General features: G+C 41.2%; 1 protein-coding gene across 2 annotated transcripts; it reads right to left on the bottom strand.

Annotated features, from left to right (window-relative positions):
• Window positions 1–24769: 24769 nt before the first annotated feature.
• LOC109874821 (kinesin-like protein KIF18A) lies at window positions 24770–49375 on the bottom strand. Of its 2 annotated transcripts, none has more exons than XM_031813100.1 (18): window positions 49173–49375; window positions 48089–48421; window positions 47617–47774; window positions 47320–47424; window positions 47068–47178; window positions 46748–46945; window positions 44154–44330; window positions 43871–43945; window positions 43652–43761; window positions 42645–42807; window positions 42325–42489; window positions 40157–40278; window positions 39073–39341; window positions 34718–34777; window positions 27090–27486; window positions 26384–26473; window positions 26169–26263; window positions 24770–25583 (listed from the first exon to the last, which is right to left on the bottom strand). In XM_031813100.1, the coding sequence occupies exons 2-18, from the start codon at window positions 48396–48398 to the stop codon at window positions 25447–25449; spliced, it is 2742 nt and encodes a 913-aa protein (XP_031668960.1). In that variant the 5' UTR covers window positions 48399–48421; window positions 49173–49375; the 3' UTR covers window positions 24770–25446. The 2 variants fall into 2 exon arrangements, with proteins under 2 accessions (XP_031668960.1, XP_031668951.1); XM_031813091.1 differs by having other exon boundaries at window positions 44154–44333; window positions 49173–49374.
• Between the last annotated feature and the right edge of the window lie 8945 nt (window positions 49376–58320).

The following is a 58320-nucleotide window of genomic DNA, read 5'->3' as shown; positions in this document are numbered from 1 at the left end:
AAATAAAAACCTGACCAAATTAAGAAATCTAACAAATAACAATATACATGTTGCTTTGTATGCAGACAATTTGTCATATTGTCGCTGGTCTATTCATTCATAAACCCACTGCAACGAAAACGTTTAGGCGATCGATTCGTTAAGCATAGCTCTAGTAAGTATCATCTTATTATAAGGCCTATTATATAAAACATTTTATTCATAATATTAACATGATTCCTCTTGTTCTTATTATTACAGCTGTGATATATGTTACAACACACAGCGTCATCCTAACTAACGGGTCTCCTGCTTTCCTATAGGCAATAGCCTAATAAGTATACTCATTTCGTTCAATTATTAAGTTAAGTATTTAATTAAATAATGAGTCACGCATGGACTATGTTTTAAAGAGCCGTATTTGGTTTTCTAAAGCAAGCTAGAATTGAACTTAAACATGTCATTTAAAAACACAATGAAGCTGTAATAATTCAGACGTAGCCTATAAATGAGGATAGGCTCAATAATGCATTGACATGTAACCCCACTGGAAGCTTCTTGATTAAAACAGGGCTGCGAGCGCTTGTGGGCGTTGATATCTTAGGGTTTTTCTTGCAGCTGTGTGCCATTCAATAGCATCGTCCTGAAATCAGAATCTTTGAACTGAAGCCGTACAAAGAGATAGATTGAATACCAACAATATCCACAGTTTCTTCGCTGGCACGCAAGACGAATTTCTAAAGTCCGTTGGCTGTTAAGTCAGCAAAAACATGGTCGCGGACTAATCAATTTGAGGATCAACGCAATCTTGCATGCCTGGTTTTCTACTGTCTTAAAAACCCACTGCTTTTGGGCAATTTCTTATCAAGCCATCTTATCTCGCACCACCTTAAGCCAGCCATAGCCTAACATCTGTCAATAGGCAGTTTGACCACGCCTATCTTTCTTGTAATTTCATATCTTTGATTGCATCTTTGAAATTCCTCTGATTTCTCTGAGGTGATTTCTCGGTAATGTTTTTGTTCTTCATATTTCATTAAATCATTGTGTAATTTGTGGTTTTGCTATTTATTGTAAACGTGGAAGTTGTCTCCGACAGGTCGAATGCGAGCTACACAGACTTACGCGCGGACAAAGAGGGGTAGCAGGTGATGCTAGTGCTAGAGTGAAAGCGCAGTATGAATGAAACCGAGAAGCGGCTGTAGTAAAAACACAAGTGATTTGATCGCGATGACGGAGGATGGTAAGATGTTAAACAGATAAGAGTAGGCTATTTTTTGCCGCTTAGGGCTGAGAGAGGAATACAATAGTTTGATATGCGAGACAAAAAAAATACATATAGAGATAGATAGATAGATAGATAGATAGATAGATAGATAGATAGATAGATAGATAGATAGATAGATAGATAGATAGATAGATAGATAGATAGATAGATAGATAGATAGATAGATAGATAGATAGATATGCCCTAATATGAAGCGAATCAGTGAGAAGGAGGTAGCCTGGGTTGAGGCTAATATTTTATTTAGGACATGCATCATTATTCTGCTTAGTGCCCGGTAAGAATGATTCATGAATTGCGCATTCCAAAGTTCAATTTCGATTGGGGAGACGGGATCCCGTAGCCTAGATTGTGTTGCAGTAAATGTGAAGAAAAAAATATTTGAGTGATTCTAAAGGTTTTGCTTACGAGTTGTATTAAGCTTCCCTTCATGCATAGTCTAGGTAAGTCGCTCTGAACAAGAGCGTTTGCTAAATGTCTACAGCATAAACCTAAACGAGTGCTTTGCGTGTTTAATTTAAGGCTCCGTCATGCACTCATAGTACTGAGAAATATTGTAATCTGTATAAAAATATACATCCTTCAAACGAAACTTTAATGAGGTGAAATAGCACCTTGCATAAATCCATAAACACTGACTGTTGTCAATCAAATCAAATCAAAATAGTAAATTGGAAAATAATTAGCTGGATATAATTTCACGCAAATCAATGCACAATACCATGACGGTGCATTTGATAGGATCCAAGTTCAATTTGAAACCACAAAACAATATAGGCGATAATGACAAGGATGGCGGATGAATAACAATGAATCACAATGGAGGGAACTCTTACCTTTTTAAGGGCTGGCAACCACTATCAGTGGTTAGATCTCCAAGACCAAGACTTGCATTTCCCAAAGTTAAAGCTGTATACCAAGACTGGAGCTTGAAAAGAACGCACGCCCTATACAGCGGCTCTAAGATTTCAACTTTCACATGCTCTATGTGGCGAGACCAATCTCAAAGCGCAAGCCCTTCATTGACACGCGCTTTTTTCCTGTTTTCCGTTTTAGATCACAAGGCTCCCTCAGCATACGCTTACCAAAAGTTGAAAAAAAATCCCCAGCTTTGGTAAGGGAACAGCAAAAGAGAGTTGATGTCCACTTGGTGTTTTAGTCCATGCAACGACTCCGGTGCCTCTGTCCAACGTGCTGAAAGCATAACACAGCGAGGGTAACTAAGGGGGCCAAAAAAATCTATAGTTTTCTTAAGTACCATTTGATACTGCTTTACTCTACTGCTTCCCAACGCCTCGTCACGTGAACGTTTTTCTCCCCAAGCCCGTCCTGTTAATATTTGATCACATGTTGACCGGACCTTAAGAAAAGCAGCACCTATACCAAAAAACCTCTAGTCACCACAAAGGCTCAATCAAACAGCATCTCCAAATAGCTGTACACCTAACAATGCTGATCCTACTGCGTTATTGCCGCACTCTTCAAGTCTTGTACAGGGCAGGACGACAGGTACACACATGTTGCTTTCATTGGCACCACACTTGAAAAAAAGATATTCAATACATACCGTAAAAACCTGGTTGGCAATATAGACAACCTTAAAGCCCTCAAAGACAATACAGCACACTCGCTCATTGCGTGCACAGATGATACAATATATCCCAATACATAATTTACCTGCATTTCTTGAGCTTAGAAATGACTTCCAATCTTTTTACAGAAGCTTTGCCAATATCATCCTTCTTAACAAACTCATGGGTTTCTGTTGAGAGTTTCTTAAGTAGCCCACAGAGTCCATCCCATCATCCAGCTATATAGCTAGCCTAAATTAATTCCCGGATTAAATCGCAAGCATTGCTATTTCTTGGATACCATTCCTGTTTCGATTGTATTTCCATGTTACTTACCATTTTCCTCTACGCTGTCCTGGAGATAGAAGTGTCTTAATATCCACTCACTCCAACAGATGCTGGTAGGTAATGTGTCTTGTTTGAAGTCATCATATGAGAACTTCTGCTGTGCTCAGTAGATCGCCCACCACTTCGGTGACTTATCAATCTAATAACCCTTTGCAATCTCCGCGTGTTTAAACTCTGTAACACCTTGGTGGCTCTACAGTCAGGACAAACAACAACCAGCCGCGATTTTCACAAAAGCCTGTATAGATAGAAAGACAGATATACGCAATACCCTCTCCCGGACAACGCCATTAGAGGTCTTACGTGATTGAAATAAGCGAAGTCAAGTTTATGAGGGACCCCAAATGACCACTCAATGAATACAATCTCAGTTCTTTAAATTAGGCTATGTTTGCACAATAATATTGAGCCCCCTAACAGTTGTACAATATAAGACATATGCACGAAGTAGCCTAGGTTATATCTTTCGCTGCCTATCTATTGTTACCACTCAGGCAATATTACGCAAAACCGGCACAACTTTTAACATTTCGATTTTTTACAATCAGAGGTGGGATGATACCCGATAAGACAAACAATTCTCAATCGTTTATCGTCCCTCTCGCTAGTGAGATGATGTTCTTTGAGAACTTGTTGCTGCTAAAAATAAAACTAGCGTTGAGGACGAAACAGAGCCAGACTCATATACTTACATTTGCAATATACTGTTATTTGCTTCGTTTTCAAATGCCTAGAAAAATCAGAAGTGAATCCACGTCTTCAAGTAGCCTAGGCAATGCCCTAAACTTCTAGATATGTTTAGGTATTTTGCTGTAGCCCACAACTCAATGGTTTAAATCCTAAATGTTTCAGTTTACAATCATTAATTCCAAGTTCAAACGCGATATCTGTTTTCAGTAAAATTCCATCAGTTGCACGGCGAACACTCAGCCATCTAATTGTTATGCAGTGACGAAGCGCTATGCTTGGGGTATTCGTCACACCTGTGACACTCGTATATGCGCTACAAATGTACTGGTAAGTAACATGAGTAATAGGAGATATTTGCCCAACTTTGAACCAGGATTCGAACTATCTAGGGAATTGCTAGTGAAACAGAATGGTATTAATAATTTGTCGCTCATGGCAAATACTGTAGGAATGGTAGCCTATGGCTACATTAAATCTCTAGCACATGAACACACACAACAAATAGGCTTCGTGGACTGTTTGACTAATTAGACAACTAGGTTTAACAATGTAACACACTACTCAATCAGATGGCTGTACCTGAAAACACGATGCCACTGACACTTGCATGCATGGTAACCCTCCCCTAAGTCTAATTCTGTACATACTGTATGTCTATTTTAACTTTCAGTCCAAGGGACCACTTCTAGGGTAAAGAGAGATAGCATTCCCCAGGTACACATCCATAAACTCCATCAACCTGTGTGTGTGTGTGTGTGTTTGTGTGTTACTGTGTGTCCGTGTGTTACTGTGTGTCCATGTGTTACTGTGTGTCCGTGTGTTACTGTGTGTGCGTTTTGGGGGTGGGTTATGCAAGACCATGAAGTCCCTGGAATCAACTCGATACCTTCAAAAACATCACTTGTGCACAATCAGACAGCCTATTCTTTTGACAGAAAATTTATTTTTTACATAGCTCATCACATATCAACTAAATGTGGATGTAGTTTCCATACCTGTTCTACAGCAAGGCTATTCCCTAAGACTGTTTTTGTTTGGCAAAAATAACAGCACCCAAAAATAAGTCTCCCTCCATGGCAATGGCTACTACATTTTCCTTTTGAATTCTCACTTACTTTAGACGCCGATCAACTCAGTGCTAAATTAAGGCAAACTGTGAATGAACCACACATTATTAGATCACTAAGTTTGATTAGTAGTAGCCCTCCCACAAGCACAAAGCATAGCTCTCTAGAAGGTGGTACATTAGAATGTACTTCACCCGTCACCTCTCCGTCTTCTACCGTCATCCTACTCTGTCCTCCTTAGTCCTCCTCATAACATGGCAACTTGACTTACATCTACTTGTTATGTTGTTAATGCTTCTTCTGCTCCCACAGCTTTCACACACTCTGCCACTGACTCATGCTCGCCCCTTTTCCACTATCCATGCCCTCCCCCGCACTCTGCACCACAATATCTTATGGCTGACTCCGAGGTCACCAATTGATCACTTGATTCCTGGACTACATGTTAGTTGGCATGGAATTCTCCCCTATGCCATGTGCCCTCCCCAACAATATCAGTCACCTCCTGTCTACAAAACATGCACATGACTTTAAGTGCTGTAGATGAACTGGTTTGTTAGGAATATTCTCTTATCTTTCCAAGCTGTGATTGGACAGATCCAAGACTGATCAACACCAAGTCCATTCCAGGAAGTGATTCCTACAATGGGGCCATGTACCAAGAACTTCATCTTTAAAGCAAAACAGGTCAGTTAACAGCAGGGACCGTACATTTAGCATTCTTGAAACAAAAGTCCCAAAGCAATTAAAACAGATCAGGCAATGTTTCATTACAGCATATTCACTATGCACACAAAAGGGAACTCAGTTTCAGTCAGCACAAAAACTCAGTATGAGCAAAAAACATTGTAACAAACATATGAGAATTTGTTACGAGTCAACACATTGAAATTATACATTTCCAGTTCCTGAATCCTCAACGAACAGAACCTAGACCTACTCCTGTGAGAACTACTCACAGCTCCCACCATTATGCATTTTTCACAGGGTCAGGGACGGACTGGGACCTGAAATCGGCCCAGGGATTTCTAACACACCGGCCCATTTTTTCCCCTCGAGGCTCATTATTAGCCAAGTAATGATAATTCTGTACAAAACCCCCAATTTAGACCTGCCCACTGCTAAAGATTGACCAGACCATATGGTATTTGCCCTAACTGCCCTATGGCCAGTCTGTTTCTGCAGGGGGTGAGCAACTCTTCACCTGCAGCATCATCAACTAACTACCTGTAGGTTCTCTATCCAGGATTCTCTCGTCTCATACAATAGTCACTAAGGTTTTAGTTTTTTGTCAATTTTATAGCAAAAGAACATAGTTTTGAGTTGCAATATCATTTTTACCCTGATTTGATAATCAAAATCAAACCAATAGATCCACTGTCTTTAGTAGAATTCAATCACTTAAAAAAAAATGTTTGTGGGGTTGTAAGATCATTTCCTCAATAGATTCCTCAAGCATTATTCCTTATGCATGTAGTGCAGTCCTTAGAAATGTGTGATTACATTGGGTTTCTTTCAGTAGGCTCCAACAGGTGAAATAGTGTCAGTATTGCAGTGCTAGCTTGGAAAATGCTAAGCCAAAATACAATCCTTAGCTTGTTTACCTGTAGCTATTTATTTAGAATGCGTGTTTCTTTATAGTTTAACATGTGTTTTAGGTCAGTTGGCTTTCTTGTTTACGTCTGCTAATTATATTTGGGCATAGCCTGGTCTCTGAAATCATTACTAAATGTAAAGTGCCCGCCTACATTTTATTTGTCCATCAGCATTTTCCTTCGTTGCCTGTAACGACAACTATTATGGGTGGATGGGTCCAAAGAGGATTACGTATCATTACTCTGTCTCAATCTTTGTTCCATAAATATTGATAATGAGTGCCTCACGTCACGAGTTACTAGTACCTGCGCTAAAAATAGCGTACACACTGATGGTGGGATATCTCTAACCCTCAGATCCCAGTCCATCTCTTCAACTTCTCTCCCCATGTCTCTGTTTACAGGATGTTAGGCTCTACAGATGAGCGCATACTGAGCACATGGATTGCACAATTACTAGCATGACAGTGAAACTGTTTCACTACCTTTTTATTTACTATTAAGAATCCAATATGCAGAAAGACTAAGTATTTTCCTGCCAAAAAAGAAGGACCCGAGAGAAAAGAGAGAATTGTTTTAAATTATGCTTTTGTAACGCAGACACCCCTCTCGTATTTCGACTGCCCTTTAGGAAGAGAACACTAGCAAAACCTATTTATCTTCTCATCACGGTGTGCTGAACTCTTTGTAGTTCTTCTCTGTCATGCTGCACTGCAACATCAGAATCAATATAGGTTTATCAGATTACATGTCCCCTCCCCAGTCTACCTGCTAGTGTCATACCCAAGTCATATTATGTTGGTCCAACTTGTAACATAAAGTGACTGGCCTTCATGGCCAAAATCCTAAGGTAACCACCATGATATGGGGTAAAATAAAATCTATCTAGATGAGGAACAGGAATGGTCAGCATAGTCATTACAGGCTGTCAGTCATTTCCTTCATAACAATGTATATTCTTACTCTGTCTTAACTCTCTTCCTTGTTGTTGTCAAATCCCACCAGGCACAGATGTCAGTTCAACTAACATTAATTCAATGTGAAATCAACAAAAAATGTCACCATGATGTTGGATTTAGGTAAAAAGTTGGGTGAAAAAAAGTACTTTTTGAAAATCCAATCAGTTTTCAACATTGATTAAAAATCATCACATTTTTGTTGTTGTTGTTGTTGAAATGACGTGTAAAGAACGTTGATTCAACCAGTTTTTGCCCAGTGGGGTGATGTGTGTTTGTTCATGGCTCTGCAAGGGCCTGTTGCATGCTGACAGCTCTGAGCTTGTCATAAATCATACTCTGTCAGGTTTGCCTGAGCTCATCACTAAATAGTAACATTTCAGAACCAACCATGTACATTTCAAAATAAATTAAATATGCATGTTGCTATTACTTTGGGGCTTTTGCAAGTCTGTAGAGCTGCTTGCCCTCTCCCTGAGCTGAGGGTAAGAATGAACACACCCATTTCACTAGGGTAAGAATTGCTCCTCTTAATAAACAACATATACAGACAGATACAGTGATGGTATTGCTCAGTCCAAAAGAAGTAGTTCATTGGCCCATGTATGTGTACAAAGAGGTAGGTGTATATTTGAATAAGTACATTTGCATACTGTTCCTTAGCCAGGCCAAAGGCATTGCAGGCTTCCGTGGAGTGCTGACCTGATCGTTTGCATTTATGACTAGCCTGACAACCCCCGCAGTCCATTACACTAATAGAAAAAAATAACTACCTGAAGTGCAATAGATTGACCCTCAATTCTTACAATATATTGATATTAGTCCAGTAGTCAGAGACACTGTCTTCCATACTCATGGAAGTTTCTGCTGGGGCCCAAGTTCAAAGCTAACTACTCCCATTACAAATAAGTGAGAGAGAAATACTGGTCATACCATCCCCTTTTCAGCACCCAACTTTCACACCCCTAAAAGCTATCTGTTACGCCATCTTAAGCCCTCACTCTATTCACTAGAGTAGGACTCATATCTATACTTTTGTCTATGCTATGGGAAACGCAGTTTAGGGGTCATGATCTGTTGGGCTCTATTTATGATATTGTTCATAGAAGGCAGCTAAGATGGGAGAAAAACATTTATTCAAGCATACAGTCAGAACAAAGCTGTCAGTCAACACAGAAAGTCAACACCCAATTACAGTGTTGGGGCCTTGTGTAAATCTCACACTTCTCTGGCTCCATGCAGATACTTAGCATTTTTATATGATCAACTTATACCTAAGAACATGACCAGATGCATGCAGCTGCTGTGTTTAAATCCATTGGATTTACAAACAAATATTTTTTACCCTGTCAACATGTTTTCTTTGTTTCAACCGGTGTGAGCAATTTGCTACTGATGTTGAATATAATTGAGGTAGAATATTTGTCTCAAAACTTGAAGTCCTTTTAAATGCAGCAGGTGCAAAGATGAATGTCACTATAGGACAGCTAATGAAGCATCAACACAGGGCTAATCTGTTTGTGATGTGATGCTTCTGTAGCATTACTCAACGATTCCTAACATGTCCCTCACTTCAACCGACTATCCACCCCCAACAATAAAGTCATACAAAATTCCTCATTACACTTGAGAAACAGACGGTAGGCACAAAGGTTCAAAGTTAAGGTCTTAAAGTGAATAAAGGCTCTCCAGTGAATGGTGAGGAATTGTTAAGGATGATACAAAGGAGTGGGATTTCTCCTGCATTTGTCCACGAGGGATATCACAGCCAAAGTTTCTCTATACATCAAAGGGCCGAGGAAAATAAAAGCACACTTGTCAGGGGCGAACAAACTGCTTCCTTTGTGCATTCTACCAGCCAAATTCAGGGACACAAAGCCTTTGGATGTAATACACTGCAAAGAAGACTTACCATTCAGATGACATGCTTTGCTCTGGCAATTTGCTGTGTGCTTTTGTCTGCCCTGACCAGGACAGATATATAATATCACTGCATCAGAATCCTTTCAGTCCCTTTTACAACCTGTTAAAGACTCCAATTACACAACTTTTTTTTTTTACAACAAAGTAAACTTGATGCAGTCAGATAAGACAGGGACTGTTAACACTTGCACCTCTAAGGCCTGAGGCCTAAAATGAGTGTCAGGTTCTTTCTGGTTTTAGCAAAGAGGTACTCTCAGATCTGATCGGATTGGACAAATACACATTGTTGTGGCAGGGAAGCTAAGTCCTCTTTTTTGTTGCCCCATTCTGAAAACCTATGTTCGATGCATGCTTACCCACAGTAAACTGACCTGCAGTGCCACACCAATTTACTAATTCACGAGGTTTTACAGATCAACTCGCTATTTTATAGCGAGTTCCATACACAACATACTTATGATAGGCCGTCCTTGTAAATGACTTGCCTAGTTAAATAAAGGTTACATTTAAAAATGTAATTATTCAATTATTTCCAGCATATACTTCTTGGTCGATTTAGTATTATTATGCTGTAGCACACCATAATTAACCGTGATATAACATACAGGTAATTTGACATTATTTACTATTTTAAAGAATGACATACTGTAGAACTGTAACATGTAATATGCTTTGTAGATCATGTGTTTTGCCATGTGGTAATGCCATTGTAGCCACCCCAGTATGAGCTATGTCACCCAAAGTATGACACAAGCTTATGAATGATTTACAAAGCTGTTATGTCATGTTTGTGAAATGACATTTATGCAGGCTTTATGATTTGCACTTCTATAAACATGACTGATATGTTTGTTGTGCACTAGAAGATGAGGGGATTTTACTTGGGAGGGCAATTTTGACAATAACCATGGCCCCATGGTCGCTCTTCACAGCAAAGCATTTACACCATCCTTCTTTCTCAGGGGCACCTGGGCTTCGAATTAAAGGATTTTTAATGTGCTTTAAAAAAGTCTTTAAGCAAATGGTATGAGTCATCGTTAAGGTCATTTGCCTATCGCTGTAAATGAGTGTGGGTGTCTCACTAACTTGCAGATATAAGCTGGATATTGTTTTTATTATTTGAGAGCTATATTTGTACAAACAAGAAGGGAAAATGAAACTTAGAAGAATATTATCACCCCCCTCCTCCCTCTCCAGTAACACCTTGTAAATGAAGTTAAATGTCAACCATTACAAATGTCTGCTTCTCCTGATGAAGACATGAGCTACCCAGATGTCTACGTAACAAAGTAACTCCAACTGACATCTTGTCCCTTCACAGTTCTATGTATTCTACAATTCTAAGTACACATTAAAAGCCTTGCCAATGTAAGGACCAAAAGTAATGTACAAAAGATTCTTCTCTTGTTGTTCTGTCAAACATAAGGACCTTTTCACACCAATAATACTAGTGCAGCCATGATTTAATAAGGCTGCCATGGCAACACAATAGGTAACTCTACCTTCATCATCCAACATCGACAAGACTTAAAGAGATAGTTCACTCAAATTTGTAATTGAATGAAGTATTTTCTTACCCTAGAAATTGTCTTTAGGAGTGATGAGACCATAAGTTTCCATAACGAAAGTCCAAGATGGCTAACATTAGCTTCATTACTAAAATCGTACAGATAGGCTACCTCAATCCAACTTCTATAATGACAAATTATCACTCCTTAGATTTGTGTCTCTACTAACGGGAATGTTAGGAACATTTGCTTTTTTCTATGTGTGAGGGGTCTCAATAAACAGGGAAGTATTAAAGGAAGTATAATACTAAGGGCATAATTGGAGCATAGAAGAACATGCTGTGTATATCATGGAATGATTGATAGGACTGGAAGCGTTGTTCTTGGATCAGCTTTCTCTACTCCAATCATGACCTTAACACAAAGAGTTAATACACAGTGTTGGTACTGCGCCATGTCTTTGAGAGAAACCTTTGGCCTGTGCTGGCCAACATCAAGGTTAACCTGTTTTGATAGACTATGTTCATGCACAACAGCAGTTTATCTTTCCAAATGTGCATGCTTTACGAATAAATGTTGATTAAATATAAATACATATTGCCCTGTTACAATACAATTGACTTATATCAGCCTATTTGGTTCCTTTTGGATATCTAGGTTCTTGGTAACACTTCACATTAAGTTACACTTATTCTTGTGTAGTAAAGCAGTAATTAATAGCAACAACATTGTATTACCACGTTGTTACATGTTCATTTAGTAAATGCTGTGCAATTGGATAGAGAAGGTCAGGTGTTTTTGTTTTTACACTATTTGAATAAGGAAAGGTTGTTGAAGGTTGGGGTTGAGAAACCGGCTCTGAACAGTAACCAGTTCTTAATCTCTGCGTCAAACACCCCTTGAGGTAGAAACCATACAATATACTGTGTTTGTGGCACATCTACCGTCGTTACAGCTTCAGATTCTGTTTTCCTTTCACAAAGAGCCTCTTTACCAGGTGAATTAGTTTATTTTCCAATAAAAATTGCCGAATATAGACATCAGCTACATAGCCTTCAATCTATTTTGTCTAGCATGTCTTCTTGAAGATCCCTTATTTAAAACCTAATCACTTATCAATCTGAAAATCATACTCAGAAGGCACGATTCAGATGGAGAACAACACAGTGGCAAAGCTGGGGTAAAGCTGTAGTGCTGAAATGCAAGGCTACCTGCACAATACAATACATTCCCCCGAGGGTGAGTCATAACAAGCTCTATACATTTTGGGTGTGTTTTGGCTGAGTTCCTGAGTAGAGGTAGCAGGGCTGAGCATACTGCTGAGCCATCACAGCTATATAGTGATTTTATGTCACTTTATTTCATAACAGCAGACATTACCTGGTAAAGAGATTATTTGTAACCCCCCTACCACCTATGCACACTCCACTATCGCCATCACACAGTGCTCGACAGTACGTTGATGAAGGAATTCCATTATTCAATCGCTGTTTATTAAAGTGAGGTAACATACCAATTCTCAAAAGTGTATGCTCTCATTATGACCAAACACTGGCTTGGTTAAACAGACACACAAAAAAAACAAGTGTCCCTTTAGTGGTTTTACACATCATCATGATGATGTGGCAGCAACTTGCTTTTTGAACAGTTCTATATCTTGAAAACTTGATTGCTGTGACATGCAACACATTTTGGGAATCTATCAACAGTGGACTAATGATTTTTTTTTGAGTGGATTATTCCTTTAACCTACGGTCCAGGACCAGGATATATGGGCAAAACATTGAATATATGCATTAGGAATATCGTTCTTATAATCATTCTAACAAACCAACCAATCAGTCAATATATTCTATTTGAATACTGGTGTAGTCAATCTCCTAGCTAGACACCCTGCTAAGATCTCTCTGCAAATTAACCACCAATATATCAAGGCAGATTCATGGTACCTGATGATACCAAATAGGAGTTTCAAATCAAAATCAAAATTAAATTAATTCAATCTAATGAAATTAATCCATTCTCATGAAATCATGCACAACAATATAAATATATAGAGTAGAAATTGACAACAACTAACAAGCTAATGTACAACTGTCAATACATTTGTGGAATATCGTACAGTGCCTTGCGAAAGTATTCGGCCCCCTTGAACTTTGCGACCTTTTGCCACATTTCAGGCTTCAAACATAAAGATATAAAACTGTATTTTTTGTGAAGAATCAACAACAAGTGGGACACAATCATGAAGTGGAACGACATATATTGGATATTTCAAACTTATTTAACATATCAAAAACTGAAAAATTGGGCGTGCAAAATTATTCAGCCCCTTTACTTTCAGTGCAGCAAACTCTCTCCAGAAGTTCAGTGAGGATCTCTGAATGATCCAATGTTGACCTAAATGACAAATGATGATAAATACAATCCACCTGTGTGTAATTAAGTCTCCGTATAAATGCACCTGCACTGTGATAGTCTCAGAGGTCCGTTAAAAGCGCAGAGAGCATCATGAAGAACAAGGAACACACCAGGCAGGTCCGAGATACTGTTGTGAAGAAGTTTAAAGCCGGATTTGGATACAAAAATATTTCCCAAGCTTTAAACATCCCAAGGAGCACTGTGCAAGCGATAATATTGAAATGGAAGGAGTATCAGACCACTGCAAATCTACCAAGACCTGGCCGTCCCTCTAAACTTTCAGCTCATACAAGGAGAAGACTGATCAGAGATGCAGCCAAGAGGCCCATGATCACTCTGGATGAACTGCAGAGATCTACAGCTGAGGTGGGAGACTCTGTCCATAGGACAACAATCAGTCGTATATTGCACAAATCTGGCCTTTATGGAAGAGTGGCAAGAAGAAAGCCATTTCTTAAAGATATCCATAAAAAGTGTCGTTTAAAGTTTGACACAAGCCACATGGGAGACACACCAAACATGTGGAAGAAGGTGCTCTGGTCAGATGAAACCAAAATTGAACTTTTTGGCAACAATGCAAAACGTTATGTTTGGCGTAAAAGCAACACAGCTCATCACCCTGAAAACACTGTCAAACATGGGTGGCAGCATCATGGTTTGGGCCTGCTTTTCTTCAGCAGGGACAGGGAAGATGGTTCAAATTGATTGGAAGATGGATGGAGCCAAATACAGGACCATTCTGGAAGAAAACCTGACGGAGTCTGCAAAAGACTTGAGACTGGGACGGAGATTTGTCTTCCAACAAGACAATGATCCAAAACATAAAGCAAAATCTACAATGGAATGGTTCAAAAATAAACATATCCAGGTGTTAGAATGGCCAAGTCAAAGTCCAGACCTGAATCCAATCGAGAATCTGTGGAAAGAACTGAAAACTGCTGTTCACAAATGCTCTCCATCCAACCTCACTGAGCTCGATCTGTTTTGCAAGGAGGAATGGGAAAAAAATTCAGTCTCTCAATGTGCAAAACTGATAGAGACATACCCCAAGCGACTTACAGCTGTAATCGCAGCAAAAGGTGGATATTCAAAGTATTAATTTAAGGGGGCTGAATAATTTTGAACGCCCAATTTTTCAGTTTTTGATTTGTTAAAAAAGTTTGAAATATCCAATAAATGTCGTTCCACTTCATGATTGTGTCCCACTTGTTGTTGATTCTTCACAAAAAAATACAGTTTTATATCTTTATGTTTGAAGCCTGAAATGTGGCAAAAGGTCACAAAGTTCAAGGGGGCCGAATACTTTCGCAAGGCACTGTATATGACCTATCAGAACAATAATGTTACTGATAGCTACAGGAAACTGCCAAAATAATGGAAACACTTCACTTGAGTAAATGAGGGCTAGTATATTGAAAGCAGGTGCTTTAACCCGGCCAAGGCTTTCGACTCTGTCAATCACCGCATTCTTATTGGTAGACTCAACAGCCTTGGTTTCTCAAATGACTGCCTCGCCTGGTTTACCAACTACTTCTCAGACAGAGGTCAGTGTGTCAAATCAGAGGGCCTGTTGTCCAGACCTCTGGCAGTCTCTATGGGGGTGCCACAGGGTTCAATTCTCGGGCAGACTCTTTTCTCTGTATACATCAATGATGTCGCTCTTGCTGCTGGTGATTCTCTGATCCACCTCTAGGCAGACGACACCATTTTGTATACTTCTGGCCCTTCTTTGGACACTGTGTTAACTAACCTCCAGATGAGCTTCAATGCCATACAACACTCCTTCCGTGGCCTCCAGCTTCTCTTAAATGCAAGTAAAACTAAATGCATGCTCTTCAACCGATTGCGGACCGCACCTGCCTGCCCTTCTAGCATCACTACTCTGGACGGTTCTGATTTAGAATATGTGGAAAACTACAAATACCTAGGTGTCTGGTTAGACTGTAAACTCTCCTTCCAGACTCACATTAAGCATCTCCAATCCAAAATTAAATCTAGAATCGGCCTCCTATTTCACAACAAAGCATCCTTCACTCATGATGCCAAACATACCCTTGTTAAACTGACTATCCTACCAATCCTTGACTTCGGCGATGTCATTTACAAAATAGCCTCCAACACTCTACTCAGCAAATTGGATGCAGTCTATCACAGTGCCATCCGTTTTGTCACCAAAGCCCCATATACTACCCACCACTGCGACCTGTATGATCTCGCTGGTCCTCGCTTCATATTCGTTGCCAAACCCACCTATAAGTCTTTGCTAGGTAAAGCCCCGCTGTACCTCAGCTCACTGGTCACCATAGCAGCACCCAACTGTAGCACGCGCACCAGTAGGCATATTTCACTGGTCACCCCCAAAGCCAATTCCTCCTTTGGCCGCCTTTCCTTACAGTTCTCTGCTGCCAATGACTGGAACAAACTGCAAAAATCACTGAAGCTGGAGACTCATATCTCCCTCACTAACTTTAAGCATCAACTGTCAGAGCAGCATACAGATCATTGCACCTGTACACACCCCATCTGTAAATAGCCCACCCAACTAATTCATCCCCATATTGTTACTTATTTATTTTTGCTCCTTTGCACCTCAGTATCTCTACTTGCACATTCATCTTCTGCACATCTATCACACCAGTGTTTAATTGCTAAATTGTAATTATTTCGCCACTATGGCCTATTTATTGCCTCCCTAATCTTACTTCATTTGCACACACTGTATATAGACTATTATATTGTGTTATTAACTGTACATTTGTTTATTCCATGTGTAACTCTGTGTTGTTGTTTGTGTCACACTGCTTTGCTTTATCTTGGCCAGGTCGCAGTGGTAAATGATAACTTGTTCTCAATTGCCTACCTGGTTAAATAAAGGTGAAATATATATATATTTTTTAAAACACAGGTGTGGTTCCTGAGTTAATTAAGCAATTAACATTAAACAATGCTTAGGGTCATGTATAAAAATGCTGGGCAGGCCATTATTTTAGCTACCATGACTATGCCCCAATAGGATGGCAATCCCTCCATCCACAGGGCACGAGTGGTCACTGAATGGTTTGATGAGCATGAAAATGATGTAAACCATATGCCATGTCCATCCCAGTCACCAGATCTATACCCAATTGAACACTTATGGGAGATTCTGGAGCGACGCCTGAGACAGTGTTTTCCAACACCATCAACGAAACACAAAATTATGGAATTTCTTGTCAAAGAATGGTATCGCATCCCTCCAATAGAGTTCTGGACACTTGTATAATCCATGCCAAGGTGCAATGAAGCTGTTCTGGCTCATGGTTGCCCAACGCCCTATAGTACACTTTATGTTGGTATTTACTTTATCTTGGCAGTTACCTGTATAGCTTACTTTAGATCACTCACCTTGTTTGATAAAGCAGATCTAAGTGCATCCACATGTACTGTACTTATGAGGACAGTTGAAAATGAGACACTAACATCTCCATTGAGGTTATCAAGTTTGACAGGAAACCATGGAAAGATTTGATTCATACAATTTGGTGAAACAAGATCCTGTGGTGCTATTCTACCTGTGCAATCCAAGCATAAAGGAATCTGTGCAGCAAAGCTTACCTTATTCTGTAGCTAAAATAGGTGTCACTTGTCAGGCAACAGCCTATGGACTGCAGTATCTCCTAGTGCAGGCCCAGATCCAGAAAATAATATATCAGAACCCCAAATCAATGTAATGCCAGGGTTCTGTCCTGTTCTGTTGGTAGGGAGTGGGTCCCAGCAACCATCTTCTACTGCTCTGCTTTACATTTCAAATCCAGGTTGCATGAAAGAAATTTCCATAAACCCTTTTTAAATATTTAAATTAAGCAACATGGGACAGAGACCAAAGCTACCCTTTACAACAAAGCCAGTTTCACTGGATTGATAATGATAATTAAAACATGGTAATAAAACATCATCATACTGTATTACTCCAACTATTTCTCCAACTTACTCCAACTTTTGACTTCGGTTTACACCCGCAGCTTCCTCATCATCCTTTCAAATGCATTTCTTTATGTCATACAGTTTGCAATGTTGTTCTGCCCCTGAACAAGGCAGTTAACCCACTGTTCCCCAGTAGGCTGTCATTGTAAATAAGAATTTGTTCTTAACCGACTTGCCTAGTTAAATGAAGATTCATTTTTTTTTTAAGTGTCTCAAATAGCTAAATTGATCAACTTGAACAATACAAATGTTTATATTTTTGAAAGTACAAACTATTTTGTGAGTTTTCTGTGTATGGAGAAGTAATATCTGATTGTCCTTTCTATCTTAAATTGTATATACAGTTTTGTTATTTTGATGTGTAGAGACGGCATCAACGTTACTCTTGAAGTATTTGGTTGTCCATATTTGCAGAATATGGAAACTTGTCTATCAAAATATGATTGTGGCCCTCCAACAGGGGTCTTCAGCTGTACCCATAGGAGAACTCATTTTGGTTCCATGTAGAACCCTTTTTAATTCCAGGTAGAGCTCTTTTGGGTTCCATGTAGAACCCTCTGTGGAAAGGGTTCTACAAGGAACCCAAAAGGGTTCTACCTGAAACCAAAAAGGGTTCTTCAAAGGCTTCTCTTATGGATCAGCTGAAGAATTCCTTTAAGCTCTAGATAACACCTTTTTTTCTAAGAGTGTATCTATCAGTGTGTCAAGCCTTTAAACCCAATTTAGCCTTTTTGCAATACTTACAAAACTACCTCTAGCTCTGACTCAGAATGTTTGTTTCTAGATTTTCATTTTTTGTACATAATCACTACATCTTAGGAAAGACAGGAAAACATATTTCATGTCATGTACTTACATGGATGGCCTACAACACATGTCTGTGTAGGGGCCAGTGTGGTGTTAGATGAGTGGACAGTTTTCACATTTTCCAGAGGCTATGGATGCTACAGTAATCATACTGACACTGAACAAATATTATTAAAAGATACATCTGGGCCTAAGGAGATGCACTATACAGTGTTTGACATGATTGCAGGATGCAATTTAGAAAACATTGTATGCTGCTACCAGCTCTCACGTCAGAATTAGATGTTCATCCATGTTTCTCAAACTTCAAATTTCAAAGTTGTTCCAAACGACAAGTTTGTTTAACCTCTCTGGGATATGTGGCCAAAAGCCAATGAAAATGCAGAGCGCCAAATTCAAATAAATTACTATAAAAATCCAACTTTCATGAAATCACACATGTAAGATACCAAATTAAAGCTACACTTGTTGTGAATCCAGCCAACATGTCAGATTTCAAAAAGGCTTTTCCGCGAAAGCAAACAATGCTATTATCTGAGGATAGCACCTCCGTAAACAAAGAGAGAAAAGCATATTTCAACCCTCAGACGCGACACAAAACGCAGAAATAAAAATATAATTCATGCCTTACCTTTGACGAGCTTCTATTGTTGGCACTCCAAATCGTCCTTGTGTTCGATTAATTCTGTCGATATATATCCAAAATGTCCATTTATTTGGTGCGTTTGATCCAGAAAAACACTGGTTCCAACTTGCGCAACGTGACAAAATATCTCAAACTACTTTTGTTATACAACTTTAGATATTTTTTTATTTAAATAATAGATCAAATTGAAGACGGAATGATCTGTGTTCAATACAGGAGGATAACAAACTGTAGCTAGCTTTCTGGTCACGCGCCTCTATCTAACAGTACACTACAAGTGACCCTCATTCTGAACAGGGCTACTTCTTCATTACACAAAGGAAAAAACCTCAACCAATTTCTAAAGACTGTTGATATCCCGTGGAAGCGGTAGAAACTGCAAGAAGGTCCCTTAGAAATCTGGATTCCCACTGAAAACCCATTGAAAAGAGAGTGATCTCAAAAAAACAAACATCTGAATGGTTTGTCCTCGGGGTTTGAATGGTTTGTCCTCGGGCTAAATAAGTTCTGTTATACTCACAGACATGATTCAAACTGTTTTAGAAACTTGAGAGTGTTTTCTATCCAAATCTACTAATAATGTACATATCTTATCTTCTGGGGATGAGTAGCAGGCAGTTGAATTTGGGCATGCATTTCATCCGGACGTGAAAATACTGCCCCCTGTCACCAAGAAGTTAAGGATTAACTCCACATTTTTAAGGTTAGGGTTGAGTTCAGGCATTAACTCAACATTCTTAAGGTTAGGCATTCATTCCAAATGGTTAAGGTAACCTTTATTTAACTAGGCAAGTAAGTTATGAACAAATTCTTATTTACAATGACGGCCTACCCCGGCCAAACCCAGACGACGCTGGGCCAATTCTGCACCGCCCTATGGGACTCCCAATCACAGCTAGATGTGATGCAGCCTGGATTCAAACCAGGGACTGCGGTGACACCTCTTGCACTGAGATGCAGTGCCTTAAACTACTGCGCCACTCGGGAGGGTTAAGGTAAGGGTTAAGGTTTGGGATAGGCTTAAAACAAAAACATAAAGACCTACTTTATATTTCTGGATTCAAACATGCAACCTTTTGAATCAGAGGCAGTTGCTTACATCCATCCACCATCCCAGTCCCCAATGCCCTAGCAAAATCAAAACCTTCTTGAAGGTAACAGCGCTCACTGTTGCCCCTAGTGGCCGGTTTCCACGTCATTACCCGACAACCTCAGACATGGATGGACGTCGAATACTGACTTGTATCACGGGTGACCTGGCTGGTATTTTTACACTGTTGGGTCTCACAGGGTTAATGAGCAACAGAGACCAAATGCCAACTCAGTAGGAAATAGAGAAGCCAGAGTTAAGTGCAGGCAATTGCATTTCAAATGTGAACAGTTCCAATCTCTCTACAGTTGAAGAGATTTACAAAAACCTTGCATCACAGTTGTGTGATGTTGTTGAGAACGTAAGGGAGGATGGTAGGCCCCCTACTTGGCAGGGATGGCTCAAAGCTGTTTGCTTGGTGCTGATGCTGGGATAGAGCTAATGCCAGCAGAGAGGATCCAGTGTAAAACGTTTATTTAGGCTCAGGAGAAAATAAGTTCACTGATAAAAAACACTGGATCAAAATAGATTTTAAGCTTGCAAGAGAAAAGCTTGATACTATTTTGCCTGTTTTCCCTACCTGATTATCAAGGACCGAATTCATTCCTACCTTCACAATCAAATAGCATTGTTCATTTCTATACTGACGATAGAATGCTATTCTGCAGAGTGGTTTACAGTAGCTTGAATGGTAACCAGAGTCTTAATGTATTTAAGTGTATGCAAGCAAAGAGTAATTTAGTATTATATAGTAACATTTATGACTAGATTATGTTTCCAAAAGGTGCATTGAAGAACTTGACTTCTATTTGTCTGTAGGTGAGTTTGTGTTCTGTTGACATGCTCTTGTTTTGTGGTTTATAATGATTGTCATTACTGCGATATTACTTGCGTAAGAAGATTTTTTAACACTTGTACTGGACACTCCTGAGGATGAAGTGGTGAATCTCAAATGGTTTTCTCCACCCTTCTTTTTTGGTAATATTTTTGGGTGATAATGTCTCTCATACACATAGAATTATGTCACCCTGTCTGATCTCTACATTTAATATATCCTTTTTGGATTTGGGTTGAGAAACAGACATACAGAAACACAGCCACCTACAAAGATAAACAGAACCAAGATACTCCACAGAGAAAAGTGTAGTTAAGTACAAGTAAAAGCTGAAAAACTGCTGGAAGAAAGAAGGGGGGTGACTGAAACAATAAAAAGCAACTCTTCACTCAAGAAGAAGTCTTAAGTCTTCAGTTTCTCTAATTAGTCAGGAGACTAAAGGATCACAGCTGTGACGCACTGTCTTGTGGGAGACGGCAGCATTGTAGGAGGGGAGTGCGTATGTTTGTGTGGGAGTCTGTGCTTATTTTCCTACTTACCAGTCATGGAAATAGCAAGCTGCAATCTGTCTTAAACTTCAACATCTACCGCCCAAACCATGTTCTCTCTCGCGCTCAGCTATATCAGTATTAGCCTCCCTTAAAAGCCCAGCCAAACTCACCTCAGCTGGAAAGTCATACAAATATACAAGATGCAACCTGACAATAAAGAACATAGGATCTAGGAAAGTATGGGAATAAATGTTTCATTTTGTAATATTGATGTTTTTTAATAGCACAACTATAACTATAGCAGTTAGCAGTATTCATTTGATAATAGTAGGCCTGCCCCATTATTCTGCAGTAGAAAATCTGGCCATTGGTAAAGTACTATAACACATTTACCTCTCAATTAAGGAAGGCATTTTCCAATGGGTTGGCAGTATACACTCAGTATACCAAATATTAGGAACACCTTCTGCTCTCAGAACAGCCTGAATTTGTTGGGGCATGGACTCTACAAGGTTCCACAGGGATGCCGGCCCATGTTGACTCCAAAGCTTTCCACAGTTATGTCAAGTTGGCTGGATGTCCTTTGGGTGGTGGACCATTCTCGATACACACGGGAAACTGTTTATCTTAAAAAACCCAGCAGCGACGCAGTTCTTGACACAAACCGGTGCGCCTGGCACCTACTACCATGCCACAGGAGGTTGGTGTCACCTTAATTGGGGAGAACAGGCTCGTGGTAATGACAGGAGCGGAATCAGTGGAATGTAATCAAATACATCAAACACATGGTTTGTAGGTGTTGGGTGCCATTCCATTTGCTCCGTTCCAGCCATTATTATGAGCCGATCTCCCCTCAGCATCCTCCACTGTACCATATCCTCTTCAAAGGCACGTAAATCTTTTGTCTTGCCCATTCACCCTTTGAATGGCACACATACACAACTAATGTCTCAATTGACTCAAGGCTTAAAAACCCTTGTTTAATCTGACTCCTCCCCTTCATCTACAGTGATTGAAGTGGATTTAACAAGTCACATCAATAAGGGATCATAGCTTTCACCTGGATTCACCTGGTCAGTTTATTTCATGAAAAGAGCAGGTGTTCATAATGTTTCGTAAACTCAGTATAGGCTTTGGGTATTTATCTTCAGACCACAATTAAAAGTGGTCTGACTTATTGGGACATTGCGTGTGGCATTATGAAAGGAAAAAATGTTTAAATTTAAGAATGAGAAAACAGACTTAATAACTTCAAATACTTTGATGCATTTAAACAGATGTCATCTTCAAAAGTCACAACACATAACATGTATTGTCTCTCTGGGAGGTAAGATAAGACAATGATACCAACATGATCCTAGATTCTACCTGCAGTTGCTAAGCAACATCCACCTACAATCTCTCAATCTGTCCCATTGGTCAGTGGGTAAAACGCAGTAGTCACCTCATTGGCTCAGAGGAAGTTAATAACTTTAGTCAAGACCTGCCTCTCTTGGAGAAAAAACACAATGAAGAGTTTCTTGTGAATGAGAGGTGTCAGTACTTGCGCAGTAGAGTGCTGATATTTGCATTGAGCAGCACGGTGCACAGACCTTTCAGGGTTTTTCAAAATTAAACGTTTTAAAATAACTTTGTAATATAATATTCATAATCTTCCAATTTATGATATATGGCTGGCTGGCTAGTGGTTTGTGTTGATATGGCTGGCTAGTGGTTTGTGTTGATATTTGAGTGGTGGTTAGCTAGAGTCTAGAATACCTGTGTTGCTGCTGCCCTGACACACATGTGTAACTTCCGACGGAAGAAGGGATGGAGTTGAGTCGGAGGGTCGTTGATTCAGGCTCTCTTCTTTGTCTTTCTGCCTCCGTGCTGCGCGTATCAGCCAACCAGACCGAAATTGATGACGTAAATCCAGTGTTATCGTGTGTTAATTAAATATTATGCTGCTGTGGTAGCTTGCTACACACACTTGACCGGTGACCGCATCTCAAGCAATGCACGTTTGGATACCGGGCGTGCGCAATCTCCATACAAGGTAGACTGGAAAACAGGCGCAACCCGGGCGAGCCGAACCCTGTACAGGGCAAACCAACAGGCTAATTTGACATAATGACTTGCGGGCAGTGGGTTCAGAACAGCTATGCAAAAAATATGTATACAGTGCCTTCAGAAAGGACTCACATCCCTTGACTTTTTCCAAAACACATGTTATAATCACAGCTGCTTTGTACAATATTTGCCCATTGTTCTTTAACAATGTATTCAAGCTGTCAAATTGGTTGTTGACAATTGCTAGACAGACATTTTCAAGCCTTGCCATACATTTTCAAGCTAATTTAAGTCAAAACTAACTAGGCCACTCAGGAATATTCAATGTTGTCTTGGTAAGCAACTCCTGTATATTTGGCCTTCTGTTTAGGGTAATTGTCCTACTGAAAGCTTAATTAAACTTAAACTTAAAAAACTCCCATCCTTGCCGAAGACAAGCATACCCATAACATGGTGCAGCCACCATCATGACTGAACATATGAAGTAGTACTCAGTGAGGTGTTAGATTTGCCCCAAACATAACACTTTGTATTCAGGACAAGATAATTACTTTGCAGTATTGTTTTTTGGGGCTTATTGCAAACAGGCTGCATGTTTTGGAATATTTGTATTCTGTTCATTCTAATTTATGTTAGTATTGTGGGGTAACTACAATGTTGTTGATCCATCCTCAGTCATCTCCGATCACATCCATTGAACTCTTAACTGTTTTAAAATCACTACTGGCCTCATGGTGAAATCCCTCAGCTGTTTCCTTCCATTCCGGCATCTTGAGTTAGGAAGGGCACCTGTATCTTCGTAGTGACTGGGTGCATTGATACACCATCCATAGCGTAATTAATAACTGCACCATGCTCAAATGGATATTCATGTCAGCTAATTTTTTTTTACCCATCTACGAATAGATGCCCTTCTTTGCAAACCATTGTAAAACCTCCCTGTTTTTTGTGGTTGAATCTGTGCTTGAAATTCACTGCTCAACTGAGGGATCGTACAGCTAATTGTATGTGTGGGGTAAAGAGATGGGGTAGTCGTTTAAAAATTCTAAAAACAATTATTGCAGAGTGAGTCCATGCAACTATGAAGCACATTTTTACTTGTGAACTTATTTAGGTTTGCCATAACAAGACATGAGCTTTTCATTAATTCAATTTGTAAACATTTCTAAAAACATAATTCCTTTTTGACATTCGGGGATATTGTGTGTAGACCAGTGACAGAAAATCTAGATTTATGTATAAAATTCAGGCTGTAATAAAACCAAATATTGGAAAAGGTCAAGGTGTGTGAATACTTCATGAAGACACTGTATACCACCACCCAACAGGGCACTCAGCGTTTGGGAGGGCACGTGCTCAGCACAGGTAGACTCCCCATCTGTGCACCTGGCATTAACTTCCTGGCTAAAAATAAAGATCACATTGGATGCTGTGCAACTGAAAGACTGAATTTAAAGTGATGAGTTGGCTTCTTTCCAGACATAATGTAGGTCAGATTTTTTGTTTCAAGTTGGTATCAAAGTGCATGTACAACACCTATTGTTAGAGCTGCTCGAAAACAAATGTATTTACTTAAGAGCGGCAACTAGATGGGGCTCAATACAGCTCTCAGTGAGTTGGAATTCTTAACACTGTTCAACATTCTGACCTAATATTTAATGAGCCCTACATTTCTGTTTATGATGTGTAGCCTGATATTGAACAGTGAAAAAAGTTCCACAGGTGAATGAGTTTCCCTATACAGATGGGTTACAAGCAGAATGAACAAACATCACAAGTCTCCATTTCAACAGCATTCACATGACTTGACAGTAAAACTGCATGTCTGATAACTCAATCTACCCCTTCTGTTCAATTTTACATTGAAAGGAAATATATGTATACTAAACAGGGAAAAGCCCAGAAAAGAACCATTTGAGAAAAAATTAGACGAGTTGAATTATTCATGTCAAAAACCAACCACATACATTACTCGTTAACTAAACATTTTATTACTAAATAACAATAGCAAATTATCTGTACAACAAATGTTAATGTAGGAAATAAAAATGTAAAAACAAGAATTCTAAAACCAAAAATAAAACTAAGAACAAGTTCAGAATCATACACAATTCAAGCAAAAACTATCCAAGAAATCCATAGGATTTAATTTCTCTCTCCACATCTAAACACGATTCCCTAATTTCTACATGACATCAGCAACATCTGGTCAAAAGCAGGCCTCACATCCTCTTTGTCACACTCTTGAATTTCTCGGAGGTTTTATAGAATATGGACTTTTTCCTCTGAACATCCATGAGGTGAAGATTCCCCTCAGAAACACTCCTCATAACTCTTCTGGGCTTGTTCTCCTCTGACCCTAAGGAGAAACACAATGCTTAGATAGAACCCCCGTCTGTATGGAGAGCTTCAAATGGAATGTTTTTCCTTTGCAGTGTGAAAAATCCCATTATTAAATAAGTTATTTTTAGATTACTGAACATACAAAAATTGAACAAAACAAATTGCTGTCTAATACACATCACACTAAAAGTATGCAATCGAATGAGAAACCAAATTCTGCAGTTTTGTCCAAAAGCCAAACAAAATCCTTAAAATGAAAATAATAAGTGCCATAATTAACAGGCAGACAAGCTGCTAATCTACAATGGTTCCATTGTAGATTAAAAACAGCTTGGTTTTCTAAAAGCAAGTGTCCTTCATAACAGGCATATATAAAAAAAAAAGCATGTTCTGGCCTGGCCCTGCCCTGAACTTTGTGTTGCAGCTGAGAGATGTAGGCATGAGCTCTGAGTGTAAGCACCACTAACTGGAATGAACATGGGGATTTTAGAGGGGGAAATAGCCACACATTTCATGTATTTTTATAAATAGCGAATGAAAGCAAGCTACACTCTTTCCCTGGGTCACTTCAGGGGAGAAATACTGGTATTGTTGTACTCACCAGCAAAAAGACGCACTCTTAGTGGTCTTGCTACTACTGTGGGGTCCTGCTTTATGTGCTTGGGTGCTGAAAGGATTTCCTGCTCTCTGCTGCTGCTACAGAGGGAGATGGAAACACAAGAGATGAAATGTGTTAATATCTGAGCAGCACAACACTTCCTTCCCTGATCCTTCACTAAGAAACATGTATTTTGAGTATGTCACAACCACACTTACCAATTCATTTTGCGTTTGCCCTGCACAGCCGAAGTCATGGCCATGTAGGTCTTGCCATGTCGGATGTCCAACAGAGACGGTATCTCCAGTCTGCGGGAAACAACAAGTCAGGCAATTTCCTTCTCAATATTTGAACAGTCTCTTACATGTGACCGAATCAAATAAACAGACTGGAATGAGTACCGCACTCTGATACGTTACAGTTCTGAGCTCTCTCACTGCCACTTGCTCGTACCTAAAACTTAAGAGACAAGGCAGCTCAACGCTTAGAAATAAGTACTTGGAGGGGCTCAAACCCTAATACAATTTCTGTCACCTGGGACAAAATGTGTAAAATAAAAATGAGAATTGTTGTAATAGTAATAGAGGCAAAAAATATATATATATACTGAGAATGTCTTAATCTATGAATGTGTTTTACATTTTATTTTTTTTACCTTTAACTAGGCAAGTCAGTTAAGAACAAATTCTTATTTTCAATGACGTCCTAGGAACAGTGGGTTAACTGCCTGTTCAGGGGCAGAACGACAGATTTGTACCTTGTCAGCTCGGGTGTTTGAACCTGCAACCTTTCGGTTACTAGTCCAACGCTCTAACCACTAGGCTACCCTGCCGCCCCTTTGTTCACATTGTTCAGCATCTAATATTAAACTGGACTGTTGAAATGACGGAGTATAAAGACCATCTTCGACAATACCACACCCACCTTTTGGGGGGTTTACTCATGTCATTGGCTCGGGGAGCCTGCTGTTGGCTTGGACTCAAGGGGCACGAAGACACCGCTTGATGATTGGGGCTACATTGGTAAAGGACGACGGTAGCGTTGGCAAGAGCTGATTCATTGTCTTCATCTTCAATGTCAAATGTCATGTTGGGGTCATTGACTGCATAGTGCTGGAGAGGCAGGAGTGAAGGCCTGTTGAGTGTACTGCTGGCCTCTGGAGTGTAGAGCAGTGGAAACATCCCCTGTCTTAAAACCTCCTGGAGGACCATGGGAACCTGCGCTGAGGCAACACTCCTAGGGTTTGGTGGAGACACTGCCAGCTTCCTCCTGGTATGTTTCTTGGGAATGGGTTCCATCACTGTCACCTGGGCTGCTGGGCCTAGAAAACAACATCAATATGATTTATTTTTTATGAAGAAGCCACAAAGAACCTAACAAATTTTGGCCTATGCATGATCAAATAAATTGCTATCAAGTTACACAACACACTTCATCAAGGTCAATTTCATTTCAATACAGTCCAATCCATGCAGTGTGAATTGACAATTAGAGGATTTTTCAATTTAGGCATAGCTCTACATATCACTTATTGAATTGAGAGAGGTCAAATGGAATTGATCTCAACCCTGACTTCTATTAAAACATTAAAAAAAGAAAGAATTCTGTAAAGTAATTTAGAAACATCCTCCACCAAGCACATGGAAGTGCATACACCTTGAATGTATTCACTGTGTTAAGACCTTTGGAATGTTGCGGATATAAAACGTAAAGAGTTCCATATTTTACTTGACAAACAGTCACATCTGTTCTACACACATTTATATAGCAGCGTTCTATAAACTTGCTTCTCCCTGAACAGGGTTCAGGGTTCATCCTGTTCTGCCAGAACACTTTTTCTTTTAGTGGTTGGTGAGGCCTTGCTACTTGGTTTACTAGTTTGATCTCAAGTGCAAGATAAGAATGCATTATCCAGTCTAAATCACAGTAGGCTGTCAGCTTCAGCATGTGGGTTTTCACTAACAACATGCCAGTTGTTTGCCATAGAAATGTCATACATGGCCCAGGGATTATTCTTTTTATTTTTTAAATCCCACGATAAACATTTTGGCTCGAGGTCCACATCGGGATTTCAAAATTCAACAGAGGGCAGCACAGATTTTTTAATGACCGATTTGCTTATCTAAATCGATTTACGGTCATGAAAAAGAGCAGTTATTTGAAAATAGATACAGTTGAAGTCGGAAGATTACATACACTTAGGTTGGAGTCATTAAAACTCGTTTTTCAAACACTCCACAAACTTCAACCACTCTACAACTCACCCCCTCTGAACGTGCCTCAGACAAGAGAGCTAGTTTTATTTACAGCTCTGTATTACAAAGCACTACAATTGTTCCATTTGCCTACCCAAACCTCTGTGACCAGTGTATCCACTATACACAGGCCCCATTACTTATGAATGCATTTATTGGGTAGATGCATTGTTAGCTGCCCCCCAAGACTGTCAAAATAAACACAAAACCACTAGGGGGATTCATGGTGGCATGAGCATACCTGCAACAATAAATAAATAAATAAATAAATAGGGGTACATACAGTTGAAGTTGGTAGTTTACATACATTTAGGTTGGAGTAATTAAAACTAATTTTTCAATCACTCCACAAATTTCTCATTCACAAACTATAGTTTCGGCAAGTCGGTTAAGACATCTACTTTGTGCATGACACAAGTAATTTTCCCAACAATTGTTTACAGACAGATTATTTCACTTATAATTCACTGTATCACAATTCCAGTGGGTCAGAAGTTACACTAAGTTGACTGTGCCTTTAAACAGCTTGGAAAATTCCAGAAAATGATGTCATCGCTTTAGAAGCTTCTGGTAGGCTAATTGACATCATTTGAGTCAATTGGAGGTGTACCTGTGGATGTATTTCAAGGCCTACCTTCAAACTCAGTGCCTCTTTGCTTGACATCATGGGAAAATCAAAAGAAATCAGCCAAGAAAACAAATTGTAGACCTCCACAAGTCTGGTTCATCCGTGGGAGCAATTTCCAAATGCCTGAAGGTACCACGTTCATCTGTACAAACAACAGTACGCAAGTATAAACACCATAGGACCACGCAGCCATCATACCACTCAGGAAGGAGTCGTGTTCTGTCTCCTAGAGATGAACGTACTTTGGTGCGAAAAGTGCAAATCAATCCCAGAACAACAGCAAAGGACCTTGTGAAGCTGCTGGAGGAAACAGGTACAAAAATATTTATATCCACAGTGAAACGAGTCCTATATCGACATAATCTGAAAGGCTGCTCAGCAAGGAAGAAGCCACTGCTCCAAAACCGCCATAAAAAAGCCAGACCACGGTTTGCAACTGTACATGGGGACAAAGATCATACTTTTTGGAGAAATGTCCTCTGATCTAATGAAACAAAATTAGAACTGTTTGGCCATAATGACCATCGCTATGTTTGGAGGAAAAAAGGGGATGCTTGCAAGCCGAAGAACACCATCCCAACCGTGAAGCACGGGGGTGGCAGCATCATATTGTTGGGGTGCTTTGCTGCACGAGGGGCTGGTGCACTTCACAAAATAGATGGCATCATGCTGGAGGAAAATTAGGTGGATATATTGAAGCAACATCTCAAGACATCTGTCAGAAAGTTAAAGCTTGGTCGCAAATGGGTCTTCCAAATGGACAATGACCAGGGCATACTTCCAAAGTTGTGGCAAAATGGCTTAAGGATAACAAAGTCAAGGTATTGAAGTGGCCATCACAAAGCCCTGACCTCAATCCTATAGAAAATGTGTGGGCAGAACTGAAAAAGCGTGTGCGAGCAAGGAGGCCTACAAACCTGACTCAGTTACACCAGCTCTGTCAGGAGGAATGGGCCAAAATTCACCCAACTTATTGTTGGAAGCTTTTGGAAGGCTACCAGAAACGTTTGACCCAAGTTAAACAATTTAAAGGAAATGCTACCAAATACTAATTGAGTGTATGTAAACTTCTGACCCACTGGAAATGTGATGAAAGAAATAAAAGCTGAAATATATAATTCTCTCTACTATTATTCTGACATTTCACATTCTTAAAATAAAGTGGTGATAAATGACCTAAAACAATGATTTTTTTACTGGGATTAAATGTCAGGAATTGTGAAAAACTGAGATTAAATTTATTTGGCGAAGTTGTATGTAAACTTCCAACTTCAACCGTATGTCCATTACAATTTCTACATACATTCTATCTAGTCTTAGACATTCATGTAGTCTGGAGTGTTATTTTATATCCAAAATAATCACCCTCCTGAGAACTTTGACCCCTGCATGGCCTTACCATCTGTGTTAGAGCACCATAATCATATTTTAAGAAAATCAATCACATCTGAATAGATCTTAGTTGGCGCCGGTATAAAAATAAGACACAGCGTATCACTACCATTGAAAGATAAAGGAATAACCTCTCTGTAAAATACTGAAAGGAGAAGTCTATGTCTGCAGTAGGCCTAATAAGGGTTCTCATCTTTTGGCAGTTGGAAAAGTGTAGAGGTAGCCAAAGAAAGTGAACCTGGTGACCTTTACACAGTGCAGACATTAATCAGAGGTGTAAGGGAGAAAGGGCCGGGACACATTCATGCCCACAAATTGAGTTTCACCAGTCCCGACAAGCCCAGCTACTGTGACATTGAATATGGCTAAGTAGGGGAAAGAAGAAAATGAATCAAATCGAGAAAGGCAAAAGAAAAATATAATTTGATGTTTCAAAGAAACCAAGACTTAAAGGCCCAGTGCAGTCAAAAACACGATTTTCAGCGTGTACTGCGTCTGGCCCGCCCCAGGAGTCGCTAGTGCGCGATGGGACAAGGACATCACTGCCGACCAAACCCTCCCCTAACCCGGACGACGCTGGGCCAATTGTGCGCCGCCCCATGAGTCTCCTAGTCGTGGCCGGCTGCGACAGAGCCTGGACCCAAACCCAGAATCTCTAGTGGCACAGCTAGCACTGCGATGTAGTGCCTTAGACCACTGCCACTTCAAATCTTTTATCTTGCCTATTGACCCCCAATGGCACACATACACAAGCCATGTCTCAATTGTCTCATAAATCCTTCTTTAACCGGTCTCCTCCCATTCATCTACAGTGATTGAAGTGGATTCAATAAGGAAGTGGATTCAATATCTTACACCTGGATTCACCTGGTCAGTGTTCATACAGTTTTGTAAACTCAGTGTATATTTCCACACTATGTGGTTGGAATAACTGTTTAATAAGAGCTGTTTGAAAATACTGAAATGTAAGCCTGTTTTTGGGGGATGGAGTTTTGGCCTGCCCTGTGACATCGCCAGGCGGCAAACTACTTAATAGACCAGTAAGAGAGTTCCAAACCATTCTGCCAATAACAGCTAATTTTCAGTTTTCCCCTCCCCAGACAGTCTTAGAACAATTCTTGCTTGAGAAATTGCTCTTCGCTAAGAAGCTATTTTTGCTTCTTTTTGACAATTTTTATGGAATACAATCACGGTAAGATTACTTAATTGTTATCCAGAAATGAATTGATATGGAGATAAAATCTGCTGCATTGGACCTTTAACCAATCATGTAAACATAACAAGGCCACATAAAATCCTTATGGAACACAAAGCAAGGAACGATGGGAAAACAACTTATGGCCGACAAAGCAGGAGTGGACATATCCTATGATTAGTCCTAAGTTATTTCATGGTATAAGTGGTTCACAATCACTAGCCATAATGGATGACTCACACGCTTAGCAACCTGTCGTATAAAGGATACAGCTACACTGAATGGATCACCATATTAGTCATCAGTGAGGATGAGTCATACACACTACATACTGTTAATTATTGGTCATTTGATCAAGACTAACTTAGATACAACTAACTTTACATACAACTGATTAAATGGGAATAATTGATATAGGCTACACAATAAATTTTTAATACACACCAAAGTCGTTTTAATATATATGGGTCTTCCATTAACCGGCCTAAATGTTATGAATAGAATTTTGGGATTGAATTATGTAATAAGAGCTTAAATGTATTAACATGAATAAATACAATGTTTTACGAGAATAGGAAGACTATGATAAAAACCTGGCTGAGATTGAGGATTATGTCACCAAAAGAAGGTTAGCAGGGTTGTTCGAGTATAAAAGCTGGTGTGTAAGAGTAAAGAGGAGAGCACGTTACATCAGAGCACGAGGAGGCAGACTCACTTGTTGCAGTGAGACACTGCGGCTGCATCATTTACATGCTGCTGACCACAGCCCTGTGACGCCGCTTCCTACCTACTACATTTTACTGAGGAGGAGGCAATTCCCAGAAATGTGAGCTGTGTGGTAGTGGATTTGACATATCAATTTGCCTACTCTAACCCCACCCCCCCCACAGACAAAATAGAACAACCAACTAAATTGTTTAATGTAGAAGCTTTTAAGTGACAATGCTCACATTTTTAACAACATATTTGCGTATCATAAAAGGGAGGGGGAGATATGGAAGATTAATGGACCTATTTATTAACGTGAAGAGCAGAATGCAATATTTAGGAAATTTGAGTCACAGCTCAGATAGCAAGGCAGAATGAGGGGACAGTGATAAATGGTACTGCTTCTCTGACGGAGATCTGGCCCGGCAATAAATGGCAGCCAAGTTCTTTTAATCACATATTTTTGGCTTGTAGGATTAATACATGCATGAGGTGCTATTTCTGGTGGAGACAGCGCCGTATTAGGGTCGCTTGGCTGCCGCTTCCCTCTTTATAGCGCTGCTGCTGTTCTTGCTGACGGGGCAGGGGCGTTTTACGCTTGCCTTGCCTACCTTCTTTTCACTGCAGTGAATTTGCATTTTCATGAATGAGGTTTGAGCAGCCTGGGTTGGGAGGGCTGGATGCTGGATTGACTGAGTGCAAGATATGGAGGAAAGGGGGAGGGGGGCAAGGAGGGAGAGAGTGATCGAGCAGGAAAAAGTAAGACTGGCACAGAACGAGGTTGCAGGAGAGAGAGAGAAGAGTGATTGAAATTGTGTGGGCCATCCTGTGCTGAAGGGAGATAAAGGGATGGGTACAAGGCATTGGACTGGCGGGGTGCAGAAACCTATTGAGAGGGTCATGTGTGGTGACCTGCCCTTGTATCCACTTAGAGATGGTGCAGTAATAAAAAGGTTGGAGAGGGAGGATTTCCATACTGAAGCTCGTTACACAAACACAGAAAAAAAACAAAGATTTCACATGAACAGGTAACATGATTTGGACAAGATCTTATTTCATATCAAAAGCATAAATCATACACAGAAGTGATAGTCCAGTGTCCCATTGTGACATAGCTACCTGGCTCTGAGACCACCATCTGCAGGGGACACAAAGCCCGAACACACACCGTCCTACAATTCCCAACCAACGCGTCTCCGGTACGCATCCTCTATTCATTTGAATTTATTGACAATTGGAGAAACTGCTTGAGCTGCACTGAGAAAAGTATGAAAGCTAACGGTCCAATATTCTAGAAAACTGAAGTGTATATGTGTGCCGGTTTTGGACTATGATAAACCCTTAAGTTAAGTCCATGTTACCGCAGAAACAGACTCAACCGCACAAATGCCTGGCCGTCCCCAGAAACACTCAGCCGCACAAATGCCCAGCTGTCCAGTCTTCAGTCAGCTGTTCCTCAAAAAACACGTTTTAAAACTGTTATGAGGATTATTTTATTTTCATGACGGTTAAACGGTAATTGTGGCAGCCCTAGTAAAAAGTGTTTTTTAAACCATTTCCTGTTGCGCCGTGGTCATCTGGTGTTGTTTTCTTTAAAAATGTAGCTGACGTTTCCCACAATGTGTTTCAATCAAATGTAGACCACCTGTTCAGCAGAAAATATCATTACAGACAATTTGGACGCCCATATTTCACATACTTCCTTATTGTACTTCCCTAAAGGTTTTCCCAGTCCTTTTCTTTCTCTAAAGGGGTCTCAAGTGTCATTTCACTTTCACAAAATATCTTTAGTTCCAGACCAGAAAGTCCGCATTGCTTAACAACTGGAAATTACATTCTATTTCATGTCGGAATAGTTTTTGTAGTTTATTTATAGAATGCCAATTTTTTTGTATTTTTCCGCGCTTAAGAATCAGTTGGAGTGCCAATTGATGTCCCATCATCTCTTGAGGTTGGCAGAAGGGAAACTAAGTTGTTACACTAAACACCAGTGATCAGTGGGAATAAAACAATAAAAAACACTTAATCCACAGATCAATATTACTCATGGTCGCACTTCAGTTTGACCACTACAGTGGGGATGTTTAATATTGCCAGTTCATTATTTTAACCATTCCAGTCTTTGTGGTCTTCTGAAACAAGCCTTCTCTGTTAACACCCCAAGTTTATACTAGTGAATCCTGAAACCAGTTTTAGCACAACTGAAATTGCTGATGAACAATTAACAGCTGAAACAGAGCTTTTACCACAGGAGTGATGACTTTGATGGACATATTTGATCCCCTCGGACTGTCACTATGAAGGATTCCATGTGGCAAGCTGTTAGGTTAATGACCAGGTTAGCAGGCCTGAGGGAGAGTAAAGACAGGTTTACCTTTCCATGATGGATTGGGTTGAAGGCGCAGCGAGACTCTCCTCTTATGTTTCTCAGCACCTGAGTGACAGACAACAGTATGTTCAACAACACCACCTCCTTCATGAATACCATGCCACCCCCCCAGTTATCAGCACAACACACAGCATGACTAGCATCACAGCTCAGCCTGCACAGTTATCAATAGAACAGACACAATCGTGCCTCAGCATTTGGCTGTGGCAAATGTGAAAAGTCATCTTGAACTGCGCTGCAAAATCTACTGTTGTACACTTGCCTGGTTAAAGAATGGGTAGCCCTTTACACTTGTATCTGCATTTGGGTTGAAAATGGCAGATTTGGACATTGATAAGCACCTAAATTGGAACGTAATGGTTGTACAGTAACATGCTATACATGATGTCAGATCTCAGGCTCTGCACTTCACAGCTCTGTATGGGTTTTGACTGACAGCCGTTCTGAACTTGAGCACCGCACACGACAAGAAGTTGCCCCCATCCCTTCCGCTAATTTGGCAACTTTAGAATATGTTCTGTCTGAGTGAGGAAAATGCTGTAAATTGCAAGGACTCTATGTATTTTGAAAGATGAGATAATAAATAATAAATACTGCTTTGATGTCATACATGAGTCCCAATGTGCACTTCACATTTCCATATCATAAAACTCATGTAATATACATTGTCAACATGTATGATTACTATGTTTGATGTACAGTTACAAAATAACATGGCGTTATACCCTGGGTTGTCCTGAACAGAATGAGCCGGTTTGTTGTATTGTGGAAACATTTGCAGCGGACCACACATTTGAATTTACTCATGAATCCATTCTGTGCACACAAAATTACAATCGGTTTCTCTGAACTGCTTTGTGAAAGACACACAAACTTACAATCTGTTTCTCTGAATTGCTTTGTGAAAGCCTAACACTAAGATCCTATTTTTATCATTTTGCTAGTCATGTTGGCAATAAAACAAGCGCTCAAATTTCACCCACCTGACCCAAATTGTGATTTATAAAAATGGACTGTTTTGGATTGTGTAAGCAACAATAATTGTGTAAAGGCGAGGATGCAGGGCTGTATTCCAGATAAAACAACTACAAGTATGCTTGCTCTAATTCCTAAACAGCACAGTTATGAGAGCTCAAAAAAGCAATGTATAGTTGAGGACTTCTGAGTCGTAAAACTGCATTGAAATTCATTTGGAACTGTGCACACTTGAGGTGTGTGGCCACTTGGAAACATCAGTTAGACCTCACACTCAAACCTTTTAATGTTTTTGTCTTTTGTTGCACCCATCTCAAATTTCCCAAGAATATTCTTATCATGTTACGGCGGGGAGAATTTTCGGATTTTGTTAAACTAATGTGGCAAAAAAACTACAGTAAATTTAAAAAATGCACATAAAATCAACAGTGAAATGTTTGGATTCAGTCTCGTGTCAGCTGAACGGTTGGCCTAACCTTTAGTCTAATAATTTGCCTATAAACTCCACAGTTCCCTTTAAATTTCTACCATGGCTATACATTTCCATATTTTTTTGTTTTTCTGTAAGAAACATTTAGCTCTATCCCTATCCAAAGCCCACAAGTATAAGGGGTTAAAAGTTCAATGCAGCCATTTTTTAAATCAAAATATGAAATCAATTCTGGGTAACAAGTTCTTTAATGTGATTTTAACCATTTTAATTGAAAACAAAGAAACAAAAATAGCTTCTGATCAAAGAGCAATTTCTCAAGCAATAAGTTTTCTAGGACTGTCTGGGGTGGCCTGAATGGGGAAGGGAAAACTATCTGTTATTGGCAGAGGTTTGGAACTCATTCTTATTAACTAATTTACCACTTGGTGATGTCACCAGGCAGCCCAAAATGCCATCCCGCCAAAACAGGCAGACATTTAGGCAGTCTTTTCTTAAACTATAAAAGGGAATTATCATAATTTCATAGTGTAGAAATATACACTGCTCAAAAAAATAAAGGGAACACTAAAATAACACATCCTAGATATGAATGAATGAAATATTCTTATTAAATACTTTTTTTCTTTACATAGTTGAATGCGCTCACAACAAAATCACACAAAAACTATCCATGGAAATCAAATTTATCAACCCATAGAGGTCTGGATTTGGAGTCACACTCAAAATTAAAGTGGAAAACCATACTACAGGCTGATCCAACTTTGATGTAATGTCCTTAAAACAAGTCAAAATGAGGCTCAGTAGTGTGTGTGGCCTCCACGTGCCTGTATGACCTCCCTACAACGCCTGGGCATGCTCCTGATGAGGTGGCGGATGGTCTCCTGAGCGATCTCCTCCCAGACCTGGACTAAAGCATCCGCCAACTCCTGGACAGTCTGTGGTGCAACGTGGCGTTAGTGGATGGAGCGAGACATGATGTCCCAGATGTGCTCAATTGGATTCAGGTCTGGGGAACAGGCGGGCCAGTCCATAGCATCAATGCCTTCCTCTTGCAGGAACTGCTGACACACTCCAGCCACATGAGGTCTAGCATTGTCTTGCATTAGGAGGAACCCAGGGCCAGCCGCACCAGCATATGGTCTCACAAGGGGTCTGAGGATCTCATCTCGGTACCTAATGGCAGCCAGGCGACCTCTGGCGAGCACATGGAGGGCTGTGCGGCCCCCCAAAGAAATGCCACCCCACACCATGACTGACCTACCGCCAAACCGGTCACGCTGGAGGATGTTGAAGGCAGCAGGACGTTCTCCACGGCGTCTCCAGACTCTGTCACGTGCTCAATGTGAACATGCTTTCATCTGTGAAGAGCACAGGGCGCCAATGGCGAATTTGCCAATCTTGGTGTTCTCTGGCAAATGCCAAACATCCTGCACGGTGTTGGGCTGTAAGCACAACCCCCACCTGTGGACGTCGGGTCCTCATACCACCCTGATGGAGTCTGTTTCTGACCGTTTGAGCAGACACATGCACATTTGTGGCCTGCTGGAGGTCATTTTGCAGGGCTCTGGCAGTGTTCCTCCTGCTCCTCCTTGCACAAAGGCGGAGGTAGCGGTCCTGCTGTTGGGTTGTTGCCCTCCTACGGCCTCCTCCACGTCTCCTGATGTACTGGCCTGTCTCCTGGTAGCGCCTCCATGCTCTGGACACTACGCTGACAGACACAGCAAACCTTCTTGCCACAGCTCGCATTGATGTGCCATCCTGGATGAGCTGCACTACCTGAGCCACTTGTGTGTGTTGTAGACTCTGTCTCATGCTACCACTAGAGTGAAAGCACCGCCAGCATTCAAAAGTGACCAAAACATCAGCCAGGAAGCATAGGAAAGTGGTCTATGGTCACCACCTGCAGAACCACTCCATTATTGGGGGTGTCTTGCTAATTGCCTATAGTTTCCACCTGTTGTCTATTCCATTTGCACAACAGCATGTGAAATATATTGTCAATCAGTGTTACTTCCTAAGTGGACAGTTTGATTTCACAGAAGTGTGATTGACTTGGAGTTACATTGTGTTGTTTAAGTGTTCCCCTTATTTCTTTGAGCAGTGTATAAATAAAGGGAACACTTAAACACAATATATATATATATATATATACTGTATATAAAATGCAGGAAATCACATTTTTGACTGCACTGGGCCTTTCAATAAATGTAGCTTTAAATAAATAATAACAGTTGTCTTCAGGACAGTCATTGCAAGGTGAAAACGGAGGGAATAGAACAAACGGACGGGACCTATTGAGATCTGGTATCATACATTTGTGCTCATGGCTTGTGAAAGGAGGGTCAAATTACAGGATATCACTCAACTATAAGCAGAAGTGGACAGGGCCAAAAACACAAAATAAAAGAAACAGGGAAACAAGCATGTGACTGGTACAGGGGGACAGGTGCGGGGTGCACCTGCTGACATTTGATGGACAGCAACATAGTAATTAAGTATTGCTGGCCAGCTTTGGTTCACGCTCCATTGTCTCCTAGGGGCTGAATGTCATGAAAGGAAGCCTGATGGCGTACTGGTGCTGGGTTATACAGGGTGTGATAGGACCTGGAGAATGGTGGCTCCCGTGTGTGTAGGCTCCCATGATCAACAGTAAATAGAGCCCAATAGCCCAGGGCCACCAGATATTGCTGTATGGCCACTGGTGGCCTGAAAATAAAGCACTACACCAGATGATTAAACAGTCGACCAGGGGGGTATACTACAAAGCAAGATAAATGGCCAGCTAACTTGCCAAAATATATTTAGATTTTCTAGAAAGAATGGGCATGATAGTATACCCCTCAGGGGGAATTTACATGTCATCGTTGTGACTGGGAGTTGAAGCCAATTCTGCGTTTTTTAAGACAACATAAGGTGTGAAGTCATGACTTACTACTGCAGGGACTGTTTTGATGGGGACAGATGAGGTGTGAAAATGACAGGATGGGTACGAGCTCTGGCCTAAGCCTGGAACCCTCAGCCTGGGTCTCCTCGTCCTTCTGCTCCCCTGCTTTCTCCTGATCGGCCCACACCACACCCCTCTCTCTGAGGACCAGGTGCTCCAGGTCCTGGTTCTCAGCCTCATCGGCAGCTGTGACCAGGCCCGACCCCCTCAGCGTCCAGTACTGTCTGCTGTAGGCAGGCAGCAGCATGTGCACCATTCTGAACAGAAGAAAGCATGAAACTCAGGCTTAAAAGATGTTCTGTTGAGTCAGTATCACAATTTATAGTGTAAAAGGTGCCAAAGTGAATTTTGTTGCATATGTATGCAACACCTAGTATAGTATAATTCAAAAGACCAATACTCTCTATTCACTAATTCATATAAGTAACCAACAACAACACTGTACATTCTCTGGAGGTAATGTATGACAGGTATGGATGGCACACAGCCATTCATACTCACATAGTACAGTGTGAGTCACTACTCATACTCAATTATTCATAAATATTATTCCCATCTTAATATGCCTGTGTCTGTCTACCTGACCATATTTTCCCAATCATGTAGGATTAGGCCTGAAGATACCTTCTAAAACATGTAGCAATATCTCTACAACAGATGTTGTGGAGTACGGGCTCAGATTCACTTAAGTCCACTTTACAGGTCTGAAAAGTCTAACAAACCCCTTTAAGACTGTAGGCCATCTTATGGTAATATCACTGCATTTCCACTCTTTGTCTTCAGTGGATACAGGTGGATGATTCAACTCTGATATGTAATTCCAGGCTTTTGTTCCAGCCCTGCTGTAGCATATCAGACTCCAGCAATCAGCTGCTCAACAGGAACAAAAGTAGCTCTCCAGCTGGAGCGTTGGCTTGGACACATATTTTACACAGGAAGTGAGGTATTTTTCCACTGTCGAATTGCTGGGGTAAAGAGTATCAAATGCTACAATGAATATCGGTATCGAAGTCCAAATGTTGGTATGGTGATAACATTACGTGTTGAACCCTGTAAAAGAAAAATGACCTACTTTTTAGTCTGTTTGTTCTCCTGGTCCTGGATGCCGATGAGGTGGGTAATTTGCTCAATGTGCTGCTTGAGGTCCTCTACCTGTAGCTGGAGCCTGTGGCAGCGAAGGTCCTTCTGGAGTACCTGAGGGGGAAAGGGTAAAGTGGAAGAGCTGGGGAAATGACCATGAGGGAACATATTGAGTAACCCTGACGACATCTAGAGAACAGGCTGGCAGGGAGTCATCAGTGACGCACAAGACAATGAGTCTTGAGGGGTTTATTTTGTGCCTTGCTTCATCTCTGAGAACCTGTCTTCTGGGTAAAAAAAAAAAAATGAAAAAAAAAGCTGTCATCCACCTCTGACGTAAAAGAGTATACGAAACGACAGCAGAGAGAACATTTGACAAGCGGATGAATCATTGTTGTGCCACTTCCTAGAAGAGGGATGAGAAAGAGGAAAAAAACATCTACATGGTTTAGGTAACTGGCTGTGTGAGGGATGCGTGAAGATCATTGATCCACTCACCTCAATCATCCACCAGTGAACAAGAGCAATAAAATAAGCACAGTCCTAATTACCAGAACAGATGGAAGAAAACAAACTGTCACAACAACATTTGAGACGTATTTGCAAAAACAAACAAACGAGAAGTAAAAAATAAAAAGGTTGCATAGAGTAAAATTCCTGTTCCCATCCCTTCTAAAATGTACTCTGGGAGATGGAAAATAACATTTAAAAGGGATAGTTCACCTGAACCATTTCAACTTATAAGCAATTAGTTTATTATATGGATCTGATACAGAGAGTCAGCAACCAAAAATATGGCTTAGTTTAGGTAGCTTACAATTAGCAGCATTGTCAATAAGTCTTCCCAATCACTGCAGGATTTTGTGAGGATATTCTGTGATATTTGCGGGGCAACAACGCACTTGACGAGGGAAAAAAAGTGTGTGTTGACGTGTGGCTTGATCCTCAACACGGGGGCCCCTCAGGAGTGCATGCTTAGTCCCCTCCTGTACTCCCTGTTCACCCACGACTCCAATACCATCATGAAGTTTCCCGACGACACAACAGTGGTAGGTAGGCCTGATTACGACAACGATGGCCAGCCTATAGGTAGAAGGTCAGAGACATGGCAGTGTGGTGTCAGGACAACAACCTCTCCTTCAACGTGAGCAAGACAAAGGAACTGATCGTTGACATACCCAAAGAAGAGGGCACAACAAATGCCTTTTCCCCCTCAGGAGACTGAAAAGATTTGGCATGGGTCCCCAGATCTTCAAAAAGTTCTATAGCTGCACCATCGAGAGCATCCTGACTGGTTGCATCACCGCCTGGTATGGCAACTGCTGGGCATCTGACCCGAAGGCGCTACAGAGGGTAGTGCGTATGGCCCAGTACATCACTGAGGTCAAGCTTTCTGCCGTCCAGGACCTATATACTAGGCAGTGTCAGAGGAAGGCCCCCAAAAATTGTCAGACTCCAGTCACCAAAGTCATAGACTGTTCTCTCTGCTACCGCACAGCAAGCAGCACCGGAGCGCCAAGTCTAAGTCCAAAAGGCCCCTTAACAACATCTACCCCCAAGCCATAAGACTGCTCAACATTTAATCAAATGGCCACCCAGACAATTGACATGGACCCCCTCCCTTTTGTTTTTACACTGCTGCTACTCGCTGTTTATTATCTATGCATCGTCACTTTACCCCTACCTATATGGTCAAATTACCTCGACTAACCTGTACCGGTACCGCCTGTACATAGCCTAGTTATTGTTATTTATTGTGTAACTTTTTGTTGTTGAAAACTTTAGTTTATTTAGTTTTCTTAACTATTTCTTGAACTGCATTGTTGGTTATGGGCTTGTAAAGTAAGAACTTCGGCGCATGTGACAAATACAATTTGATTTGAATTGCGAGCCCTCTGGGTCAGCTTTAAGCGATTAATATAGCAATATTTTTACTGTTTTATGCAGAAATAGTGCGGTGATTGGTCAAATTTGCAAACCCTCACATAATATGCAGGGAATTGTTGATTTAAACACTATCACGGAATCCTGGAGGGACCATCTTCCTCTACATCTCCCCTACCAGTACATGAACAAAATAAACCATATACCACACCACTCTAACACCACCCCTGGGTCAAGTGATTCCATATCTCCTGACCCCTCCAGCAGTTGCCTCACCACTGGTGGCTGGGAGTCCTGTCCCAGTAGCTTCACGTCATTCTCCACGCGGTGCAGCCAGCCCTCATTCTCAAGGAAGCACAGCTCAACCTCCTTCAGACTCTTGCGGATGTGCTGCTGCTGTGTGAGCAGGGAAGCCAGCTTGCGCTCGTGCTTGCAGGTGGCCTATTCAACAACAGAGCCTATCAGATTTGGATATGACAAAGGAGTGTATGCACTTTAAACATCCATCTATCACTGGTACATCATAAAAGACATGCTCCTTCTGGGACCATTTTCTGGCTAAAATGACATGGTGATAAGCAGGGCCTTTTTCAGACCTTCTCAGTCTTGTCTTTGGCACTGAAGAGTTGGGCCTGCTGGTTGCACTCCTCGCTGTGACGCTGACGTAACTCGTTCTCCTTGAGCTGCCGCTCCAGAACAAGGTGCTCCCTCCTGATCTGAGTACGGCTGGAGAAAATGCTCTGTAGGGACTCTGACACCCTGTCCAGAAAAAGGGGCAACCAGCCAGTTATTGTTAAATGGAGTCTTTGCTTAATAATGGAGGGCAAAGGTTTATAATTTTTTAAAACCTTTCTATGTTTGCCCTTCCTCAAGTAAAAATCCTATGTCATGTTATTGTACAACTCAACAGGTTGAACAGTGTTCAAATCAGGCAGCTGCCCTGGACCACCCTCAGCAGCTTTCACCCAATAAGGCAGTGGCATTGCAACAATGTCTCATTCTGGTAAAGGAAGAGGGATATGCAGGTAAATAAATAAACAGACAGTGGAGAGCAGCCGCTGAAATGTGACTGCAATCTCCAATGTAACCCCTGTGACGTAGGAGCCGCCATGGCCTTGCCAGACTGATGAATTTTTAATTGTGTGAGAAGCATGCTGCCTCTCTTCAGAGCCTCACATTGTGCGAGTTGTGAATTCTGATGCCGGTGAATGAAATGCGTGGGAATGAGACTCATTCAGCTCCACCCACCCCTTCCCTCTCTCCCTTTTTAAACAGACGCCACTGCAGCCCTTGGAGGGGAGTGAAGGAAGGACGTTTTTAACTAATACCGATATATTATATGTGTAGTTTTATTTTTTATGTGGCTCACAGCTTCCCCTATCAAAAATGCAGAGCAAACTCTCCACCCAAAGCCCAGGTCCTTGGGCTTTGTACTTTCCCTCAACATGATAAATGATCTATGGATTTCAATTAAAGTGTACAAGTTTAAAGGACACTCAAGTGTGGTTGCATATTATGCATAACAGAACTTGTATTACTGTATAAATACAAGTTTTGCCTTTTTGTTGTTGCATGTACATTGGTACAAGAAATAAGTACCTACCTGTGAATCTCTGTTTGGTTCTGACTGGAAATGGTATTAGAGACTCCAGGAACAAGAGGGTCCATCTTCCTCTCCTCATACTCTTTCAACTTCTTCTTCAACTGAATGATCTGAAATAGCATAAACTGTTGATAAAATGTGAAATGTATGTCCACACATTTTCGGAACCTAAGGGCCCCCAGTCTGCGTAGTAGAGATTGGTGTTTCATCTTATATTACCTCTTCTCGCTGCCTCTCGCATATCACTGCATACTGGCCGATGTGACTGTCCAAGCTGACAACATTCCTCTTGAGCTAAAGAACAGGTAGATGCATGTAAAAACGTATGGAAGGAGAAAGAGAGGCATTAGAGAGAGAGGCAGAAATATTGTAAGAAATGCCATGTAGTACAAGTTTCCCTATCAAAACCACCTCTGAACTCATGTTTGGCTTTTAAAAACACAGCCAAAGAGGCCTAAATAAATCCTATAACATTGTTGGGATGGGTGAGTAGTTTACTGACCGATGATTTGATCTCTTTGGCCCGGTTGGCGTATTTCAGTGTGTTGTGGGTGTCGTCATAAGATTTGGAGGAGGGGCTAATGTTGGCAATCATGACCGTCCTGCAGTTCCCGCCAAGAGAATCTTTAAGTAGTCGTGTTAGCTTGCTGTCCCTGTATGGAATGTGGGCTTTCTTACTCTGCTATAATAAATCAAGCAAAATCAACATTAGCCTGAGAAAAGAGTAAAAGTGCAAAACAGGAAAAGGTTAGGCCTACACATTCAGGTTTGGGATTGGTAAAGGTCTGACAAACCTCAAAGAACATAAAATGCTTTTTTATTTATACCAATTCATTCCCTCTTGCTTGCGTTAAAATGCAATTGACCACAGTCCTATGACCCCTTGGGACTCGTGCAGTAAATGTCCAGTGACAATGGGACAACACACTAATAAGGCTGTATAGGGGGCCATTTTAGAACAGTCATACACTGAATGTCCAAAATATCAAGAACACCTGCTCCCTCCATGACAGACTGACCAGGTGAAAGCTATGATCCCTTATTGAAGTCACTTGTTAAATCCACTTCAAAATCGGAGTAGATAAAGGTGAGGAGACAGGTTAAATAATTATTTTTAAGCTTTGAGACAATTGAGAGATGGATTGTGTATGTGTGCCATTCAAAGGGTGAATGGGCAAGGCAAAATACTTAGGTGCCTTGGAACGAGGTATGGTAGTAGGTGCCAGGAAACACTCGTTTGTGTCAAGATCTGCAACACTGCTGGGTTTTACATGCTCAACAGTTTCCAGTGTGTATCAAGAATGGTCCGCCACCCAAAGAACATCCAGCCAACTGTGGGAAGCATTGGAGTCAACATGGGCCAGCATCCCTGTGGAACACTTTCGACATCTTGTAGAGTCCATGCCCTGACAAATTGAGGCTGTTCTGAGTGCGGGGGGGGGGGGGGGGTGCAACTCAATATTAGGAAGGTATTCTTAATGTTTTGTATATACACATTCGTATTTTTACTTTGGCAAACGGTAACTATTTGTTTTCAAATGTCCAGATACCTTTCATGTCTATAGAAAATGAAAACGTCCAAGCACATTATCTTCTGCTGGTGTGAATGTGCTAGGTCTGAATTCAGCCTGGCTTCACTAATGGCACAGATGCGTCTTGAGTACATTACATCTGTTCAGGTGAGTCACAGTCGCATGGAGACTCAAATGGCAGGAATTACCAGGCACTTGCAGAGGAAAAGTGATCTGCAATGGGCTGGGGGCTGCCCAGCTGTTCTCCCTGGCCGAAACCTACATCTGGAACCAGGAAACCCTTATATTTCCAGCTGATCCTATGGGAGCTCAAAGTTTGCAGCTAAAAGGAGGTTGTCCCAATTAAGCAAAATGAGTCTTTCGTCAGAGCAGGATTTACAATGTACAGCCCGAGAGAGAGAGGAAATGGGCCAATGGAGAAAACCACAAAGGCTAAATGTGCAACTGCAATTCATGGCCATGGGACCAGTCCTAGCTGGGACATCAAGGTATCATTCCCTAAAGCGAACAATGGTGCCATAATAAAAATAAATGTTGGTACTGCGTGGCATGTTTGTGCAGCATTTCCTAAATGCATGTGGCCTGCTTGTGGAATCCCCAGGGTCAGTGGTAAACCAAAAAGACTCAGTGACAGGTTAATGTATGCAACTGGAATTAAATCTTATCCAAATACTAACAGACCAAGCAAGGCTCCTTGAGTCACAGGGAGCTGCTCACTTTTTTTCTGGCAATGACAAAGCAGGGGAGTATTGCTGCCAGTGTGATGTAAAATTGCAATCAATTAAACAACATACAAACAAAATGAAGGCAGAATAAATTAGACTAGGCCGACCTAAAAATCCACAAGAAAAAAATTATCTTAAAAAATGCAGTGACCACAGAAATCAACTGGCACAGTGAAAATGAACGACAGCAAAGGATAACCCTAACACAATTCACCAGTGAGATAAACATATGTAATCAGTTGTAACACCACGGTAGTGGGTTCAATTACCGGGACCACCCATAAATAAAATCTATGCACACATGACTAAGTCGCTTTGGATAAAAGTGTGTGGGGGGGAATGAACTCAATAGTTTAAAATGACTAAAACCAAATGGAAACTGTGTAGAAATGATAATGATCCTACATTCATACCGTTTCTTGACTGTGTCCAGCTGGCTAATAATCCCAGAAATGAAAGCCAAACAATCCGGGAGCATTGAAAATTCCAAAAATGATGGATAGAGGACTATCTTTAGCAAATTTAGATGGCAAGGAAATATAAGTTTCAGTTCGTCCCTCTGGACTTCGAACACCGAATGCAGCCCCCGGGCAAAATTAGTTTGATACACCTGTCTTAGTATTAAATCTAGACATAAGTTTGTGTATTCTCAGTGGTGAGGAAGCAGCACCAAGGCCTGCTCAACATTGCTTATGAGTCTCACAGAAATGCCTGTGGGTGTTATTGTCAAAAGATCAACCACCTTTTTGAATTATATTGAATTCTGTGAGCAGAAACATTTCCTTTGAATAATTTGTCATATTCAATGAGAAACATGCATCAAGATGCTTTACACATACCTTAGGGTCAGCCAGAGCGTTGATGACATTTCCCAGGGCAAGGAGTGAACGGTTGATGTTAGCGCCTTCCCGTTGACGTGCTCCCTTTGCATTAGTGCCACTTGCTCGCTCGGAGCCAGCGAGGTCAATCAGGCTCATTTTGGCCACACGGACATTTGGATTAAGGCTGGCCGTCCTGTCCTGTTGCTTCAAGTAAATCTAGTGGGACAAGAACACCAACAATTTCATCTTCACCTGTTCAGTGACTGCAGTGGGTAAACCTGCTTGCTGTCTGGTAAAGGAGGAAAGGTAGATGACACCACTTCATTGAAATAGCATACCTGAAATACAGCATGGGACCGTGACGAGGTGGCATTCATGTCAGTGGGGTGTTGCGTTCTATTCCGATTGCCATAATCCAAAGCTTCAAGGATGTGCTCAGCAGACTTAGGCTACAAAATAGGTCACATGAATACTTTTAAACAAATAAAATCAGTACACGTCCATTAAAAATATTTGTAAATTCATTCAACTAGGGAAAAAAGGACAACAAACACACCTGACAGACCACAAATAACCTGTCGATCACTAACCTGGTGCAGAGTAAGGCCTTGGACAACCACTCCATTCGATGGGTCCTCCCTCACTGCAAGTGGGCCCACATTAGCCAAGAGGTCCCGGATCTGCTCATTATAGACCTGAAAACCAGTTATGACAAGAACTTGGCTGGTTTCTTTTGGCAATTTAAATTCTGATTGTTCATTAATAAAATGTGTTTCTTTAATTCCCAGGTATGATGGAGGAAGATTATTCCTTGATTTCTGTGTAAATGTATTACACAGTGTAATGTATTATTACTTGTAAAATCAGACAGATGAAACCAGAGTCACCTCAAGATAAGAAAATGCTACATCGAATATTTTCTCTTCCTTGACTTGATCCATACGGTTGAAGAGCTCTGTCATGGTGCGATACATCACACCCGGGTCATTGCTTGAGCCCAACATGGTGTGTGTCTTGCCTGCTCCTGTTGCGCCATAAGCGAAGACTGCAACATTCCAGAGAGGGATTAGTAATCAAACATGATCAAAACTTCCACTTCAAATAAATCTGATTTTGGTAGGTTTAAATGTGACACCAAATCTATTGGTATTTAACTGCTAAATGGGGTACAAAGATGTTGGCTACTGTAGTATACTAATGACTATTTCTATAATGGTTCTCTGTACTATGACATTAATTTAAATTAAGCTATTTGCAACACTTTTCACAACGTCTGTCTCAATGTGCACATAGTCATAGGCCTACTAATCAAACGCTGTAGTCCTGTAAAGATTAGTAGGCTCAAGCCTATTTTATTACCTGTACAGTTAAAGCCATTCAACACTCCATCAAGTATCCTTTTAGTGGTGTTCTCAAAGATATCCACCTGAGAAGAATCTTCCCCAAAAACATTATCAAAGACAAATTTCAGGTCCTTATTGACTCTCTTGTTGACATCTCTGTTTTGAACTCTTGGTCCCCCGAAAGATGTAATTTGCTGTTCCTTGGGGTCAAATATTAGCATGTGGTTGTCCACAACTTGGACCACATTTCTGAAGTTCTCGCACTTCTCATTGTCATTAGTTGGCCGCACACGAACAACCACTTTGACATGGCTGCACACGTCCATGACTCTTCTTATTGTGTATTGATCTAGTTGAGAGAGCACAAGGAAGATGCTTTAGCTGACTAAACTCCACAGTGAAGGATGTTTCTGATATACTCCATTGGAGTGGAGCAGAGACCAGGCTTTGGGCATGGCCAGACATAATTTGTATTTATTTATTTCACCTTTATTTAACCAGGTAGGCTAGTTGAGAACAAGTTCTCATTTGCAACTGCGACCTGGCCAAGATCAAATAAAGCTGTTTGACACATACAACAACACAGAGTTACACATGGAATAAACAAACATACAAACAATAATACAGTAGGAAAATCTATATACAGCATGTGCAAATGAGGTAGGATAAGAGAGGTAAGGCAATAAATAGGCCATGGTGCCAAAGTAATTACAATATAACAATTAAACACTGGAATGGTAGGATGTGCAGAAGATGAATGTGCAAGTTGAGATACTGGGGTCCAAAGGAGCAAGATAAATAAATACAGTATGGTGATGAGGTAGATTGGATGGGCTATTTACAGATGAGCTATGTACAGGTGCAGTGATCTGCTCAGACAGCTGGTGCTTAAAGCTAGTGAGAGGTAAGAGTCCCCAGCTTAATAAGTAATAACATAGCTAACTACTTGCATTCGACGTTACATTTTAAGCAGTGAATATATACAAATATGTTGTTACATAAAGAACAGGGCGACTTGAATGTATCGTGTAGTCGTCGCCCGTAGTGCCTTCTTGTGGCTAGCAAACATTAGCAGTCAACAAAGAGTCATAGAAGCTCACCTCCGAGCGAAAACAGCAAGTGCTGCGAGTTGTAAAATACATCATAAACATTACTTATGTTCTGGAGCGAAGTATAATACAACCACAGTCTACCTTTGACTATAATTATTTGACATTTGCAATTGTGGCTCGCTAGCAAGTACTGCCAATGCTACTTTTTCTCCCAAGACCAGCGCGTCTTTTCAAAAACAAGCCCCCTGTTCCTTCGCAACAGCTGATTGGCTATGCACCTTGGGTGACGTCGGTGAGCTTGGCGTTGCAGTCACTTGATTGCAGTACTGGTGGAGGAAGTGGTTTAAAAACTCTGTTCGTATGCCAGCTGTTATCTAGCAAAAAATCATGTTTTATCATGTAATTGAAACCATTATGACACAAAGCTAACATAACAAAGTAAGTATACTATTGCGCTAAGACCAATGTCCTAAGTACAATTTGCATCGTCCAGTTGCAAGTTATTCAAGGTGTTGTAACACTAGCTACTAACTAGCTAAGTTACTACAGTTGAACGGAACGCACATATCCGAACACTTTTCCCCGATATTTTTCTATGAATATGCATGCACCTGAGAATAGGTAGCTATTAGCTGTCTAACTCTAGTAGCTACACAAATCATTTCGCACTTCTCCACTTTGAAATTAGATAGCTCTCTTCAACGTGGTCTTCTACTGAGTACTGCACTCTAGTGTAAAAAGGTGTCCTGGAGCCCACTTTGATTTGGTTTACTGTACTGTGTAGTTTGCTAAGTAGCTAGGTATTTACTGTAGCTGGATAACTAGATCGAAAAAACGGATCAATGCTTCATATTTTCTGATACGGACAATTTTTAATTATTATTATTATTTTTATTTATTATATATATATATATTTTTTTAAATTATTATTATTATCTTTTCTTCTTGGGCCTCTATAACTATATCTATTGTTTTTATTTTTGTTGTTGTTGTGTGATTTGGATTAATCCCCTCTACCACACGGAACCCCACTAATCTACTGACGGAACGTAAGGGGTGGCTAACAGACCTCCATCCTATGCTAGCTTGCTACCGATGCCCTGGCTAGCTGTCTAAATCACCAACCAACCTCTCCACTCACCGGACCCTTTTGATCACTCGACTAAGCATGCCTCTCCTTAATGTCAATATGTCTTGTCCATTTCTGTTCTGGTTAGTGTTTATTGGCTTATTTCACTGTAGAGCCTCTAGTCCTGCTCACTATACCTTATCCAACCTATTAGTTCCACCACCCACACATGCAATGACATCTCCTGGTTTCAACGATGTTTCTAGAGACAATATCTCTCTCTTCATCACTCAATACCTAGGTTTACCTCCACTGTATTCACATCCTACCATACATTTGTCTGTACATTATACCTTGATGCTATTTTATCGCCCCCAGAAACCTCCTTTTACTCTATGTTCCAGACGTTCTAGACGACCAATTCTCATAGCTTTTAGCCGTACCCTTATTCTACTCCTCCTATGTTCCTCTGGCGATGTAGAGGTGAATCCAGGCCCTGCAGTGCCTAGCTCCACTCCTATTCCCCAGGCGCTCTCTTTTGACGACTTCTGTAACCGTAATAGCCTTGGTTTCATGCATGTTAACATTAGAAGCCTCCTCCCTAAGTTTGTTCTATTCACTGCTTTAGCACACTCTGCCAACCCGGATGTTCTAGCTGTGTCTGAATCCTGGCTTAGGAAGACCACCAAAAATTCTGAAGTTTTAATTCCAAACTACAACATTTTCAGACAAGATAGAACTGCCAAAGGGGGCGGTGTTGCAATTTACTGCAAAGATAGCCTGCAGAGTTCTGTCCTACTATCCAGGTCTGTACCCAAACAATTTGAACTTCTACTTTTAAAAATCCACCTCTCTAAAAACAAGTCTCTCACCGTTGCCGCCTGCTATAGACCACCCTCTGCCCCCAGCTGTGCTCTGGACACCATATGTGAACTGATTGCCCCCCATCTATCTTCAGAGTTCGTGCTGCTAGGCGACCTAAACTGGAACATGCTTAACACCCCAGCCATCCTACAATCTAAACTTGATGCCCTCAATCTCACACAAATAATCAATGAACCTACCAGGTACCTCCCCAAAACCTTAAACACGGGCACCCTCATAGATATCATCCTAACCAACTTCCCCTCTAAATACACCTCTGCTGTCTTCAACCAAGATCTCAGCGATCACTGCCTCATTGCCTGCATCCGTAATGGGTCAGCGGTCAAACGACCTCCACTCATCACTGTAAAACGCTCCCTGAAACACTTCTGCGAGCAGGCCTTTCTAATCGACCTGGCCGGGGTATCCTGGAAGGATATTGATCTCATCCCGTCAGTAGAGGATGCCTGGATATTTTTTTAAAATGCCTTCCTAACCATCTTAAATAAACATGCCCCATTCAAGAAATTTAGAACCAGGAACAGATATAGCCCTTGGTTCTCCCCAGACCTGACTGCCCTTAACCAACACAAAAACATCCTATGGCGTTCTGCATTAGCATCGAACAGCCCCCGTGATATGCAGCTGTTCAGGGAAGCTAGAAACCATTATACACAGGCAGTTAGAAAAGCCAAGGCTAGCTTTTTCAAGCAGAAATTAGCTTCCTGCAACACTAACTCAAAAAAGTTCTGGGACACTGTAAAGTCCATGGAGAATAAGAACACCTCCTCCCAGCTGCCCACTGCACTGAAGATAGGAAACACTGTCACCACTGATAAATCCACCATAATTGAGAATTTCAATAAGCATTTTTCTACGGCTGGCCATGCTTTCCACCTGGCTACTCCTACCCCGGACAACAGCACTGCACCCCCAACAGCAACTCGCCCAAGCCTTCCCCATTTCTCCTTCTCCCAAATCCATTCAGCTGATGTTCTGAAAGAGCTGCAAAATCTGGACCCCTACAAATCAGCCGGGCTAGACAATCTGGACCCTTTCTTTCTAAAATTATCTGCCGAAATTGTTGCCACCCCTATTACTAGCCTGTTCAACCTCTCTTTCGTGTCGTCTGAGATTCCCAAAGATTGGAAAGCAGCTGCGGTCATCCCCCTCTTCAAAGGGGGGGACACTCTTGACCCAAACTGCTACAGACCTATATCTATCCTACCGTGCCTTTCTAAGGTCTTCGAAAGCCAAGTCAACAAACAGATTACCGACCATTTCGAATCTCACCATACCTTCTCTGCTATGCAATCTGGTTTCAGAGCTGGTCATGGGTGCACCTCAGCCACGCTCAAGGTCCTAAACGATATCTTAACCGCCATCGATAAGAAACATTACTGTGCAGCCGTATTCATTGATCTGGCCAAGGCTTTCGACTCTGTCAATCACCATATCCTCATCGGCAGACTCGACAGCCTTGGTTTCTCAAATGATTGCCTCGCCTGGTTCACCAACTACTTCTCTGATAGAGTTCAGTGTGTCAAATCGGAGGGTCTGCTGTCCGGACCTCTGGCAGTCTCTATGGGGGTGCCACAGGGTTCAATTCTTGGACCGACTCTCTTCTCTGTATACATCAATGAGGTCGCTCTTGCTGCTGGTGAGTCCCTGATCCACCTCTACGCAGACGACACCATTCTGTATACTTCCGGCCCTTCTTTGGACACTGTGTTAACAACCCTCCAGGCAAGCTTCAATGCCATACAACTCTCCTTCCGTGGCCTCCAATTGCTCTTAAATACAAGTAAAACTAAATGCATGCTCTTCAACCGATCGCTACCTGCACCTACCCGCCTGTCCAACATCACTACTCTGGACGGCTCTGACTTAGAATACGTGGACAACTACAAATACTTAGGTGTCTGGTTAGACTGTAAACTCTCCTTCCAGACCCATATGAAACATCTCCAATCCAAAGTTAAATCTAGAATTGGCTTCCTATTTCGCAAAAAAGCATCCTTCACTCATGCTGCCAAACATACCCTTGTAAAACTGACCATCCTACCAATCCTCGACTTTGGCGATGTCATTTACAAAATAGCCTCCAATACCCTACTCAACAAATTGGATGCAGTCTATCACAGTGCAATCCGTTTTATCACCAAAGCCCCATATACTACCCACCATTGCGACCTGTACGCTCTCGTTGGCTGGCCCTCGCTTCATACTCGTCGCCAAACCCACTGGCTCCATGTCATCTACAAGACCCTGCTAGGTAAAGTCCCCCCTTATCTCAGCTCGCTGGTCACCATAGCATCTCCCACCTGTAGCACACGCTCCAGCAGGTATATCTCTCTAGTCACCCCCAAAACCAATTCTTTCTTTGGCCGCCTCTCCTTCCAGTTCTCTGCTGCCAATGACTGGAACGAACTACAAAAATCTCTGAAACTGGAAACACTTATCTCCCTCACTAGCTTTAAGCACCAACTGTCAGAGCAGCTCACAGATTACTGCACCTGTACATAGCCCACCTATAATTTAGCCCAAACAACTACCTCTTTCCCAACTGTATTTAATTTTAATTTATTTATTTATTTTGCTCCTTTGCACCCCATTATCTTTTTATTTCTACTTTGCACATTCGTCCATTGCAAAACTACCATTCCAGTATTTTACTTGCTATATTGTATTTACTTTGCCATCATGGCCTTTTTTGCCTTTACCTCCCTTCTCACCTCATTTGCTCACATTGTATATAGACTTGTTTATACTGCATTATTGACTGTATGTTTGTTTTTACTCCATGTGTAACTCTGTGTCGTTTTATCTGTCGAACTGCTTTGCTTTATCTTGGCCAGGTCGCAATTGTAAATGAGAACTTGTTCTCAACTTGCCTACCTGGTTAAATAAAGGTAAAATAAATAAATAAATAAATAAAATACCTAGCTAGCTTAGCCAGAAATGTTAGCTACATTTTTTTAGCTCGCTAATACCATTATTTCTGCCATCCACAATTAGTGGCATTTATTGCATTAGCCACTAGCTAGAATAGTATCTTACAAAGTTGCTGTGTGTTTGTCATGTCACTCTCATCATGTCTGTGCCCTTCCAATTCTCTTCAGACAATGGCATGCCAACATGTGTCTGCTTGTCCCACCTTGAGATCATCATGGAGAGTGGCTCTTGATGTTGCTTGTAGAGTCAGCCAGCCATGGAAGGGGAGTAGGTTGTCTTACTCTGGCTTTGCTCCCATGGAGGACCAGGACAGACGTAAAGATGACTCCACCATCTTGGCTGAACAGACACTGCACACACCTGTCATGCTTAGAAGTGCTCCAATGTTTAGATATTCAACCTGGCCAGGTAAGTCTTTCTTCTCTAACACGCTGTGTGTGTGTGTGTCAACCCACCTTTTCTTAGTGAGCCCTTGATACTTAAATATTCTATGGAACAGCAGGTAAGGTTTGTTGTGCATTTTGGCTGTTTTTACCCCATGATGAATCATAGGGAAATCTGCGTTCTTTGAAAGGTTGTTTGTGGCCAAACTTCACTTCTCAGTTCATAAGATGGGCTACTTCTCTTGAGAGGGCACATTAAGTCACCAGGATCCCACTACCTTTGCTTTCGCATACATACTACCAGGACAGATGGGCATGAGTCAAAGGCCTTCTGTTTCTGGTGGGCAGTGCGGAGGGAGACTTGATGGGCCCCCTGGGTGGCCGAGAGATGCTGCACGGACAGGGCAGGTGGGGGCCATGGGTCAACAACATAGTCAGGCATTGTGCCACCGTAAAGCTGTTGGCAGGACATAGAGTGCTGCCTGCAACACTCCTGCCTGAACTTTAGCGCCTCTTACTGTAACTCCTTCACTCTCCGCCCATTGGCCAACTGTCCCAATAAAGCTAGCCAAGAGCTTGCCATTAAAAATAAGTGTTAGATAGATTTTTTAATGTAATTCTAGTCACTGCACATAGCCTGTTAATCTAGGGTGTAGCCTAGTTGCATATATATTACATTATTGCTTTATACAGTTTGTGCTTCACCCCCAAATGCTGAAATATAATTTATTAAAAGCTGAAAGACCGGCAATGTATCACAGTAATTAAAAGCTGTAATACTTTACGTTAAAGCAGCAATCTGCTGTTTAAACAATAATAAAGGTGACCCCATCACTGTTTTGGTAAAATGCTGAGGGATGGGGCTTAAGAAATGTAACCACTCTCAAATTCATAGACAGAGCTATGTATGGACTGACTATCCATGATGCAACATTCGAGTTTTAGCCATGTTTTGAGGCCATACTGTGTTTATAATGACATTATTTACAAACAAGTTTAGGCAATAATTTGGGTTCTGATGGGGTACGACAGTTGAACTAAGCTTTTGAGTAATTTATAAGATATATTCTTCAAGAAACAGTGGGTATACATCATTCATTTAAATGGCCATGTGGGATGTAGTAGTCACAGATTGGCCCTTTAAGTTGTGCTTACTTGTGTGTATGCTGCTGTAATTACACTTGTAGCAACATTGTCAAACCAGCATTACAGTATATACATATTGGCATACTCAGTCCCCTCCCCCTTACTCAAATACATTAGCAGAATGTTTTGGGTACTGCACACCCATCTTACCTTCAACTTTCAGACTGAGACACTTGTGTGTGCAGGAAGTAGGCTAGCTGTGTAAATAGAAACTACATAAACACTAAGCCTACTTTGGCATGCTTGATTGAACCCAGCTCTTATTGTAATATCTCTTTGATGGAGATTTGAAATGCGTCATGTTCAGACTGCTCGCTGGAACATTGCAACGACAATGGCAACTGTTTATAAACTGAAATGTAAGGTCTCACAAACATAAATAAAATGTTTATTCATTCATGTGGTCTATTAGGCTATATGTAATAGCAGCCTTGGTCAAGGTACACATGTAAATAAACAGCTACAAACCATTTTGTTTTTGTGTTTACATTTCCATGTAGTAATGACGGCACATGTAAACACTTAAACGGTCTTACAATATACATTTTTATGGTAGAGATTCTCCATGTGAAATCCCCCCGCCATTTCTGTTAATGAACCAGTCAGGCAATCAGGTGTCTGCACTCTGTTTTCATCAGCTGTCCTGTAGAGCAGCTAGGTAGTGTAATCGCAGACCCTGTTTGTTTAAGTGGGGGTTTCACTGACAAGTCAATGACTGGGAGGAAACCCACGCTCCATGTTAGCCAAATACTCACTTAAATCACTGAACTGAGTCAGATTAATATTTTGATCTGCTATTGTAAAGCAATCAACCCTGCGTAGTTGCTCTTGTCAGGCTAAGCATAGTGTGTATGAATGGAGCACTTAGCGAGATGATGGGTATCTGAGAGGAAACGCTGCAATTACACCAAAGTGGGTAAATGGCAATGCAGCCTTTCATGTCCCGCCGCCTCCCACGCATGAAGTCCAGCGCAGATATCTACACAGGTGGACTGTGATATTTCCCCACATTTCTCTCACACTGTCAGGGCTAGTAGTCATGCACATGCAAAGCCTTTAAAATAACAAGTGATTGTACTACTTACAAAAATTACGATAAGATTGTGGGCTTAGGTCTAAATGTGCTGATCAGTCTAGAGATAGTTGAGAAGTCTAGAGATGGACCTTGTAAAACCTTTTTTTATACTCCAGAAATGAGCTTTATCTCAAGCAGCCACAGTGTTGCTCTCCTGCTGGCCTTCCTTCCCTTCCCATCAACCATAAATTACCCAAACTAGATTGGCCTTATTAACCACCAAATTAGCTCTTAAAAGATTAGAGTTTGTACAATTGAATATTTTTCTATTCACCTTGAACGTGAATGCGCTTAGCCAGCCGGATAACCATTTTAACCTAATTATCGTCATCTTGATTCAATTCTAGCATTTGGCTAATTGAATAATGGGCAGTGTGAGGCCTAAAGGTGGTTATAAACTGTGATGTGGGAGACGGCGGTCGAGGTAGGGGGCTTGGAGAAGGATATCCTTTCTCGGGGCAGAATCAGGCTTTTCCTGACCTGGAGGTTATTACTTTACTCAAGACAGGAGGAGCTGGAGGATAGGGTATTTTATTTACGTGGAGGAACAGGATTTCTGGCTGCTTATTGCTGTGAAAATGACTCAAATAAATCAAATTGAATCAGGGTAAGAAGGTGTCAGAAGATGACTAACACTAACAAAGTGCCACTAAGATTTTGAAATGGATGAATAGGATGGCCATATTTTAAAAGTCCACCTGATGTACGTTATCCCCTTCTCTGTCACTCCTTTTGATACTTGCAAGTCATTAGTTTAAAGACTGGGCATAATACACTTGAGAAGGTAGTGTCAGTCAGCATCAAAACATAATGTCAGGGCTGCCCCGTCAGCTAGGAACATACAGAGAGTATATCTGTTCCTAGCCCATCAGTCAGTAATCATAAATCACTGTGGTACACCCTGACTGATGGTACAATTAGGCTTCATTACTCAGGCTAAGTTAATAGCCTTGATGAAACCCCCTGCATCATCCCTGACACTCCCTTTGTTGTAACCTAATTATTTGAATGAAACAATGACGAAAACTGTCTTGTACAAGTGTTCTCTCCAAGTGTAGAACATAGCTTTTATACAATGTTTAAAAAGACAACTTATTCTTTCTCAGCAAGTTGAAACATTTATCCAGCCCCCATTCACGACCTCCCCAATCACTCTTAGGAAAAGACACATCTTTTCAAAATGTATGGACTAAAAGCCTGTCACCCAGCCCCGGAACTCAATATTGTTGAGTGTTTTGTCTTTTTGTCAGGTCCACCCACGACCACTGCAATAGATTTTTATCCTCCAGCATCCCTCATTACCAGCCCACAGATGATAGTGGGTGAGTGTTTCTCTGCCCCCCCCCCCTTTCACACGCCCACTCACAGAGGACATCCCGGTGGCTCCACGGACAGGAAGTGATTTCTTTGTTTTTATGCTGCCAGGAATCCCCCGTCTTGTTGTTGTGGCCCTGGAATTGCAAGAGTGAGGACAAGGTGTGGGGAATCCTTTTCTCTGGTGCCAGAATTGGGGACCTCCGCCAGGGCAGATTAATGAGCCGTCAACTGGATGTCCAGGGAATGATCCACTACTGCTTTAGCAGGGAAAAACTAGGTGGCCACTGCAGTCTCACCACACTCCCCCTTGTGGAATTAAAATGGCCTCCCGTGTTACACCTTCTCCTTACCTGAATTTAAATACATAACAAGTCTATGTCCTTTTAC

Source organism: Oncorhynchus kisutch, linkage group LG3 (assembly GCF_002021735.2).
Source record: "Oncorhynchus kisutch isolate 150728-3 linkage group LG3, Okis_V2, whole genome shotgun sequence".
NCBI lineage: Eukaryota > Metazoa > Chordata > Actinopteri > Salmoniformes > Salmonidae > Oncorhynchus > Oncorhynchus kisutch.
Note: the sequence above shows the minus strand (reverse complement) of the source record. Positions and strands in the feature narration are given on the sequence as shown.

Bases quoted from the DNA above. Each gene is read 5' to 3' on its own strand.
- LOC109874821 (XM_031813091.1), bottom strand. From the start codon at position 48,398: ATGGACGTGTGCAGCCATGTCAAAGTGGTTGTTCGTGTGCGGCCAACT. The intron at 43,762-43,870 runs GTAATATAAGAT...ATGCTATTTCAG, and splicing joins GCGAGAGGCAGCGAGAAGAG to ATCATTCAGTTGAAGAAGAA. The intron at 42,490-42,644 runs GTCTGAAAAAGG...GTTGTTGAATAG, and splicing joins CCAAAGACAAGACTGAGAAG to GCCACCTGCAAGCACGAGCG.